Here is a 72,089-nt window from a genome sequence, read left to right as displayed (position 1 = left end):
ACATGCAATGACAGTTTCTTTTATCTATATCTACTTTTAATCTTTTCTTCTATTTTTACAAGCTAAGAATATCATATTTGATTTCGGAACTTTCATCAATGTTTATGCAATAAACTAAATTCAGATTTTATTTTAAACTTATGCTTTGCTGCTGGTTATTTTAAATTGGAACACTCAAAAAACTGAAAAAAAAAGCTAAATGAGCTAAATGGACACCCCTGGTGTGATTATAACAGGTTTTCAGTTTTTCTGAAAGCTACAATTAAAATGTAACAGATTGGGCAGAGGGTCTGCTGGGGATACTTCTTACAATTGAAAATAGCATGAAGAAGATAACAATACTACGACTGAATCCAGACATTTGGGAAGCCTAGGGCGAACTTATATGAATATAGAGCTATAACGTCCTCAATTACACGGCCATAATCACTTTGCCCATTATAAATTACGCTATTATAGTAGCTTGGGGACCCCATTAAAGTGCAGAGATCAGGTGCTACTAAGCACGGAATTACCAAAAACTGTCACACTATGTGCATGTCACCATATTCTGTAATGAAGTGGATAATTTTTCATCTCTAAATTTATTGCTATTTTATGTCATCATCTGTCTGACATGTCACAAATAGTTCCTCATTACGTTCTCTTTCTTTTCCTAGAGACTGAAGTTTCTGCGTTTAGCTTACCAGCTCTTCTCACCTGTTAATGTAAAGAAAATATTCAAGCTTGCAAATATAGAAAGCGGAAACCCAGATTTTTAACTCAAGTTGGCCGTAGGACCACAGACATGAATTTCTTATCAAGTTTCATGTACAAACCCAGACAATCACAGCTGATGGGATATTCAGCCTTGGCAGCAAAACAGCAGTGTTCAATTATTCCACTAACTGTTGTTCATAAATATACATTTGCGGGAAGAATTAGGGCTAATTTCCCCTTCCCTAGATACTGATGGAAATTGAGTCCCATTGTAGGCATGACCAAAAACAGAATAGTACAACCAGAACAGTGTTCAGAACTCTTCACCCATCAGAGCAGTTTTACTTCCCCCCACCCCCCTACCCCCCGTCAAAGTGGTCAAAAATATATGGGGTCCAGTTAAAATGAAACATTTCCTTTCCCACTGCTCTGTGATTTTACTGCTGTGGTGGCAGACAAGGAGCCCCATTAACATACAAACCAAATAGCATTTTAAACACACTTTCCAGAATTAATGTGCTGCTAGAAGCCATTCACTGAGACTGGCAATGATGCCTCCCTTGGTGTCCAGTTTTTGTCCTTCTCCCTGGAAGCTCGTTGCCATTGTTTGTCATGAATTGGCAAGCAGCTCATCAGGGGCATTCAAATAAAACCCAGCAGCTCTTTGTTATTTATCGATGGGATGTGGCTATGCCAGCATTTATTGACAATCCCTAATTGCCCAGAGGGGCAGTTAAGAGTCAAACATATTGCTCTGGAGTCATATGTAGGCCAGAACAAGTAAGGACAGCAATTTCCTTCCTAGAGGATATTCGAGAACCAGATGGTTTTTTACAGCAATCAACAGTGTTTACATGGTAGACAAAAAGGGGGCTAGAAGAATACAGCAAGCCCAGGCAGCATCTGGAGGAAAGGAGCAGTCAATGTTTCAGGTATAACCCTTCTTCGGTTCTTCAGTTCAGGACTGAAGAAGGGTTATATCTGAAACTTTGATTGCTCCTTTCGTCCACATGCTGCCTGGGCTTGCTGTTTTCTTTCAGCCTCCAATTTGTATACCTTGGATTCCAGCATCTGCATTTTTTTTTCTCGAACAGTGTTGAGATGGTTGTCATTGGGCTAGCTTTTTATTCCAGATTGTTTATTGAATTCTGTCATGCTGGGATTGGAACCTATAGAACATTAACCTAGGATTCTCGATTTCCGGTCCAGTGACAGTACCACTACATCATTGCCTCCCCCATTTAGTAAGCGTTAGATTGACACCTGCTCCTGCCAGGATATAAAGACGGAATTTGCCGTGGGCTCTGGGTCCTCGAAGTTGGCACGACATGGGAGACCTGTGACCATTGTTGCGTACACAGTCGCCAGTGGAACAATCTCCATAAATACAGCTACTGTGAAGAGGTCGATGCCGTTGGGATATGTTGAAAATTGTGAGGTATTTCAACACACAGGCCTCCTCTCTGCCCTGCACACTAACTGGCAAATAACCAAGATTCTAACATCACCCTGCCTTGCCACAGGACACTGTCTCCATTTGACTAGACCCCTCAAAATATGGTGGGAGACTGGAAAGTCACCCTTAATAAAGGCCTCAATAATTTTAGTTGACCACGTTATCTCAGGAACTTCCACTCACAGCCCCTGAGCTGCCTCAGCAGAACCCACCTGTCTCAATGGTTGAGAATCCATTTCCCATCCCAACCCTAAATACCAACAACATAAGAGACATGTGAATAATGTAAGAAAAAAGCATTGAAGTAGATGATCAACAATTATGATATTGATTAATGGAGCATGCTCAATAGTTTGAATGGCTTACTCCTAAGGTTCCCGGTGGCAGGAAGACATCAGGGAGCTGTTTGGGTGCAGCTGCCCACTGTTTTTCCAGCTCTTTGATGTTGTAACCCATCACCCTGAACCTGGGAGAACTCATTCCTTTATGTCCGAGTTGTTGATGTATGCAGCAAACCATCACAACTTCCACAGTTGAGTGATCCTTTAAAATTTCTCACCAACCAAACATAAAGGAAATTGACAGAAGATTCAGTATGCATCAAAAGACTTTAAATTCTAACCAAATAAATCTGCATCAGTTTGAGAAACTGACAATATTAATATAGTTGAATATCTGCAACAATGAAAACACTGCCATCTACTGGTGACCAGTGAACATAAACAGCTCAGAACCAGTGGTCAGTTTAGTTTGAAACCAGTTGTTTCTCATTTGTAGATTGGTTGTGGTTTGCACCCTCATTTTAGTTCGTTAAGAATCTAGTTGCTGTTCCTTTTGGTGAAATTCAACCCCCAGCTCCTGATGTTTTGGGCAACTAGTGTGAGATGGCAGGGGAGCTTGCTTCTGGGCCTGGCCAAAGTATCCATCAACAGATCTGGGTAGTGGGATGTAGAGGGGCCATAGCTCCTGACTGCCTGCCTTTCTTTCATGGTCACGTTCATGTCCAGGAGTCCTTGGAGACAGAGAACAGTCTGTTCACCAGTACCTCTGAAAGCTTTAAAATAACAGCCAAAGAAACTGTGGATGCTGTCAGTCAGAAACAAAAACAGAAATTGCTGGAAAAGCTCAGCAGGGGTGGAGAGAAATCAGAGTTAATGATTCAAGTCCAGTGACCCCTCCTGAGATTTTCTGTTCGGATTTCCAGCAATTTCAGTATTTGTTGCTTTCAAAACCTTTAGCTGGAAGTGAGCACCACACAGACTCTAGTGCATTATCTCTCCCCGCTACACTGTTTTGATTTTGTTATCTAACCTTCCTTCATTTTTGTTTCTGTTTAACTGTCTCTTGGGGGCTGTGCCTGTAATTACTGTTAGTTGTGAAATGGGTAATTTGGTGCTGAATTATGAAAATAGCAAAGGCAGTTTCTTAGGGGGAAGAAGTGTTATCATGCTATCATCCGTGGACTAGTACTCTAGAGACCTAGACTCTGGAAGCAACTGCTCAAATCCCTTCACATTGACTATTACAAGGTTACATAAAAAGGGCTGAGTTCTTTCTGCAGCCACGTCTGTGCACAGATGTCTCGACCAGTGGCCATGACTTTTTAAAGAGAGATGAGCACCACAGGTGCCAGAGTGCATTTTAACACACACTAAATGCACTTTGAATTAGTTCCTCATTTGATTCCTCCCCTTTTTGGTTTCTGTTATTGTTAACACATTGTTACTGCTAGCCCAACCCGATTGCAGCTTTTGCATTGAGTGATTGGTAGATGGATTTATTGTTGTCACATGTGCCGAGATACAGTGAAAAGTATTGTTTGCGTGCTATACAGGCAGATCGTACCATACGAAGTGCATCATGGTAACAGAACAGTGCGCAGAATACAGTGTTACAGCCTCAGAGAAGGTGCAGAGAGAGAGAGAGATCAGAATTTAAATTTGAGAGCAAAAACAGAAGTTGCTGAAAAACCTGAGGAATTCTAAGGAAGGGTCACTGGATCCAAAACTTTAACTCTGATTTTCTCTTCACAGATGCTGCCAGACCTGTCGAGGTTTTCCAGCAACTTCTGTTTTTGTTCCTGATGTACAGCATCTGCAGATCTTTTGGTTTTTAATTAACATTTGAGAGGTCCATTCAAAAGTCTGATAACAGCAGGGAAGAAGCTGTTCTTGAACCTAATCATACATGCATTCAAACTCTTATATCTTCTGCCCAACAGAAGTGGATGAAAGAGAGTATGATCAGGGTGGGAATTGAATTGGATTGAATTGAATTAGCTTCATTGTCATGTGTACTCAAATGAATACAGTGAAAAGTTTATAGGTTACCACTTCCAGCGACATCTGAGCTACAACGGTACCTCGGTACAGCTTCTTCAGTTATAAGATTAGTTACAGTATAACAATGTCACCAAAAAATGGCACCATCATAGGTACAGAGTGGCACCATCATAGGTGCAGAGTACCTCAGTACAATCTTTAGTTACAGAATAAAGAAATGAAGAAGGAGGGACAGGCCAGAGAGGAGAGACAGGAAGGTACCACAGCAGCTCAACAACAGACTCAACCTCCAGCTGAGAAGGCACAGACCATGGGGAAGGAGGTGATGAAGGAGTTGGGGGGAGTGGAAAATGGTGTCAAAAAACTGAAGAAGAAAACCATGCCAGGCCCCCACAACAAAACAGGAAGAGGCCCTGCATGATGGCCACACCAGCTGCTCCTCTGGCGAAGAGACTTACAGAGAGAGACCATCAGCATAAAAGGAGAATCAAAACCACTGGGGGGAAGGGGAGGAGCACCACTCAATCTGAAAATAGCAAATGCCTTGAGGGGCCTTGCAAAACCCAACCATTAACTGTCAGGAACCAAGGGTTTTCCCCATACTACAGTTCCAGGCATCCTGGAGCAGCAAGGCTTCAAATAAGGAGTGGGGGATGAAAACCCGTCATTAGGACACCGAACCAGACATTCCCAGCTTTGTCCTTGCTGTGATGACACCAGACTGGAGCAACGCACCCAGGGAGGAACAGAACAGCTACCTTAGCCCTGTGAGGGGCCAATAGTTTGCCCGCAGGGATTGCCCCCATGACAAGATCATGGGTAAATGGACTTTGGATTCTAAAAACTGTATAAATCTAAAATGCGTTTAAAGACCGCGAGTGTTAATATGTGTAACGTTAAATCTTCTACGTGATGTGTCCCCACGTTGGCTTACCTGGCCAACATCAAAGCAGACCTCCTGTTTCTGCAGGAGTGCAGGATACTGCACCTCAGCAGCTACCGAAAATGGTGGAGCCTGTGGGCCTATCAGCCTTTGATTTGATCGGGGGCAACAATTGCTGCTTCTCTGACCTGGGTATTCTACTGCGAGGAAGCAACTTCACCATCCTCAAAGGTAAGGAGGTGGTTAGTGGGCACCTCCTCATAGCAGGAACACTCCCCGAGACTAGTTAATGTGTATGCCCTAGCAGTAAAGACTGATCGGTTAGCCATCCTGCAGCAGCTTCTAGTGCTGCTGGCTACATCCAGACCAGTCATTCAGGCCAGCGACTTCAACTGCATCATTGTTGTGGTTGCACTTAATTGTGGCTGACAGCAAACCTGCCACCATGTACAGATTTCTGATGGAAACAGTTAAAGATAGCAAGCTGCCCAACATCTTCAGCACCCCTGCTGACAGAGCACAGCGTAGATACCCTGGTTTCAGCCAGCCAGGTCTATCTGTTCAAGGATAGATTTCTTGTTTGTGTCCCGAATGTTCTCAGTCAGATTCACCAATGTCAAGCTAGTGTTCTTCTCTGACCACTGCCTCCTGCTGGCCGACTGTCATCTACATGGTGACCAGCAGGCTGCCAAGGGAACATGGAAGTTGAATGTGAAACTGATGACCCCAAAGCATATAGAGGAGCTCAAAAGGAATTACAAAGGTTGGAGCACCATGAAACCCCACTTTGAGTCTTTGGCAGACTGGTAGAAACAGTCAAAGGGAACATCAAGAGGTTCTTCATCCTCAAAGGTGTTCAGAAGGCAAGGGAGAAGTGGAGAAAACTACCAAAACTCCAGAAAATTATGTAGAATCTGCTCCCGCTGCAGGCAATGGGTTTTGATGTCACAAGGGATTTTTAGGACATGAAGAGCCAGCAAGCCTCGCTCTTTGCCTTGAAGACCTTCAACATAATCCTTCAGTTCAGCGTCCTCTCCATGGAGCAGGATGAGACATGCTTCCACCTCTACTTCCAGAAGGTGCATGGAAAGGGCTCTGTGCTTCGCAGCATCAAGGAGGAAGATGATTTAGTAATGTAATCTCAGCCTGACATCCTGAGGAACAGCAAACCCTTTTATGCCAGGCTATATGACATGAAGCCCATTGACAGCATTGACGTCCCAGTCATTCCTGTTCTCTATCATGGAGGTCTTAGACAACAGCATACAGGAGAGGCTGGACCACTGCTGTCTCTGGACAAGCTGACCTAGGCCCTTGACTCCTATGAAAAGAATAGAACTCCTGGAAGTAATGACTTACCAGGTGAGTTGTATTCTGTTCTGTGGGACTTAAGCCAGGACTTGCTGGAGTAGTCCGTCAGTAAACAAACAGAAGGTAGAGAGTGAAGAAATTAGAAATTGGCGACCAATCTCACTATTGAATGTGGATTACAAAATCCTGTTCAAGGTCATTACCAGCTGGGTCAGGTCTACTCTGGGATCAGTGCTTCACTGCAACCAAACCTGCGCTGTACTGGACAGGAAGATCTCTGAGAGCCTCACCCTCCTCCGGGATATGATTGTCTATGTGCAGGACAGGGGGTGTGGACTCCCGCCTCATCAGCCTTCGACAGGATATTGCACACAGCCATGTGAGATGTACTGTCCAAAATGGGCTTTGGGGAAGGTGTCTGCAAGTGGATCTGGCTGCTGTACACGAGAATCAGTAGTGCAGTCTCAATCAATGGGTGGGAGTCCAAAAGCCTCTTGATCAGATCTGGAGTCAGGCAGGGCTGTCCAATCTCTCCCACCTTGTTTGTATGTTGCATTGAGCCTTTTGCTGAGTCCATCAGGAAGGATGTGAACCTGAGAGGGGTGACTATTCCATGCTGTGGAGGCCTGCAGGTCAAAGCCTCCTTATACATGAATGATTCACCATTTCCTGTTTGGATTCACGGTCAGTGCACAGACTCGTGTGCATCTGCAACCAGTTCAAACTGGCCTCGGGTGGCAAGATAAATCAAGGCAAGAGCGAGGCCATGTTCTTTGGGAATTGGGCTGACGGATCCTTTATTCCGTTCACTGTCAGGACAGAATACCTGAAAGTGTTAGGTATTCTTTTTGGTGGGGCTGGGATGTATGCCAAAAGTTGGGAGGAGCATGTCACCAAAGTGAGGCAGAAACTAGGCAGACTCCCTTTCCATTTCAGGTAAAATGAAGCACTGTCAGTGTTATTGTATGTTGCACAGGTCGGGCCTATTCCCCAATCCTGCACCACTGCAGCCACCCAAGCCATCTTTTACTTCATTTGAGGGTCAAAGATAGATTGAGTCCAAAGGGACATTATGTATAAAGCACTGAACACAGCTGGGAAAAACATCCCCGAAGTTACCCTCACCCTAATGGCCACCTTTGTATATGGCTGCATCAAGCTGTGTGTAGACCCTCAGTATGCAAACACCAAGTATTACTACTTACTGAGGTTCCACCTGTCCCTTGTGTTCCGAAGGACAGGCTCCGCCTCATTGCCATGGATCATTCCAAGTGGTTGGACCGCTCCAAAACACTTGTCCCTCATGGAGAAATTTGTCAAGAAAAACACCATTGACCACAACGCCATCAGGCAGTGGTCAGGACGTAGTATCGTCGAGATCCTTTCGGAAAAGGGAAGGGCTGATCTTATTGGGTGGTTCCCAGAGTAGATTGTGTAAGTCATTTGGCAGAACGCTTCTTCACCAGAACTTTCCAACAAGCACCAGGACATCGTTTGACTGGCGGTGAGAAGGACTCTGCCTGTGAGATCATTTATGCATGCCCGTACTCACTGCACCACTGCATCCTGCCTTTGAAGCTGCTGCAGAGAGGATGAGATTGTCACATGCCTTCTTCCATAAAGTGCCTATGCATGACATGAGTGGAGAGAAATGCAGTGATTTTTGTTGAGCTTTGTCCTGAGCAGCTCCATGACGCAGGACTCCGTGCTCTATGTTCTGTTCCCAGGGACGCACACTGAAACAAACATCAGCTGCGCCTGGAGGACCATCAACTCAGATTTTGTAGAGGAGCTCAAAATGATGAATGATGGTCATATCAGATCATAATGCAAGTGATTCCACTTTAGAGGGTGCGAAGGTGAAAAATCTGAGATTTTAATGGCCTTCGATGTGAACTGATTTAATATTGAAACAGTTTTAAGTAGAAAGTGCCATAACTACATAACATCTTGCATAATAATTTATCTTTTCTTTTGTTTCAGTTGTACAATTGCAATTTCTGGTCGCCCTATTATAGGAAAGATGTGGATGCTTTGGAGAGGGTTCAGAGGAGGTTTACCAGGATGCTGCCTGGACTGGAGGGCTTATTTTATGAAGAGAGGTTAACTGAGCTCGGACTCTTTTCATTGGAGAAAAGGAGGAGGAGAGGGGACCTAATTGAGGTATACAAGACAATGAGAGGCATAGATAGAGTTGATAGCCAGAGACTATTTCCCAGGGCAGAAAAGGCTAACATGAGGGGTCATAGTTTTAAGCTGGTTGGAGGAAAGTATAGAGGGGATGTCAGAGGCAGGTTCTTTACACAGAGAGTCGTGAGAGCATGGAATGCGTTGCCAGCAGCAGTTGTGGAAGCAAGGTCATTGAGGACATTTAAGAGACTGCTGGACATGCATATGGTCACAGAAATTTGAGGGTGCATACATGAGGATCAATGATCGGCACAACATTGTGGGCTGAAGGGCCTGTTCTGTACTGTACTGTTCTATGTTCTATGTTCTAACTCGGTGAAAGATGCTCTTTGGTTGTCCCAAAACCTGCTGGTGTTCCAGTTGAAAGAGTTGACCATGGCTGAGTGTTGCAGGCTGGCACATTCCAAGGCCCAGGGGCCACATGCTGAAGGATGCACTAAAGCTTGTGGCATCTTCTGCTAAGGCACAGCAGGGAAGGACCACCATGTAAGGCTTTTCTGCCAAAGAGTAACAGTGGGTTCTATTCAGTCATCAGATGCCTCAGCTAAATGCCTATAATTTAATTGTAAATGTCGAGAGAATCGAACCCCAGTGTTAGTTTTCTTCTCTGTAAGTAAAGACAGTCGAGATCTGAACAGCTTCATTAATTGTAAATGTACATAAAGATCTTCTGCTATGAACAAAGTATATTTTTGCCATTAAAAAATTAGTTACAGTGTAGCAACGGTGCCATTTTAGTAAAGAGTGCCTAGATACAAGCCTTAATTATTTAAGAGGGAAATGAAGGAAAAAGAAGTTACATTACAGCTATACACAGTGTAACCATAAGTCGAAAACAAGAAGCAAAGTTAGAAAGACAAACATCACAGTGCCTGTCCAAGGGATTTCCAAGGGACCAGCACAGGGGGCCTCCATATGTTCTGACCACTGGCTGCTGCCAGACTCCCACACTGAGCCGCTGGACACTGGCATTCCCACTTCAGGCATGCTGGATGCTGGCATTCCCACTCCGAGCCATCACAAAAAAAGGGAAAAACATTAAATGGGTCTTTGATTGTGTTACTTGCTTTCCTAAAGCATTGGGAAGCTTAGATGGAGTCAATGCATGGAAGGCTGGTTTCACTCGTTTGATTTTTAGTTTAATTTGTTGTGGATTTATTATTTTTTTAAATCTGTTTTCTTCCCCAGTATGGTAATAGCTTCTGCATAGGGAAAGTGTTCAGTAGGTAAGGATTGAAACTGATTTATAACAAAAACTTCAGTAAACCTCTAGATGTTTTTTGCTGAGTAATTCAACAAATGGGTTGTGTGAGACAGATGTAGTGCACTTCAATTGCCAGAGACATCTGTTAAAGTACAATATCAAATTTTATTGTAAGAATTAAACTTCATGGTGTAGGGTGTAGCATTTTAGCATTGAATGAGGATTGGCTGACTAACAAGAAGCAAAGGGTCAAAATAAATGGGCCTTTTTCTTGTTGCAAAGACGTAACAAGTTGAGAACCACAATGCTCAAATGTTTACAATTTACATAGATGAATTGGATGAAGGAACTGAAGGTATGGCAGCCACATTTGTTGACAGCATAAAAGTAAATAGGATGGTAAGTTTTAAAGGTGGCATCTGGAGGTTACAGAAAGATACATACAAGGCGAATGAATGACCAAAGATCTGGTAAATGATGTACAATGTGGGAAAAAAGTGTCTACCTGGCAAGAGGAACAAAAAAACGAAGCAGATTATCGGAATAGTGGGAGATTGCAGTGCTCTGAGATTGAAAGGAAACTTGGTGTTCTAATGCAGGACAAATAAAAGACTACTGTGCAGGTACAGCAGTTAATTAGGAAAATTAGCATAATGTTATTATGAGGTTGTTGACTTGCTCGCCCAGCTGGCTTGTTTTTGTTCAGACGCTTCGCCACCATGCTTGGTGACTTCATCAGTAGAGCCTCCAATGAAGCGATGTTATTCTACACCGCTTGGAATTTATACTGTCCGGTCCGTTATGGTGAGTACTGTATATATGGTGTCCAATTCTATATGTTTGTTGATTAAAATATGGCTGGAGAACCACGCTTCTAGGAATTCCTGTGTGAGTCTATGTTTGTCTTGGGCTACTTTGGTTACTTTGTCCCAGTTAAATTGATGGCCTTCATTGTTTGAATGTACAGATATTAAGGAGAGTTCAATGTGCCATTTTGCTGCTAACTGATGTTCATATATTCTGATGGCTAGTTTCCTTTCTGTCCGTCTGACGTAATGTTTGTGGCAGTCGTTGCATGATATTTTGTAAACCGCTTTTGTTCTGCATTTTGTGGGAATGAAGTCTTTAGTGTTTATCATGGAGTGGCTGTGGGCTTGTGGGCCACCATGATTCCTCATGGTCTTAGGAGTCTTGTTCTCAGTTCCGATATGTCCTTGACATAGGGCAGGTGGTAAGTGTGTTAGGTCGTACTGTGTCCTCCAGTTGTTGTCTGTTTTGTAGGCATTTGTGGATGAAATTGCAGGGCTGTCCAATTGAAGTGAGGATCTTATATAATTGGCATAGTTCTGGGGTGTCGCAGTGTGTCCTGGCCCATTTAAATAGTGTCCCGATGCAGCTTTGTTTGTGGACGTTGGGGTGGTTGTGCGGAAGTTGACGATTTTTATACAGAAAAGCAACCTATACAAATCAAATGCTCAACTTCCACAGCTCCTCTGATGATGTCACCTAGCATGGCGATGAAAGGTCTGAAGAAAAACAAGCCAGCTCCGCATGGAAGTCAACAACATCATCCACAACCCAAGCTACAGATATTTGCCAATAGTTTTAAATAATGTGAGCATTTTTTTCAAGGGGAATTTGAACACGAGATTAAGGTCATGCAGCTGTTACATAGGATACTGGTGAGACAGCATATGAAGAACTGTGTCAAATATTGGTTACCTTATGAAGGAATTAAGCACAAGCATTGGAAGCACATGAGAGAAGTTTTACCAGACTATACCTGGAGTGGGCAGGTTGTCTTCTGCGGAAATGTTGGACAGGTTAGGTTTGTATCTACTGAAGTTTGGAACAGTAAGAAGTGATCAGATTGACGTTTACAGTATACATACGCCTGAGGGGTCTTGACGGAATAGATGTGAACAGGATGTTTCCTCTTATGAGTCAGTCAAGTACTTCAAATCACTCATTGATTAAAAATAAGGACTTTTCCATTTAAAAACAGAGATGAAATTAGTTTTTTTTCTCTCAAGGGTTTGTCGTTTTTGAAACCTCCATCCAAAAAGATGCCGGAGGTAGAGTTTTTTAATATTTCTATGGCAATGTGCAGAGCTACTTGAAAAGCATGGGGATGAGAGGTTATCAAAGGTAGGCAGGAATGTGGATTTAAGGTTAAAATCACATCAGCCATGATCTTATTGAAAGGTAGAGCAGACTTGTGGGACCAAATGTCCTATTTCTACTCTTTGGAAGTACCACAGATTTTCCCCAGGTTTACACCTACAGAGTGCATTCTGATTATCCTGCCAGAGCACTAATACAACAATGGGACAGGAATTACAAGTGAAAAATCCAAATCAACTGGCCCAGAGTGTGTGTACTATAAGAGGGAGGGACCATAATGTCCCACTGACCAACCACTGCCTACTTAAGTTGGGCAATCATCAACTAGTAAGGTTCTGACCTGACATAGTCTGCCTATTTTAAAGGGTGCTTGGAGCTAAGAATTTCTGCTGAACAAGTAGAGAAAATCCCATCACATCAGGCATATAAATTATGCAAACAAAAAAAATTCAGTTTCTTTGGATAGCAAGCTGGAAGGTCAAGAATCTATGCACAACGTAGAGGGTAGACTTACACACGGTTGAAAACATGCACAAAACACTGATGAAAACCTGATAGGTTGAAAATAAACGTAGGTTCTCTAAAAGAGATCAAGCTCATTTAGAGTGGAAGAATGAAAGAAGAAACATTACATGCAACAAAATCAGAGGAAATGCATGACCAAGGTGTGAGCTTTGCTCCAGAGATTCACGAGATAAATTCATGGATAATGGTAAGTTTTGAATGAATGGTTATTAAATACTATTGTGAACTATCTTTAACTGCAGTCAGTGTGTTAAGTAGATCCTTGTTTTGCACAACATGTCTTCACTGTAATTCTGGTGTTGTAAATGTAGTAATAGAGAACAGGAACAAAAATATTGGCAGAAAAGTTCCAGTAAAGGTGGCAGTTGTTACAATGATGGATCAGAACCTCAAAACACCATGGATGTTTTTAGCCCTTAATTTCAAAATGTGCTTCTCTAAGAAGACTGCTACAGAGACAAAATAACTGCAGGTCTAAACTCAGTGAGTGACTGTTATAAATTCTAAGTGAAAGCAATGGGTTGTAACACCTAAATGTGTTAAGTAAACTTTAAACTGGGAGAGAGTACCTTAATATATTACAGGTTTCTCAATTCTCCACTTAATAGCAAGTTACCTTCTATGGATTACATCCCAAACTGCAGATGCATTTTGTACCTTTCCTTTAGAAGAATACACAAGGAAATGGGATTAAAATGTCAGCTCTAACTCAGTTGGAGTGTGCTAATCAGATGGGCCTTCCTTGTGTGTTCTAGCCTGCATTTGAGGGTTAGCATGCAGTGAAGATCACAGCCAAAGAACTATCCCCTAGTCACCCTTATGTTGCAAGTGAAAATTTGATTTTCGCTCCAATCCAGAAGTCAGTTTGGTAGCAGCTGCACAAATGAAAACTGGACAACAAGAGCACTCTCTCTTACGCTGAAAACAGGAACTCAACTGGAGTCAATACAAATTAGAACCACAAAATCTCAAGCAATCTGCAAAACTCTTGACCATGAACTATTAATGTCAATGCTACTGATGCCCTCCACTGCAATGACTGCAACATTAACTATCTGCTCTTTGGGAATAATTCAGAGATTGATTTGTATAAAATAGAATAAGCTGAAGAAACTTAGACAACAAAGTGTGAAGCTGGATGAACACAGCAGGCCAAGCAGCATCTCAGGAGCACAAAAGCTGACGTTTCGGGCCTATCCCCTTCATCGGAGAGGGGGATGGGGAGAGTGTTCTGAAATAAATAGGGAGAGAGGGGGAGGCGGACCGAAGATGGAGAGAAAAGAAGATAGGTGGAGAGGAGAGTATAGGTGGGGGGGTAGGGAGGGGATAGATCAGTCCAGGGAAGACGGCTCAAGCCTCAAGCCGCACCTCCATTTCCTACCTACTAATCTCATCCCGCCTCCTTGACCTGTCCGTCTTCCCTGGACTGATCTATCCCCTCCCTTCCTCCCCACCTATACTCTCCTCTCCACCTATCTTCTTTTCTCTCCATCTTCGGTCCACCTCCCCTTTCTCTCCCTATTTATTCCAGAACCCTCTCCCCATCCCCCTCTCCGATGAAGGGGATAGGCCCGAAACGTCAGCTTTTGTGCTCCTGAGATGCTGCTTGGCCTGCTGTGTTCATCCAGCTTCACACTTTATTATCTTGGATTCTCCAGCATCTGCAGTTCCCATTATTTCTAAGCTGAAGAAACTTAACAGGTCTGGCAGATCTCGGAGACAAAGACACTGTTAGAATCGGATAGAATAGGATCACCTTTATTGTCATACACACTCAATGAGTATAGTGAAAAGTTTATACATCACCAATTACAGTGCCTAGATACAAAAATATCTAGGCATAACTTCTTTTGTTACAAGACTTTAAACCATACAAAAATAAAATGCCTGGCATTACAGGAAAGAGTTCAGTACAGCAGGCCATGCGGCAGTTAATGTTTCATGTCAATATGGCTCTTCTGCAGAGTAAAAGAATTTGGAAAATTGTGTTTTTTATACTGTTGACAGAGGAGGAGGAGGACCAGGTGGAGCAGATAGTGAGGATGCTCAGAGCTAAAGACAAGGGAGCACTAATAGTGGTGAAGGAGAGACAAACATCTCAAGTAAGTATAAATTATAGGTGTGAAAATGCGAAAATGTGCCTGTTCAGCTAAGACCAGAGCCGATATCGCACAATCAAGATGTGGTAATGTGTGTGGAGGTGGCAGCGTTTGGGGTTGAAATTAAAGTGGAGGATGGAGGAGATGCCCTGAAGTTGTTGAACCCAATATTGAGTTTGAGAGGGTTGTAAAGTGCCTACACTGATGTGGCCCTATTCCTCCAGTATTAATTGAGCTGCCTTGGGTCACTATAGCAGGCATTGATCTTCATGTCTGTTTGTTTAAACTATTCTCTTTTTGGACCCACGCTCTTATTCAAATCTGTGTGTGTGTGTGTGTGTGTGTGTGTGTGTGTGTGTGTGTGTGTGTGTGTGTGTGTGTGTGTGTGTGTGTGTGTGTGTGTGTGTATGTGTGTGGTATTTGTACTTTTCCTTGCATGTAGTAATTAATAAATTCTCAGTCTTTATTGTTAATTCAAGAAAGCTTGGTTAAATTGGCTCCTTTAAACCATACATACACTTGGATCTGGGAGAAAGTTGAAACGATCTATTTTTAGATTAACCCTGTTGCAATCCCCAACAACGTGAATAAAGAGGTTTCCTTCTTCCCTGTTCCTCTGCTTTTGCCTGACCTGCTGTGTTCCTCCAGCTTCACATTGTGTTATCCCTGACTCTAGCGTCGGCTGTTCTTACTATCTCTGAACCAGAGAGTTTAATCATTTGGAATATCTCGTTTTGAATTGTAACAAATTTAGGAATGCAGCCCAGGAAGTGGGTGTAACACAGTGAAGGTCATCACTCACTGCAAAAAATCTTAGAAGGATGGGTGAAACAAACACCTTGAGTTGTATTCTCCGGAGAACGCTATTAAAAGAGAAATTCAGACAGATCGAAAGACTGCCTGTCCTGGCAGAGCTGGACGTCAAACTCACAAGGAAGGAACTCAACAAGTCTGTTGTTTTGCCTATGGGAAAATTTCCTAGTGCTGATGCTATACAACTGAACTCATCAAACATGGGATGCAAATGTTCCTGCAACATTTGCAAAAGACCATAAGATACAGGCCATTGGCCATTGAGTCTGCCCAACCATTTGATCATGACTGATATATTTCTCAACTCCATTCTCCCTGAAACCCTTGGTCTCCTTACTAATCAAGAGCCTATCAGCCTTTTTCTTAAATACACTCGTAACTTGGCCCCCATAGCCAACTGTGTTAACATTGCTCCAGAGATTAACCATCCTCTGGCTGAAGAAAGTTCTCCTCATCTCAATTCTAAAGGATCATGCCTTCACTTTGGGGTTGTGCCCTCAAGTCCTAGGTTCTCCTACTTGCGGAAACATCTCTCTGTCCACTCCATTCAGGCTTCTCAATATTCTGTACGTTTCAATACGATCCCACCCCTCACCTCCAACATTATAAACTCCATCTAGTACAGACCCAGAGTGCCCATCCACTCATCTTATGACAAGTATACTCATTCAATCCTGGGGTCATCTTTGTGAACCTCATCTGGGCCAGTCTATTGCCAGCACATCCTTCCTTCAATATGGGGCCTGAAACTCCTCACAATATTCTAAACGCAGTCTGACCAGAGCATTAAACAGCCTCAGCAGTACATTTCTACCTTTGTATTCTTGCCCTCTTGACATGAGTGCTAACATTCTATTTGAGATAGCAAGAACTGCAGATGCTGAAGTAAGAGATAAGAAAGTGTGGATCTGCAGGTACACAGCATGCCAGGCAGCATCAGAGGAACAAGAAAGCTGATGTTTCCAGTCAAAGAAGGGTCCCAACCCGAAACATCAGCTTCCCTGCTCCTCTGATGCTGCCTGGCCTGCTGTGTTCCTTGAGCTCCACACTAACATTTTATTTGCCTTCTTAACTGCCAACTGAACCTTCAAATTAACCTTAAGCGAATCCTGAGCTAGAATTCCCAAGTCCCTTTTTGCTTCAAATTTCTGAAGCCTTTCTTCATTTCAAAAATAGTCTATGCCTCTTTTTTTTGCAATCAAATTGCATAACTTCTTATTTTCCCACATTATATTCCATCTGTCACTACTGTTTCTACTCTCCTAGCCTGTCCAAGTCCTTCTGCAGCCTCCCCATTCCCTCAACATGGTCTGTCCCTTGTGTTTGTGTTTTCTGTAAACTTAGTAACAATGCCCTCAGTTCCTTCATCTGGATTGTTAACGTATCACATGAATAGTTGTGGTCCCAACACTGATCCCTGTGGAACTCCACTAGTCACCCACTGTCGTCACGAAAAAGAATACCCTTTATCCTCACTTTCTGACTTCCGTCAGTTAATCAATCATTAATTCATGCAACACCTTGCCCCTGGTCTCTTATCTTATTTAGAAACCTCTTGTGTGGTACCTTGTGAAAGGGTTTTTTTTGAGGTTTAAAGCGTAGAAATAGATCCTTTGACCCAACTTGTCCATGCCTCCCAGTTTTTACAATTAATCTAGTCCCATTAACCTGGATTGGCCCATGTCCCTCCATACTTATCCCATCCATATACCTGTTGAAATACTTCTTCAACAACAAAATTGTTCCACCACTACTTCTGGCAGTCTGTTCAAGACAGCCGCCACCCTCTATGTGAAAAAATAGCCCCTCTGGACCCTTTTGTACCTCTCCCCTCTCACGTTAAACCTATGGCCCCCACTTTTTGACTCCCCTACCATGGGGAGAATCTGTTGTTTATCTACCATGTAGATGCCTGTCATGATGTTATAGACTTCTATAATGTCACCCCTCAGATCCTATAGATCCTGTCTCTCAGAATCCCTTCTAACAACTTTTCCAGCACAGACTTTAGGTTCACTGGTCTGCATTTCCCTGGCATTTTTCTGCGGCTTTTCTTAAATAATGGCACAACATTAACCAACCTCCATTCTTTGGGTACGTCATTCTTGGCTGAAAATGTTGCAAATATCTCCTTTAGGGGCCCCGTCATTTCCTACCAAGCCTCCAACAAAGTCCTGGAATATACTTCATCAGGTCCTGGGGATTTATCTATGTTAATAGGCTTTTAAAACTTCCAGCACCTCCTCTTTGGTAATATGGAAATCTAAATAGATATTATCCACTGGCTTTGCTTTGTCTAAATTGGTCATTATCTTCTCAAAGAATTCTAACAAATTTGCCAGAAATTACCTTCCCTTGATGAAGCCATGCAGATTCAGCCCTATTTTACCTTGCACTTCCAAGTACTCCACAATCTCTTCGTTAATAATGGACTCTAAAATCTTACTAGCCGAGGTCAGGATAATTGGCCTAAAATTTTCAGTCTTCTCCCTCCCTCTCTTCTCAAACAAGGGTGTTACATCGGCCATCTTCTAGCTCTCTGAGACCTTCCCTGACTTCAATGATTCCTGAGAGATTACCACCAATGCATCTACAGCTAACTCCTTCAGTCCATCCAATCTGGGCGATTTATCCACCTTTAGACCTTTCACCATTCCCAGTATCTTCTCCTCAATGATGGCTGCATCACTCATTTCTGCCTCCTGACTGTCTTGAATTTCTGGTATGCTACTTCTGGTATTGTACTTCCAACATGAAGACTGATGCAAAGTATCTGTTCAGTTCTTCTACCATTTCTTTGTTCCCCATTTCCCACTACTTATTAGCCTTATTTTCAAGCAGTTCAGTGTCCACCCTTGCCTCTCTCTTATTGTTTATATAACTTTAAAAAACTCTTGCAAACTTATTTAATGTTACTAGCTAGCTGACCCTCATATTTCATCTTCTCCCTCCTTATTGTGTTTATAGTTATCCTCTGCAGATTTTTAAAGGCTTCACAATCCTCTGGCTTCCCACTAATCTTCACCACATTGTAGGCTTTTATTTTGATTTTATGCTGTCACTGAATTCCCTTGTTATCCATCCGTCTCTTAACATGTTTCTTCTTCCTTGGGATGAATTTCTGCTGTGCCTGAATTAACCCCAGAAACTCCTGCCACTGCTGCTGCATCATCTTCCCTCTGAGGCTGCCCTTCCAATTAACTCTGGTCAGCTCTTCCCTTACGTATTTGTGGTTAACTTTTACTCAATTGTAACATGGTTACATCTAATTTCAGCTTCTCCCTCTCAAACTGCAGGGTGAATTCTATTATATTTTGGTCACTGATCCAAGGGGTTCCTTCATCTTAAGCTCCATAATCAATGCATCATCATTATCGTGCTTGAGAGTCTCAGTCTGTACTGATAGGATGTTGCAAAATTTCAGGATATGACTGATGCAAATATTGTGGTACTGCATTATATCAAATATCACAATAGTGATTGCAATAACTTTTGAGGCATTTCGCTATTATGGGAAAAATATTTGCCCATGTTTTCCATGCCAGACTGTAGATCTTATCTGACACACCCAAATTCAAGCACAGTTTCTGACCTGCAAACTTTACAGTTGATATATCTTTGTAGTTTGGCAGCTGTAAGAGAAATGTTGTGGACAAACAAGACCCCTGGATGTTGCTTTCATTTATTTTACTAAGACATTTGACCATGTGAGCAGAGGATGAGAAGAATAGTTGCCCACCAAAACTTTTCAATGTGATCTCATCCTTCCATGACAATTTACGGGGAAGGTGAGTATGGCAGTGAAACATCAGAACACTTTGAGATCTTCGGTGAGCTCAAGTTGGATTGTGTTCAGTCACTCTCACTTTTGGTGTATTGTTCTCTCTGTGGCTGTCATTTGACTTCAGATCATATAAGAGAATGTAATCTTACATGAAAATTAGTGGAAATCTGTTCAGCCTTGCTTAGCTGAGATTCAAGACAAAGTTACGCCAAGTTCTCATTGGAGAGTTGCTCTCCACTGATGATGGTGCACTAATATTCCACACTGAGGTTGACCTGCAGGTACAAATGGACAGTCTTTCTCATGCCTATAAAGAGCTTGGTTTGCAATCAGCATCAGGATGACAAGTGCCATGGTCTAAATATTGTCATACTGCCATCTATCAGCATCTTCAATGTGATGTTGGCAGTTTTACGTAGAGACACGTCACAATTAATCACCATTGATCAGTCGCTCAATGCCAAAAGCAACAAATATATCACAATAGCTGCAGATGCTATGTTCAAAGTGAGTAACTGGGTGTGAAGAAACAGCAACCAGTCTGAGAACACCAATCTGGGTGTCTATTAAGTCTGCTCCCACAGTACATGCCCCTATAGTAGAATGACGTAGAATGGTCAGGAGAAAATGTTGAACAGTTTCCATAGCCTCTGTCTCAGGTATAAACCTGGCACATCTTTGCAAGACAAGGTCAGCAGCTCTGAGATCCTGGAGCATATTTATTCAATCAGTATGCACTCATTGCTATGCCAATAATGTCCGTGCTGGTTGTGCCGTATTCAGTGGATGTGTCAGCTGTTTATCTGAAGACCTTCTGAAGGTTGAATTAAGTCAGAAATCACATGACACCAAGTTATAGCCCAAAAGATTTATTTGAAAACACACGTTTTTGGAGCCTCACTCCTTCTGCAGGTGTTATGAGAGAGGTAGTATCATACACAGAATTTATAAGTAAAAAATACAAGTAAAAGGACTGCTCATTGGGTCATGGATTCCTGAGCATCTGTAACTTCAACACCAGGATATTTGCAAGTGAGGTACAAATCTGGCAACATTAACCTTGATAATAGGGAGACAGTCCCTCATGGCTGTGATATCCAGAGGTTGGAGTGGCATTGCAATACTTGGGCAGAAAAGAAAAGCTCAGTTAATCACAAGGTGGGCCCCGCAAAATAGACACCAGCAAATTGTGCACCTTCTCAGACCACAATCTCCCTCCGTAGCAAACGCCGTAGTGTTCGTCATGCAAAGTAGAGCTTCTGAGCCAAATCATGCAAAGCTCAATGCAGAGTTGACCACCACAGCACAAACTATCATTTTGTGAAACAGTAAGCTGCCAACCAGATTTTGTAAATGTTTGTTTCCTCTCCAAACCTTTAGAATATTATTCTTTATTTACAGAGCGATAAAAAGAATTTGCCAATCTAATCCTTGAAGTCCAGTTTCGAGGTTAGTCTGAGGAAATATGAGGGAAACAGTGGTGAATAATGTCATAAAACAGAAGGGAAAGGTTGATGATTTAGGAAAGTTTCACAATATTGGTGATATGATACTTTCTGGTAAATAGTGTAACACTTCAGTTCCTGTTTAAACTGTGTCTGCCAAATTTAATCTTCACTGCACCAGCAGTAAACAGAGAATAAAGTTGGCCAAATTCAACAATTGCTAGGTAGTTGCTCATCCAAGTTATTATGCAGGCAGAAAAGTTGAAAATTACTCCTTCATTATCCAATTTATGATGAGCAAAACCGCAAGAGGCCCATGTATATTTGCACAGTTGCAGAGAGCCCCCAAGCAGCTCGCATTTTAACCATAAAGCAAAATACTACAAATGCTGAAAATCTGAAATAAAAACAGAAAATTCTGGGAATACTCAGCAAGTCAAGAAGCATAGATAACAAGGTGTAGACCTGGATGAACATAGCAAGCCAAGCAGCATCAGAGTAGCAGGAAAGCTGACGTTCCACGCCTCGAGACTTCTTCAGAAATGGGGGAGGGGAAGGGGATTCTGAAATAAATAGGGATAGAGGGGGAGGCGAGGAGAAGATAGGTGGAGAGGAGACAGACAGGTCAAAGAGGCAGGGATGGAGCCAGTAAAGGTGAGTGTAGGTGGGGAGCTCAGGGAGGAGATAGGTCAGATTCAGGGAGGACGGACAGGTCAAGGGGGCAGAAAGGGATTAGTAGTTAGGAGATGGGGGTGGGCCTTGAGGTGGGAGGAGGGGATAGGAGGGAGGAAGGGCAGGTTACGGAGGCGAGGATGAGCCGGGCTGGTTTTGGGATGCAGTGGCGGGGGGGGGGTGCAGATTTTGAAGCTTGTGAAGTCCACATTGATACCATTGGGCTGCAGGGTTCCCAAGCGGAATATAAGGGGCTGTTCCTGCAACCTTTGGGTGGCATTGTTGTGGCACTGCAGGAGGCCCAGGATGGACATGTTGTCTGAGGAGTGGGAGGGGGAGTTGAAATGGTTCGCAACTGGGAGGTGCAGTTGTTCAGTGTGAACCAAGCGTAGGTGTTCTGCAAAGTGGTCCCCAAGCCTCCGTTTGGTTTTCCTGATGTAGAGGAGGCCACAACTGGAACAGCAGATGCAGTGTACCACATTACCAGATCTACAAGTGAACCTCTGCTTGATTCACAAAGTCAAGAAGCATCCGTGGAGAGAGAAACAGAATTAATGTTTCAAGTTGTGAATCTTTATCAGGACTTCTAACAGAGAAAAAAAAAACACTTGTTGAGAGGTTACCTATTTTCTTTCTCCAAGATGTTGCCAGGTCTGCAGAGCATTTCCAGCATCTTTTATTTTTATTATGTAGCAGTTAAAGGGTGATTTTTTATCTCATACGAGGGCCTGCTTTTCCATCCAGGGTTGGACAATGTACTTAGCAGCATTTCTTGGTCCTGATGGCCCACACTGGAGGAAGCAGGGAGGGTCTCCATTATATGTTTGGAGATTATATGATAATATAAAAACCAACATTGTCAATGTCATCTGTCTGTGTTTTGCCCTTCTGTCTTTTAAAATGTGATCTGTTACTAAACCTACAGAATAAAGAAATCTGTTCACTGTCCTGTGGACTTCTGTAATCTTCTGTAGACAATTCTACATCATATTATTTTTCTGATCCATGTTGTCTGGTTTAATTCCCTTTCTGATGTATTTGTGATTTTAAATCTACTCGAAAGTATAATATCTTTGTATATTTTCATTTTATTTCACTGCTTTTCTTACTGAAATGATTTTTTTTACTTCAATCTTCTTTTCCCTTCGGATAGTTTCATTAATTTCTGTTTATTAAAAGCAAAATCTTCTAAATGTTTCAAAATAATTTTGTATTGTACCTACTGAAAGAAAATTCCCCAAGCACTGGAGATCATTGAAATACTTTAACGATGATGAAATACTGGCTTTTTATTCTCTCCCAAGATGGAAAAAGGACTTTGGCAGAATCTTCTAGGGGCCTGAGAGATGTGTGCTATGGTGAAACTCACAGCATGATTAGACAAAGTTGTGGCAGGGCCCATCTCGACGTTGGGAACATCTTGGTCCATCTTCTGTTTTGACATGTGGTGAGGTGAGTTTCTTTGCTGGCAATGGCAAGTTGACAAGTAGGGGAGGATTTTTCATGTTATAAACCTTGTTTGTAGCCCAACTTAGCCTAGTAATATTCAATTTTCCACCTTACCAAACACATCAAACAGCTTAGGCATCCAGAAACCGGAGCATGGAAGTCAGGGTGGGTTACAAAAATAAACAAACAAACGTAGATCCTAGAGATCTGAAGCAAGTACAGAAAGTGCTGGAGAAACTCAGCAGGTCTGGCAGCATCTGTTGGGAAGAAGTCAGTGTGGGTATCTGGCAGATTTAACTCACAACTTGCTCCAAATGACTTCCATGTTGTGTATGACCAACTTTCAGCTCAGGGCATGATTTATGGACACTAGAAATACGCAGTTCTTGTTCATGGACATTGGTTTCCAATTTACCAACCCCTCATGTTCATCAGGTTACCTCGCTGATCCTCTTGCAGGCTGCTCTGAAGGCACAGACTCTCATTGCATTGCACACAAGCAAGTAGGATTGACAGGCTGCTGCATGGAAATTTTTTACAGATAAGCAGGCACCCAGCTCATGGGTTGGAGCAGGCCATATTTCAAGGCTACCCACTTACTCTCTAGGTACTTGCTTGCAGGATCTCTGCATAGCCTCATGTTATCTTGCCATTTCATGTCTTTTAATGCAATGATGTTTCAGCCAGGCCCTAAATCTACCACTACTGCCACCTTGAGGTGCTCTTTAGCACAGACATACATACAGACAGCTTCTCAGTAGGTATCTGTCCAGGCTGCAAGATATCTTACTGTACAACACTGAGATATCAGTCTAACACCTACACCATGTACACCAGCTGCCAGCCTAGAAAACACACTTCATATTTTTTCAACAAAATGGCCATGTTGGAAACTGGTGAGGGCTAGTCCTCAGTTCCTTTAAGGGAATGCCGCTGTCAGTTGTGGGCACAGTTCACACACAGTCCAGGGGCCTGATGGCTGTCAGTTGTTCTGTCAGGACACTCACAGTAAAGCCCAGAGTGTGTACAGCAATATTGGCAGTGACCAACAGTGTGTCCTCTGTAGCAGGAGTGCCAAGAAAATGTGATGGGCAGCATTAAGGCATAATGCCAGGGTTCAGGGGACATGTAAGACAATTGGAGGTGAAGTTCAATGTGGTGGGATTTCTACACCAGGGGAAAGGGATAAGTAGAAATGGGCTTCCAAGATAATACTAACTATTAGTACATGGAGGATCTAGAGGAGGGGCATATATCTGGTGACCAGTCGGGGCCTGGTACTGACAATATCCTCCATGAGCTGTGCTCGCTACTATCAGTTTCTGTTTGCTAAATGCAAAGTACTGCTAGAAAATGGTTGGGGCAGGTTTGATGAACAAAAGCACAGGATCAACAAGAACAATTGTCTGAAGGGAATGGAGCTGCCTTTGTCCATGGCAGATGTCAACTGCATCGGAGGCGTCAAGCCAGATGGAAGTTCACTGAAACAAGAGAAATAGCTGAAGAAACTCAGCAGGCCTGGCAGCTTCCATGATGAGAAAGCAGAGTTAACATTTCTGGTCTGGTGATCCTTCTTCAGAACACTCAGTAAAACTCGTTGATACCCACTTCCAACAACTGAAGGCTGAGTACAGCAGACCATCATGAACTGTCTGTGCTCATGATACTAAAATCTGGTTTGCATTGTCAGGGTGGTTTTCAACCTTCACAGGCTTTGTCTAAGCTTGTTTTTGATGCCTATAAATGAAAGCTCAATGAAAATTGCTTTCCTGTATGTTATGCTCCCATACTGAACAAGGACAAACTGTGGGCCTACAAATATCATTGGGAACAATGCAACACTGACCTAGAGGGTGTTCCCTCACCATGTGGACGTCAGCATCATGCTTTTAAAATTCATTTACAGGATATGGGTGTCACTGGCTTACTTAGTATTTCTGAGGCAAGGTGAGACAGCAATTGGGCAGATGGGACAACCGCTCCCTCTCCACTGTGGGTAAAAACCCAGTCATCTAGTGTGATGTACTCTCTGTTGTACGTGGCACAGGTCTGGCCGATTCCCCGAGCCTGCACCACTGCAGTCACACAACCCATCTTTCACTTCATCTGGAGGTCAAAGATGGACCATGTCCATGGGGACATGACGTACAAAGCTCTGGATAATGTGAGGAGAGGAATGTCCCCAGTGCCATCCTCATCCTGATGTCACCATTGAGTGTGGCTGCATCAAGTTGTGAACAGACTTTCAGCACACAAATACCAAGTGTCACTATACTGAGGCTCTGTAGAACACTCCAAATAGTTGACTATTCCACCTGTCCCTTGGGGAAAAATTTGTGAAAGAAAACACCTTTGATCACAAGTCCATCTGGCAGTGGTCAGCACATAGCATCACCAAGATCCTGTGGGAAAAGGAGGGTTGATCCTATCATGTGGCTCTCCGAGCAGACTGTCAAAGTCATTTGGCAGAATACCTCAATGCCAGAAATTTCCAACAAGCACCAAGATCTTAGCTGGTGGTGAGAAGAGAGTGAGATCCTTCATGTATGCCCAGTCTCTCTCTACTGCCACAAAATGTCCATGAAGCAGCTGCGCTGCTGAGGACACAGACACACATCTCCTTCTGGAATAATAAAACGTGAGGCTGGATGAACACAGCAGGCCTCCTTCTGGAATGTTCCTTTGCAAAAAAAGTCTCCACCCACTGCATCCCAAAACCAGTCCAGCCTGTCTCTGCCTCCCTAACCTGTTCTTCCTCTCACCTATCCCTTCCTCCCACCCCAAGCCGCACCTCCATCTCCTACCTACTAACCTCATCCCACCTCCTTGACCTGTCCGTCTTCCCTGGACTGACCTATCCCCTCCCTACCTCCCCACCTATACTCTCCTCTCCACTTATCTTCTTTTCTCTCCATCTTCGGTCCGCCTCCCTCTCTCCCTATTTATTCCAGAACCCTCTCCCCATCCCCCTCTCTGATGAAGGGTCTAGGCCCGAAACATCAGCTTTTGTGCTCCTGAGATGCTGCTGGGCCTGCTGTGTTCATCCAGCCTCACATTTTGTTATCTTGAAGAGAGATGTAGTCGTTTTTGTCGAGATTTGTAACAGGCAGTTGGGTGCCTTTGTGCTCTAATTGGTTATTCCCTGTGATGCACACTAAGACAATAATTGACTTTGCCTGGAAGACAATCAACTGGGTGAAAGATGCTCTTTGGTCTGCTCAAAACCTTTCAGTGTAAAGTGTAGATCTCACCTGGCGGTTGTGGACTGGCATATTCCAATGTCCAAGACTACATGCTGAGGGACCCACAAACCCCAATAGAGGAAACAAAAAGAAGCAAAATAAGACATGGTAGTGAAGTGGAGAGAGATAGAGGAAAATGAGTAGCAGACAACCTGTTTGTACTGATTTATTGTAAGCAACGCAAGGGAAATTCACTATCAATTTAAGCAAACCATAATGGCATATGCATATATAAGTCTGCGATTTTGCATTCATTTTATGGTACAGTATAAGTAGCACTAAGCATTTTTTTTAGCATACAGCGTGATTCAGATCCGTTTATATATTACCAAATTTTGGGGGTAAAAATCCGTAAAGACAGATATTCATGCCATTTTATACTTAGGGCACAGGCGATTGTCGAAATTACACGCTTCGCTTTTCAGTATAAAATATAGGACTCTTTCTTCTGTGAGTTTACACCATCAAACGTATTGTGACAAATCATTTAAAAAAAAATAAACGCGACGGTGTTCAATCTGATTATGTTGCAATGTTGATAGCGTATGCGTTTTTTTTAGGTTTGGTTTTCTGCGTTATGTGGGTGTGGATGAATAGCACACTCCGTTCACCACATGCACTGGGGAGGATGACCCAGAGGCGCTGAGTGACAGCTCGGCTGGAAGCGCGCAGTATTGTGGGCCAGTCTACCACTGCCCACTCGAAGCTGAGCTGCTGTTTCTGCAAAGGAGACATATTGTTACTGTGTCATTGTAAGTGATTGACATTGTTTCTACACTTCATTTCCTTGTAATCATAGGGCCAGCATGTCATCTTGATGTTGCGTCACTCCGCACTTTGAGTCTTAGATTGCAAATAAGTTGAAACAGGAGAAAGAAAGTGCGATTTGTGCAGACACCTAGAATGTAAGGCCTTACGTTGTGTGTTGCAACCTGGACTGTGATCTTTTAGGTTGCGGATCGAAACCTATTATCAGTGGTTGTTTATTTTTTTCAATAAATGCAACCTGCCGGTTGTGGATAGCTGCAAAGCCCGTTCGCCGTGTACCCCTTATGCAAGAAAACGCAGCTTTAGTTTACCGAATGTTTAAGACACGGATGTTTTTTTTAACAACCCTCCCCCCCCCAAACGCCGTGCGAACCCGGAAATTGCCCAGCCATTTGATGTTTTAATGTTGCAGCCCGCGGTGCGTGCATTGTGCAGTTTCTGACACTCGACAGTAAAACGGTAAAAGAGCAGAGACCCTCGGAGTAACCCACTGCGCCATAATAAACTCATTCTAAACATTGTAATGGAATCCGGCTGTAAATATTTCATTTTAACTGCAGGCACAGGCCGATTGCCGCATTTCCTGTAATGGACAGGAATGTTTTTTTAATTGGAAAGGTAGATGCGCGACTACGTATCTTGTCATTTCGATACGATCACCGGCGTTTAACCCGCACAGTTCCGCTGTTACTGATAGGAATTGACATGTTAGGGCTGTTATGAATGTCATCGTTTTGTTTTCTGAATTGTTTTAATTGTTACAATCTATATCGGTTTTTAATCACAGAATTGTTCCCGGGGTGGCTGTGAAATCACATTCCAGAAGCTGTTGTGTGATCGTTACTTAGCAACAGGCATCAAGCTTGTTCCCTTCTCTCAAAAAAGGCATTGGGTTTTAAAAAAAGAGGAAAATTATATAAACGTGGTCTCTGAGATCTTTCCACTTACGGTGCCGTTCCAATTTGTGACATCCAGGGAACGGTTTTAACAGATAAATCCAGGCCCTGCCTGTTCACATTGCCAAACCTTGAGATGTGTTTTTTTTTCAAATTTGATGGGTGGGGAGGTGAGAGTTTGGAATCATTAACCTGTCAATGTTCCTGCCTGGGCGTTGTCTCCCGAGCGCAACTATCAACATTAACCGGTGTTGAAATCGTGGGCAGACTTGAGGAATATTGCACCTGCAAATGATAAGTGAATTGACAGTAAACATGTACTTCGGAGTGATACCCTGGTTTATTGACTTATTCCCCAATTGTCCCTTGTCTGTCGGATACTTCGCAATAATCCCCCTCCCCCGCTTGTTACGGTTGATTAATTTCCTGGACTTTTATTTTGAGAAGTTTCATGTTGTTTCATTTTGACAGGCGCATGAGAAGATGAAACCGCATCCTTTGAGGGTGAGGGATATGGTTGACGTGTTTTCTTTTAAATAAAAATCACATTTTCTTCATGGAGAGCCTGTATGTTTTAGAAGATCTCAGATATGTGTAAACTACTTGCAGAGAAAGTAAATTTAAACTCAGCTTTTTTAACGCTATATTTGGTAAGGGTGATTCCAACTCATTTAACTTTTATTTTGCCACTAACATGGTTGAAACTGTTGGCCTGAAACGTTAGACAAGAAAGCAGAATACCATAAGAGCCAGAAGAACGCACGTTGTTTTAATTGTTTTCCATACAGTTTTAACGGTCGTGGTGAACAAACAGGAAGCTGTGGGAGTACGTGACTGAATCTTGAATTTTAGCCATTGTATATATAGCAGCAACTGTAACATTTGTGCAAAAATAGACTCAAAAGAACACGGCAGGGTTTTCTGCTGCCATCCCTTTGATGTCACTAGCACTGATGTTTGGTGACATTATAACACTGCTAAATGTGTACCCCAGATGTTTTTGAAAGAATTACAATCTTCCTTTTGTTTAGATGAGATTAGATTAATAAACCCACTTATTGTGTTGTAAATGTTTCAACATTTACTGTTGCACCGATGGGACTTCTCAAACGTTGAAGATTGGGATATTTGTGGAATGCCTTCTCCAATAAGTTACTTAATTGTCCACCACTAATTAATTGTTGCTGTGCTGTTTGACACACAATTAGTGCTATGTCATAGCTTTATCAAGTTAACACGTCATTTTTAAGTGCTGCTTCAGGCATGTTTCCTGCACTTTTCATTGAACTGGGTGTTAGTTCCCCTGGTTTGATGTCAGTTCTAGATTAAAGGCTATGCAGGAGTCTGTGACTGCAGATTGTGTGAGAGTGCAGTTCCCCTGCTGCTTATGGCCGCTGTGATTCATGGATACTTGGTCTTAAGCTGTTAGATCTGTTCACTGTAATATCATTTGGTACAGTGATTATGCCACACAGCACAGTGAAGGGTAATGTCATTTGTGAAATTGGAACTTAATTTTCACAGGGACTGTGTGCTGGTTACTCTTAACAATACTTTTGTGGACAGATGTATACGTAACAGACAGATTTGTGAGGATGAGACCAAGAGTGATTCTTTCCTTTGGTTGATTCCTTCACTTGCTTCAGACCCAGTCCAGCATGTCCCCTTGGACTTGACTAACTCGGTCAGTAGTGCTGATGCCAAGCCACTCTAAATGATGTATATTGAAGTCTCCTGCACAGTTGCCACCCTCAGTGCTTCCTCCAAGTTGTATTCGGTGTGGAGGAGTGCTGATTCATCAGTTGGGTGTGGAATGGTGGGGTTTGATGGTGATGATAGTGTGTGGCACCTGAGGGTTACCTTATGCCATTAGTCTTAATGGATCTCAGAGTAAATGTTGCAGACTCTTGGGCAACTCCCTCCCACTTCTGCCACTGTTGGCCTGTACTTTCAGTGGAATAGGATATATCCAGGGATGATGATGGCATTGCCTGGGATGATTCTTAAGGAATGATTCTGTGAGCATGACAATGTCAGGCTGTTGCTTGACTAGCCTGTAAGATAGCTTTGCTATTTTGGCACTAGCATCCAGATGTTGCCAAGAAAGACTTTGCAGCTTCTACAGGGCTTCGTTTGCCATTGTCATTTCCAGTGCTTAGGCCACTGTTTTAATTGCTTCTTTGAGATTTATTAGCAAGTTGTTACAATTGAGTGCTAGAACATGTCAGGACGATTAAGAATCCAGAGCATTTCTGTGGGATTAAATTTGTATGTAGGGTATACCAGGTGAAGATGGCAGTTTACCTCCTCTGAATGACACTAGTAAACCAGATTTCTCTTTCCCATCCATTGGTGATAGTTTTTTGTGGCCATCAGTGGACTTTTAATTGCAGATTTTTCTTTAATTGAAAATAATGGGATAGAACTGTATGTTCCCAGAACATTATCTGATGCATTTATCTGGATTATTAATCCAATGACAATATCATGACGCCTTTGAACCAATTTGGTCATTTATGATGTTTAAACTGTTGACCTGGCGAAGTTTGCTGAGTTTGGCAGAGACCAGGTGATCTGATCTCAAAACATCTGTTTCACGAAGGAGGTAAAAAGTGATCAATTGGTTTCATTTTATTTTATGAGGTGCTTAACGTTATGCTGTTCATTTGAGTCTAACGGCTTGTTGCAGTTCTAATGTTTTAACAGATTATTATTTTAAAGTGAGTATGGTCATGGTTTCCCTTCAAGATGAACTGGAAGCAGTTTAAAAATGCACAATCTGTTTTATTCTTGTGCTAGAAAGGCAACAGCTGAGATTCACTCCTGTGCCCCATGAAAAGTGGATCTTTGGTGAATTATGATAAATAAGTACAGGATATTTTCCTAATTCTTGCTTTAAATACTTGGGTCAATAGATATTGTTGTTCTTCCTTCTGTGATTTTGGAAAACAGTGCCGTGTTGTAAACAAGTAGGATGTTATGAGAACTGAAGTTAAGGCACGGTTGGATGGTAAACGGAGCCTATTTCAGCTATATTGTATGTATATAGCATTCTGTTCATGAATTTGCACAGTACTCCAGGGAGACAGTTGTGAATATGACCAACCGCAATTTTTGAAAAAAAAATTTCTTCAACAAATCATGTCTTGGACAAAATTGGAGTACCAAAGTAGGAGAATCAACTCAGCTTTGAAGAGTGGTTACTGATTTGCAAAGAAACTGAAAGCCATTCAATTCAAAAGGAACATGTACTTATGTAGCACCTTATCATAACAGTTAGCGAATTCTACTTTTAGTTACATAGCATGGCAAAGCAGTTCACGCATTTAATTACATGTACAGTTAATACTGCCACTTACATGAAATCAACAACAATTTTGTGCACTGAAATGTTCTACAAATGACAAATTATTGGTCAAATAATAACAGGTCAAATTATTGGTGATGTTGCATGTGTGAAAATTATTGAACACGGGTTGCTGGGAGACAGGCCGATAGTTTGTACAGCGCTCTGGCATTTAATATCACCAATCAGATGAGACATTTTGAAAATCTGAGGTTAAATTACCAGGCTTCGTTCAGAATGAAAAATTGAATATTTTTAAATTTTTAGCTGATAAAAGTGAGGGCTGTTAAGCTGGGGCAACAGATGCATTTTTTCACTTTAGACAGCTTGTGCCAAAATTCCCAGGTCTAGGGACAGAAGATTAGTGCAGAATTAAACCACCCCCAAAGCCTATTTACTCTAGACTGAAAGGATTGTGCACCTGTGACATTTTGTACTCCAAGTTAGCTATCTTTCTCTAAATGACACCTGCAGTTACTTGATTTATCGTTTTTCATACTTTTGAATTTGCAACCCTCTAGACCTTTGTAACCACTTCCATATGATTATAGCTTCACCGCCCTTGCTTCACTTAGCAGCCTAGGTTACGTGCCATTTGGACCATTTTTCTTGTCTGAAATTCTTCTGACAGCTCTTAGTTTTTATTTGACCTCCGTGGTCTTTCTTTTCATTTATCAGATCTGATGGGCTTTACTGTAAGAAGGAGTGAGCTGTTAGAATATCAGTAGATTCTACAGACCCAGTTTGCATGAAGTCATAGGCTGCGTTCGTATGGCTGTTGTATATCTGTATCTTCAACTTTTCTATATCCTTTTCATTACCAAAATTGCCTTCACCTAAACATTGACATCTGTTTGTGCTTTGCAGCTGATCTGGTGCTGGAACTCTTTTTTTTATTTCTTTTATTGTTGTTTTATATTTCCACAGTCTAACTGCCACAGTGTCTTGCTGGTTGACCTCCCCCCCCCTCTATACTCCATTTCCTTCAGCTCATACAAAACTCTGCTGCATGCATCCTAACTCTCGTAAGTTCCTGTTATCCCAGTGTTCCGAAGCTCACTGAATAGGATTGGTTTCCCGCCTAGCTGCACACTAAATTTAAATTCTTGCACTTCAAATCCTTCAATGGCATTGCTGTTCCCAATACAATTCCACGTGTCTTCAGTTCTGGCTTCTCTTACAGTCATCATTTGCCTTCACTATAGCTTCAACATCCAAGTAATAAACTGTCTCGATTCTAAGCTTTGGAGTCCCTTCCGTTAACTCTTCTGCTTTTATGCCACCTTTAAGAAGCCCATTAGAAACTATCTTTTTAACCAACCTTTGGTCACTATTGTAATATCCCCATGTGGCTTTGTTTGCTTTTAATAACACTTGTGAAGAAACTTGGGACATTTTGCCATGTCAAATTGGCTGTGCATATTGTTACATCTTTTGTGCAGCAGTTCACAATGTGTTGGTTTTATGCACCTTGCGACAACCCTATAGAGTTATCCCAAGGCAGGTGGCAAGAAAGCTGCTTCTGGATGTTCCCAGCAGTTTTCGTGAATCTAGCAAATGCATATTCTGATTGTCGCCATCTCTGTAAGATTTGTGCAGAAGCAGTAGGTACAGTCTTGGCATTTATTTTAACAAATGTAGTTTTATTGTAAGATAGTATTATTTCAGTTAAAAACTAAAAGGACTGCACATGCTGTAAATCAGGAACAAAAACAAAGATCCTGGATAAGCCCAGCAGGTCTGGCAGTGTCAGTGAAATTTTAAAACAGAGTGAACATTTCGGGTCTGGTGACCCTTCCTCAGGACTCATAGTGGCTGGGAAAATGTCAGTTTATATGCAGAAAACAGGGAGGTGGGTGGGGTAGGGAGTAAACAATAGGATAGACCTCTAAGAGAGAGAAAGACAGTTGGACAGACAAAGGAGATGCTAATAGTCAGGCTGGGAGGGTGAATAGTTGTTAATGGGGGGGCCTGTTTGTGACTTAGAACAGCGGGTGTGTAATGGCAGACTATGTGGTTACAAGGCCAGGTGTGTTGGGTAGGGGCTTGGGACATGGGAGAGTTTAGGCCCTAAAATTATTAACTCAATATTGAGTCCAGAGGGCAGTAGGGCCCCCAAGTGTAAAATGTGAGGTATTGTTCCTTCAGCTTGCATGGGGCTTTGCTGGAGCACTGCAGCAAGCCAGAGACAGAGCTAACCAGGTGTAGAGCTAGGTGAACACAGCAGGCCAAGCAGCATCAGAGGAGCGGGAAAGCTGACATTTCGAGTCTGGACCCTTCTTCAGAAAAGTTGTCAATTTCTGAAGGGTCCAGACCCAAAACATCAGCTTTCCTGCTCCTCTGCTGCTTGGCCTGCTGTGTTCATCCAGCTCTACACCTTGCTATCCCAGAGATGTTGGCCAGGGAGCAGGGTGGTACGTTAAAGTGGCAGGCAACAGATAGTTCAGGATTTTTATTTGAGAGCAGAATGCAGATGTTCTGTGAAGTGGCTGCCAAGTCAAGTATTATTTCAGTTCTATTCACAAACTAGAAATCATAATGTATTGCAAGACATAGAATTTCCTTGTGAGTGACACTATTCAATTAATTTCTGGCTTCACAAGTGAACCAGAGCTCGGCTAAGTTCATTTTTTTTCCTATTAATCAACATAATTTAAATAAACAAGGTAGCATAAGTACATAACCCACTTCTAATAAACAGCTTCAACCACAGTTAATTAATACACTGACATTCTGCTCCTGAACCAATTATTCAAAGCTTGATCTGTTTCCAAGATAACAAAGTGTGAAGCTGGATGAACACAGCAGGCCCAGCAGCATCTCAGGAGCACAAAAGCTGACGTTTCGGGCCTAGACCCTTCTTCAGATGAAGGATCTAGGTCCAAAACGTCAGCTTTTGTGCTCCTGAGATGCTGCTTGGCCTGCTTGTGTTCATCCAGCCCCACACTTTGTTATCTTGGATTCTCCAGCATCTGCAGTTCCCGTTATCTTTGATCCGTTTCCAGTCTGAGTATGTTGTTGATTTCCTTGCTAGATTTCTGTTTTTCACCCTTCATCAGCCTTAACTTATGCCAAATCCTAAATTATACCAAATTCAGAGCTCTCAAACTTTTCATTAACCTTTGTTTGTTGGTTCCTGAAGTTCAAAGTTCTTACTCTTGTTTTTTCTGTCTATTTAACTCTCTATATTTCTCTAACTTGTCCAGCTTATGGTACTTTGCCCAAGCTTGCTCCAACATTATAGCCTTGCCTCTAGCTCTTATGTCTCATTCCTTCCCTATTCTCCCATTTAAAGTTCTTCTTGAACCCAACTCTTTGACCACTCTTTTCGTCGCCTTTGATTTTGGCATTTAAATTTACCTTGCCACTGTGAAGTGTCTTGCAGTAATAATAAAGGTGCTATACATGCAGGAATAGCAGTAGAGCAAGAGGATTGCGTTGTTCGAAAACAAGTTTGTTTAACAAATCTTGACAAAAGCATACTTGCATAATAAGGAAATTCCCTTGCTCCATACACACCTGATGAATTATAAAAGTGCTGCAGCTTAGAAGGAAACCCTTCAACCTCTTGTTTCTGCATAAGTAAATCAGCTAATACTATTTTCCCATCATTGCCCCATAGTCTTGAACCTGGAAGGACAAGAGCAGCAGGGCAATACCATCACTGCAAGACTCTCTCTGAGTTTTGGGCCATTCTCACTGAACTACGTTACTGTTCCCTCACTCACCATCTTTGTGTCGAAATCCTGGGACTGCCTGCCTAACATAATTCAGGTATACCAACACGATATGGATGACAGTGGTTCCAGGAAGCAGTTCGCCAACATTTGCTTGAGGGCAGTTAGAGGTAGACAACAAATACTCGGTTTGCAAGTAACCCCTATACCAGTTTTTAAAAGCAAAAACTTCCTTTTTATCTCTCAATCTTGTTGTTTAAGAAGAAACGCAGTTTGTCTTTCACCAAGATTCCAGATGCCCTGACCTGGTGTAGAGAGAGAAGTCACTCATCATTGTCAGACTTATCTTGCTTGATCTACTCAGATGTAATGTTAAACTGAAGGATGTGGCATGTGGAAATATTGTGGTACAGTACAATTGTACTGCTGCTGATGTCCCTAGAGACTTATGGTAGCCCATTTTTAAGATAATAGATCAGTTCTGAATGATTTTGCATTTAGTTTAATCACCAACCAGTGTGAAAATGCACAACTTTCATGATAATCATGGGATTTTAAAGGCAAGATGCTGTTTTCACAAAGTTAACAGCAGAGTGGCAAAAATCAACATGCAATTTGTTACATTATTCACAGGTGATTTTTTTGTGTGACAAGTTGCATGTTGATTTACATATCACTAACTCTGTGAATTTTATGGTATGTTCTTTTCACCAAACTGAACCATTATTTTGTGGAGTAACAAGCCAGCAACTTGGGCAGAAAAACACATCTGTTGATATATTGGGGAAAGAATGACGGTGATGTGACTGACTGACTTTGAGCTTACAACCATTTGGAATTAATAATTCTGCAGTTGTTTTAAATCCAGCAAAAATAGAGGGCCTGCTTAGAGGTTTTCCATTTCCAATTACTTCTGGTCAAATTGCTTAAAATGATGGGCTTTAGGAAAAGTTAACCAGCTGCAGGCTTTCTGTATTTTTATATTGTACGTCAGTGTCTATGTGAAAACAAGTTCTGGAGTATCCATTTAAGACAGGAAAGGCCTGTGATTTCTTTTTTAAAATGTTCATTTTTGGTGACTTCTTTTAAGCAGGAAAGAGTATTTGAAAATCAGAGTTTGTTTGGTGAAAGGGTTTAGTTTTAAGTTGTTTTGGATATTTTAATTAAAGTTTTAGTTTTGCTTCATACATTTAGCATCTGACAGTCAAGATTGTGTAAATTTGAGTGTAGGTAGTTCATGTTTTATTCCTTTACACATGAAACAAATTTTGTCAGTACTGTTTTTTTTTTGTTTTGATCAGAGTGTAGGCTTTTTTGATCGTCATGTCCAGCAGAGGTGGAAAGAAGAAAACAACCAAGATTTCTCGGTCTGCAAAAGCTGGGGTTATTTTCCCTGTTGGAAGAATGTTACGTTACATAAAGAAAGGACATCCTAAATACAGAATTGGTGTCGGTGCTCCTGTGTACATGGCTGCAGTTCTGGAATATCTGACCGGTGAGTCATGGAGTTTTAACAGCACAGAAAGAGGTGCTTCAGCCCATTGTGTTCATGCCAGTCATCAAATGTTCGTCTATTCTAATTTCATTTTCCGGCAAATAATAAATCCTCAACTCCCTTTTAAACCTTCTGCTGCTCACCCTACAATTTTGATTTCTGGTTATTGAGCCCTGTATTAAGGGGAAAAGTTTTGTCCCTATCTACTTGTCTGCTCCCCCCCCCCCCCCGCAGAACTTTGTACACCTTGATCAGATTTCCTCTCAGCCTTCTCTGTTGTAAAGTGAAGACTTTCAGCCTACCTGGTGTCTCTTCAGACCTGAATAGCTCCAGCCTATGCAATATCCTCGTCATTCCTTTCTGCACCTTCTTGAGTGTAAACCCATTCTTCTTGTGGTGTGTTGATTAGAACTGTACATGTTACTTCAGCTGTCACCTAACTAATGTTGTTTACACTTTATCATAACCACCTTGCACTTGTATTCTGCACCTTCACTAATAAAGGCAAGTATCCCAAATGTTGTCTTAACCATCTTATTTGCATGTCCTGCAAGGATTAATGGACATGTGTATCACCGTCTCTCTGATGCCCTGTACTCCCTAGGGCCCTACCATGTAATGTGTACTCCCTCACCTTGTTAGTCCTCCCAAAATACATGACCTCACACTTTTCGGCAATAAATTCCATTTGCCAATGTTCAGCCCATCTGACCAGACTGTCTATATCATCTAATCTGAGACTTTCCTCTTTGTTAGTTGCTACATCAGTTTTTGTGGGTTATCTGCAAACTTTGCTGACTATAACTCCTACATTCAAGTCTAGATCACTAAGGTCCACACAAACAGCAAGGAGGCCAGCACTGAATCCGTGATTCACCACTGGACACAGTCTTTCAGTCACAAAACACCCTTCGAATGTCACCATCTGCTTCTCAGCTCTAAGCCAGTTTTGGATCCAATTTGCCAAATTGTCCTAGATTCCAAGGGTTCTTAGCTTAATCAGTATGCCATATGAGCCCTTGTCAAACACCTTGCTGAAGTTCATGTAGGCCATTTCTGTTGAATTACCCTCAGCGGGATGCCTCCATGAGAAAAGTCAAATTTGTTCGATGTGATTTCCCCTGTACAAAGCTGTTTTGACTATCTTTGATTAATCCTAGTCTCTCCAAATGAAGATTAATTCTGTACTTCAGATTTATTAATAGTTTCCCTACCGCAGATGGTAGACTTACAACCTTTATAGTTTCCTGGTTTATGCCTACCATCATTCTTGATTCAATAAGCCTTTTAGGTTTACAAAAGAACAACAGTGAAATCAGAGTTTGAGCCAAGCATTCCGCAGAGATCAAACAGAATGTAAAATAACATTAGATGTTTTGGTAAGTTTTGACATTGGGATTGTGATTTGGATGTAGAATCTACGTGGAATGATCACCGTTGCCATGAGATGAGATGCAGCGCTAAAATATTTTTAGCATGTTTTCTTTTTGTGGTTTGATGATTAGATTTTGTTGTACCATGCTCAATGTCTTGATGTACCTTTTACTGAGCCCTTGGTTGCTGGAAACAAAGGTAGGGAGTGAAGTAAGATGGCAGTATTTGGGAAGGGTGGCGAGACCGGGAATATAATGGGGTGCCATGCAGGAATAGTTCTCTGACCTTGGGGTAAGCCAGAATTCAGATCAACTGCAAGTTTAATCGATGTCCCAATCAATTGCACTTGGCTGGTAGTGAAACAGCGCTGCCGCTGCATGAGGAGGTTTTCAGCTCTGTGATAGCTCCACTCAAACAGGCAAGGCCAAACCTTCCAGTTAACATCAGGACCACTGGTGGTTATGTAATAAAAGGTCTGACAATCATATGGCATCCTGAAGAACTACCTCAGAGCAAATTCTACTGAGTCCTGCAAAGAGGATCAGTGAGGCAGACCAATCTGTTTTTACAGTTCAGCTTCTGTACATTAAGTTTCAATGCCCAGTCTTTGAATAGCAGTGAACAGATAAGTGGGTTGCCAAGCCAGTTTCGGAGGGTAGTTTGGTGTATAGTCAGGTTAGAATGGAGGGAGGAGTTGATTTTTGGGGTGGTACTGGGTGGGACTTGTGCAGTTAGAGCTCTGTCTCAAAAGCTAGTTGGTGGCCAGGTGTTAATGTTAAGTGGTCGGGTTACAGGGGAGTTGGTTGGACAATCGTTTGTTCAGTTAGCCAGGTGCTAGACCTATCTAATATTTCCTCAGTAATTATTCAGTTGAATACCACAGAAGTATCCAATGTTTTCATCTCAGGGTTGGAAATATTAGCGCAAGGTCTTGGGAATCTGGGTATTGCTGAATAAACTCATGTCACTGCATTCCTCTATTTAATACTTTGATCCACCATCAAGATACAAAGGATCCGTTTTTTAGATTGCTTTTAATTGCACTATAATTCTACTACTGGCTCACTTTCCACTCACAGCTAAAGAAAGCTATTTATGTAAGTGAAGGCATTTGAGCCAAAAAATAAGAATTCTTCACCCGTTGCTAAAATGTGGGAGACCTTTACAATTCATTCTCATTTAGAGTTTATAAAGCTAGTTTATTCTGCGTGTGCTTTTAAATTTTAAGTGAAACACTGGTAGATTTAAACGAAGTACGTGAGATTAAACGTTTCTGCTGAAAATTATTGTTTTATCTTGACAGCAGTATGACCGGAAGTTTCTTTGCATTATTAAGTCAGATTGAAATGTAAATTTTTACATGTAAAATAGTTTTCTGGCTTAATTTTGTGTTATTGTACAAGGTGCAAACTTAATGAGGTACTGAGTGGATACTGAGTACTACAGATCTTTAGTTGGAAGTATCTGTGTGTTGACAAAGGATTCATTTTATATGTGATTCATGATAAGCAGAAGTTTGGATTCTTTTATTCCCATTTTATTTCCTTTAATCAAAGTTTTGACTTATGTTTCCATATTTATGCAACAAATCTTTTGTAGATACAAACTTTTTTCAACATTAACATGAGAATTAAATCTTCTGCTGAGCAAATCAGTTAATTACTTTTCACTGAGTGAGATGTATGTACTGCATGTTGAGTCTTCTATTTGCTGACACACACGCCCACACATGCCAACTTTCTTTTTTTGTTTTAATTCTACATTCACAGCAAGGTGATTTCGTCTGCCATGATGATTTTAACAAACTGATTATTTTTCAGCTGAAATTTTGGAATTGGCTGGTAATGCTGCTAGAGACAACAAGAAGGGAAGAGTTACCCCAAGGCACATCCTGCTGGCTATTGCAAATGATGAAGAACTGAACCAGGTATGTTGTGCCCTGTAGACTTTTTGAGGTTTTCTATGATTTCTTCAAGTGGGAAAAGATATGTTTAGGATAGAGTAAAGGAGGAAAGTAAATATGCAAACTGAATAGTGGTCTGCAGAAGAAGCAAAAAAATCTGAAGCCATTGACGTTGAATGTACCACAAAAACTTGAAATAGTCATTCAAATTGTTGGATAGGACACTTCAAGTATTGTTTCTTTTTCCTACTTGTCATGGAAAGCACAACTGCAGCTGATTGTCATACATTCATAGAGTTTTTGCGGCATTGAAATAGGCTGTTTGGCTCATTGTATCCATGCTGGTCATCAAACATCCGTCTATTCTAATCCCATTTTCCAGGACGTGGCCAATGGTCTTAGATGCTGTGGCACTTCAAATATTCATCTGAATAGTTCTTAAATGCCCAGAGGGTTCCCACTTCTATTGACCTTTTCAGCAGTGAATTCTCCAATCCAGTGGGGATTTCTTTCTTTCCAGATCCCCTCTCAACATCCTGTTCCTTGCCTTGATACTGTGCCCGCAGTCACTGACCCTTCTACCGAGGAGCGCTCACTCTCGTGCTCGCTCTCTACCCTGTCTGTGCCCCTCAGAACTTTGTATACCTCAATCAGATACCCCCTCAGCTCTTAAGAAAACAACTTCAACCTATCTAATCTCTGCACTCTTGAAAGCTCCTTTGAAGTGTTGCTTGCATGATCATATTTCTGTTACGAATCCAAGTTTTGTATAAAACGCTGAAAAACCACTTGGTATGAGACTTATCGTCAATAGTTTGCGTTATGTTTTATGTTTTGTCGCATGCAAGACTCCGTTCCAGTATCTAGCTCTAAATTCCAACATGCCCATGTAGGTCGGTAAAATGAGAATAAAAGCTATCTGTCATGTTGGTGACCTTGACAATCCTTTGTATGCTGTGACAGTATGACAGGTTCATTCACCAACTGCTCTGATTTCATCATTTATTTATTAATGTTTAGAGTTCAGCATATCTTCCTTGTTTCCAGATAATGCCAAACATGCTGACCTTTTGCCAGCATTTATGTTTTAACTTTGCATCCCAACAGTCTCAATAATTTGCTTTGCTTGAAGCTTTTTTTTTGTAATCCTGACAGTCCATTCTGTTTGGACACCATGCACCACCCCTTGCGTATCTTGTCCATCCATTGGTCACATAAGCTGCCCTCATCCACACATCCTTTAAGTTTTGGCCCAACTCCATGAAAATTGAAGAGGACTGGGACATGCTTATCCTCATTACACCAGCTCAGGAGATAGAGTAAAGGAGGAAGGTGAATATGCAACATGTCAGCCAGATCAGGAAATCAGGCTTGTGATGTAAACCAATCCACATCTTTAAATATCACACTGCAAAACACAACTTTGGAAATGGGGTCAGAGATAATGGGAACCGCAAATGCTGGAGATTCCAAGATGACGAAGTGTGGGGCTGGATGAACACAGCAGGCCAAGCAGCATCTCAGGAGCACAAAAGCTGACGTTTCGGGCCTAGACCCTCTGATGAAGGGTCTAGGCCCGAAACGTCAGCTTTTGTGCTCCTGAGATGCTGCTTGGCCTGCTGTGTTCATCCAGCCCCACACTTTGTTACCTTGGAAATGGGGTCCTTGCCGCCATTTTCACCCGTCAACAAAGTCTCCCTGAATTTATGAAAATCCATACCATGGACCTACATTTAACTTCATTATTTTAACATATTATTATGCATCTGTTTATTGTTTATTGTAAAAGTAAAATCCTAGCTCTGATGCTTATTTGGTCCCAATAGCTGCTGAAAGGCGTCACTATTGCAAGTGGTGGTGTCTTACCTAACATTCATCCGGAACTGTTGTCTAAGAAACGAGGATCTAAAGGGAAGCTTGAAGCCATCATCACACCACCACCAGCAAAAAAAGCAAAGTCCTCACAATCTCCCAAGAAAACTGGAGGAAAGAAAGGCAAAAAGGGAGCTGGAAAAGGAGGGGCTAAGGTACAACTTGCGCTGCTGTGATAATAAGATACATATGATTGTAGTTTGTCAGTACTCAGTACTTCAGAAATTTTTGTCTCTGAGTAACGTCTACAGTTTTTGTAAGTGAGGGATTTTGATACCAAAGATCCAGTTTTGGCTTTTGAGCTTTTACTGGTATTGTAGAATGTGGTTTACACTGTTTGTTTCTTCAAACATTTGAATATTATAAATATGAATAACGTAAAAGGTGAAGAAGGACGTGAATGAACAGGGGTTAGGGAGAAAATGCAGGAGGTTGCGCCAAGGCAGCTGAAGCCATGGTTGCCATTGCTGGGATTTAAAAAAAAGGGTAAATACACAGAATCTAAGAAAAATTCAGATGGGTTTGAATAGCTGGAGGAAGCTATGGAAATATGAAGAGACAAAAACTTGAAGGTCTTTAAACACGAAGATAAGAATTACAATTTGAGATAGTGGGGTACAGGTAGTTCTGCCATAATGGGTGTTCTCTTAACCAGAATTAGCTGTAACATGATTGATGAATAATGGATACAGAGATAGTAGGAACTGCCGATGCTGGACGATCTGAGATAACACGGTGTGAAGCTGGATGAACACAGCAGGCCAAGCAGCATCAGAGGAGCAGGAAAGTTTGATGTTTCGGGTCGAGACCCTTTGTTTTTCCCTGAAGAAGAGTTTTATCGTTTCAGGTCAAGATCCTTCTTCAGGGGGAGAAAAAGGGTCTCGACCCGAAACGTCAAGCTTTCCTGCTCCTCTGATGCTGCTCAGTCTGCTGTGTTCATCCAGCTCGACACCTTGTTATCTCTAATGAATAATGGACACTCTTTGGAATACACAAACTTTCTGCTGTACAGGTTTAGTGAACTTCTGTAGTGATTTCCCTATAACCCAGTTTTTTTTTTAAAGGTGATTTTCCATTGTGCGAGATCACACAAGAACAAAAGAATTGTGTAATCGGAGAACTGCCTGTACTAGGAATCCATGTTGATAAGCACAAAACAAGGGTGAAAATAATTTTATGTAAATACATACAACAAAGATTTAGGTATGCTAAAATTCAGAGTCAATGATAGTGGAACTGAAACAATATCTGGATAATTTTGAGTCTGAATGTGCTGACAAAATGAGTGAGTTTTGCTGGATAAGCAGAAGGTGGGGTGGAAGCACTCGATCTTAGAAGTGGAAGTAAGTCTTCTTTGTGATTAAGGGAATATGAGCTTGAAAACTCATTGCAGGTCATTTTGAAATATTTACTATGGAGAGAAATGGAAAGAATTGAAATGTGAGACAGGAATTCTTGACAATAGTTTAGTCTTCATTTTAGTTGCACTGGAGGAAATCGTGACTCATCTAGAATTGGCTGTTTAACAATCAGGTCGGCATCATTGAAGGATCACGAGCAGTGACAGAAAGATTGAACTGGATATCAACATACATGTGGAATCTGCCCCTTAGTCCTCAGATAATATAAGTCAGAACAACATGCAGTTGTCAAAGAGGAGAGTGTCAAGAAGACACCTTGTGCACCTTCTGTGGCAACAGAAAGAAAATGCTGGAAATTGTTGACCAATTGTTGAACAGGCAAAAGTAGAATCAAGCAGAGGCAGTTCCTCTTAACTGACCTAGAGTGGAGAATCTTGGGAGAAGGATGGTGTGGTCAGCCTTATTAAAGGCTGCAAAGGACACACAAGTGTTGTACTCATCGAACATATCATTCGGGCTTTAGGGTAATTAGATATTCTTGTTGGGATCACCATTTAACTGTAAAGTTCAGGCAGCAGGTCATGGCAGACCTAATGGAAATGAAGCTACAAAAATACATCCTAAAGGCCTTCAGAGATGACAGAATGGTTAGAGAGGGTAATGTTTTGCAAGAACTGTGAACTTGAGGGTGAATAGTTTTGCACAGTGAGATGATTTTTGTTATTTACAGTTCTTATAATAACTCTGAGATAGGCTTTGTCTTAGAAACACGTAGCAGCATCTTTTATATGATACAGTTGAAGTGTTTAGGAACAATTTAAACTGTAGTGTTATTCTTGTATGTTTTTTTCCTGACATTAACAGTAATTGGTGTGTTCCCTCTTTCCAATCAGCCTACTCAAGTATTCTTAATCTGTGTCATCTGAATGAGAGATTTTAGGATTTACTTTGTTTCACTTCTCTACATAGTAGACACTTGGATATATGTTAGGGCGAAATTGTGGACCTCTTGCGTAGTTGGTAAGGTAGGGACGGTGTACTAAAGAGGATTACCTTTGCATGTTGGAAAATATCATTCCTGTGCGTGTATGATCAGAGTTTTTGAATCTCCTCCCCACCCCTATATATTGGAATGAAATAACAAAACTGGTATGAATAGGAGATGATGGGAACTGCAGATGCTAGAGAATCTTAGATAACAAAGTGTGGAGCTGAATGAACACAGCAGGCCAAGCAGCATCTTAGGAACACAGAGTTTAGGGCCTAGACTTCCTGCATTTAGTTCAAGGGATTAGCAAATCCTGTCTGTGGATCCTGGATGTAATAAGCAAATGCTTGTATACACAGAAAGTATTGAAATAAAACAGAACTTGTGCATTCTGTATATTAGTGATGGAAAATAGAGCTAAATGAAAGTGTATATTAGTGGAGAATATTTGATCTCTGGAAATTTCACTTCTCACAGATTGTTAGTGATATATTTGTGTAGGCATTCTTGCAAGAATGACAAAATGAGCAGAAAACCTGACTGCGTCTCACAATCATTACTCTGAATTTTAGTGACTGAGAATCTGAGGATAAAGTAATTCTCTGGGCACATATAAAACACACAACTCTGTTTCAGTGTGTAAAAAAACAATATTTTCTTACTGCAGAAGAAGCAAACAGAGGTCAGCAAAGCAGCATCTGCAGATAGCACTACTGAGGGAAATCCTGGAGACACGTTTACCGTTCTTTCCACCAAAAGCCTCTTTCTTGGACAAAAGGTATTGATACTCTGCGACATGAAATGGCAGGTTTCTTAGTGAACTTTGGCATTCCTGTCGTCTTATTTACATATTTAACAGATGTCTGCATGAAAATGTTGTGTTACCGCCTAGAATAAATGCATGAATACTGCTTTCCATAACTTGATGCAATCATGAATGTCACACCAATGTATTGTGATGTCTCCAGTACATACAGCTCACTTAAAAGAGAACTTGAGACCATTAAGTCTACTGTTTTTGGTTTAGTATCCCCTTTTTGACACACTTGCAAAGTCATGCAAATGTACACTAAAAATATTCATTATCAAAGCCTAGAGCCTCAACGATCTGGCAAAAATGAAGTATTCTTGTTAAGAATCGCTTAAAGCCCAAAAGCCTTCTGGCTGAAGGGAAGTGGCTGATGTACTGGTTAGCTAATTTTCAGTCCTTTTCCTAGTTGTACATTTTGTGTATGGCACTTTAAATTATACTTCTTATGTAAGAGAAAGTTTTCTCACCAATTCAGTCTTGCGGGAAGAATACTTCCCCCATCCTTAAAATTTTTAAAATTGCAGCCTTAATCTTTAATTATCTCGAGTAAGGGTGCTGCAGTACTCAAGACTGAGTATTACTTAATCTAAAGCAGGTGCAGAGAGTCTTAGATTGATACAGCACAGAATTGGACTGTTTGGCTCTCTGCCAGTATCAGATCTGTTAAAGCTATCCAATTCAACCCATTCTTGTGTCCTTTGCCCAAAACCCTCTAAATTGTTTTCCTTAAAATATTTAACAACTCACCTTTGAAAGTTGTTGTTGCATTTGTTTCTGCCACCCTTCCCTGTTACTAATTTGGCAGATTATTGGTGTCAGTCAATGTTAATCCTGATGATATCACAAAAATATTATTTCAGTGGTTCCCTTCCTATGATCAGAATTGCACATTTTGGACCAGAATTAAGCTATTTGTCACTCTTTTTGCACTCCCTGAACGTTTATTGCTTTTCTTTCACTGTGGTAGGATTGATATCTAAACATATAGATAGAATTCATTCTGTCACCCCAAAATAAGAGGAAAACCTTGTACATATCCAGGTGGGCAGAGATAATAAGACTTCAGTCAGACTGAAGTGTTCAATCGTGAACAAATGACAGCAATTTGGATTTTGGTTGATTGCATTGATTTTAAAAAAAAGTCAATTGATTTCTGGAAGAATGTGTTTGTTTTATTACATTTGGAGAAGTGAATTGCACTGGATGCTCTATTTAGCAGCATTCTAAGTACATTCTTCATTACTGTCAATTACGCATATAGCATCCATGCTGACATTCCTAATACAGTAATGAGAGAATACTGTTTTTCCAATGAGATGTTAAGTCATTTATTTACATTGCCTGGTCTGCTTGCTCAGCTAGACAACTAAGATCCCATGGCAATATTCAAACAAGAGTAGTGTACTGACCGATATTTATCCTTCAGTAACACAGCAAAAACATAAATTTGTAAATTTCACTTGCTGTTTGTAGGAGCTTGCTGTGTGTAAATTTGCTACATTACATCAATAACTAAACTTCAGAAGCTCTTGATTGGCTGTAAAGTTCTTTGGGATATCTTAAAAGTCCTAAAAGTTACTGCATAAAATAATGCCTTCCTTATATCTGTATGTATCCAAATATATCATTCCACATAGCAACCAGAGCAATTCTTCTCAAAACCTAAAACATTGTTCCCATTGATGATGGTTAAGCTATTCTGAGACTCCTTTATTGCTCCCTCTTCCACCTTTCCTCACTTGTACATGCTCTGTGTAGAATCTTGCAGAATCACTTGGTTCAGAAAAAGTAATCAAACTTGCTATGTCTTTGCTGTCGCTTTGCCAGACTGGTCCTAAACTGGTTCCACCGGTCTGCACTGTTTCTGTGGCAATGTATCTTCTTCAATTTGGTTTTTTTTCCTACTTGCAAAATATTCTGTACTCCAGTAACCTGTTGCATAATTGTATGAACGAATTGCTTGATATGCTAGCCCTTTTATCTGTGATTGAGATGGTTCCTGCGTTCAAGCCCCACTCTACCTAAGCTCTTCGGAATGTGCTGCACAGTCTGAGTAATCAAACAGAGGGTCTGTCTGTGAATAGCTGTAAAGGACTGCATTGCACCTTTATTGTTTAAAGTGTAACTCGGGGTACCAAGCAATTTCCTGTTTCTGTTTAAAATCTAGTACTGTTCGTCAACCAACATTTAGACAGACAACCTGGTCATGTATCTCACAACAGTTTGTATGACCTTGTAGTCTGTAATTTAGCTTTCAGTTTCCTTACATAACAGCACTCCGAGTCTGTTTAGCTCAGTTGGCTAAATGGCTGGAGTGTGGTATGGCAAAAAGACAACAGCATAGGTACAAATCCCTGAAGTGGCAGCTGTATTGTTAGACACCCTGCCTCCCCACGTTTCCCAGTGATTGTGGAGTGATTATCCTGAAGCTATATATAACCAATGGACTTTAAAACCCACTCCAGTTGCACTTCTCCCCAAATTATCCAAACATCCCTGCCTATTGCCTTGTGCTTACTTTATACAGGGAGCCGTGGGACCATTGACCTGGGACATGTTGCATTTGGCAGCGCCTAAGGTGCATCAATGCATCATATTATGGTGGTGGATCAGACTTGTTCTGAATCTGTTGGCTGGTCACCATCTAGGATGGGCAAACCATTCGTGTCCACATAATTTCAGTAATGTCAGATCTTCCCTTAAGCAAGATAGTTTTCTGTCACTGTCGATATCCTGGTGAGTTGCTCATGCAAGAATCTATTTAAAAAGTATTCATTAATTGGAAGTATTACCGGCACTTCTCATTTAAGCTAAGAATAAAGTTGCAGTCAATTGAATTTGAGCTTTTAATATTTATAAGTTAAGCACATTGCATTGAGTAATTGTTATGATTCCATGAGGGAACCATAATCCAAAATAGCCGAACTTACTAAATGACCCCCAATTAAAGAAATTAGCAACAAGATTTTACCTTGTAATAACTTTAACACGAATCAGAATCAAATATGAATTAACAAGCCAATTATGGTAGGTATGAGCTATAAATTATGGCTGGAATAGCAGATACAGCAAAAACTATTTCATGAGATTACAGGCATTCAGATCAATACTATCTTAATGTTACGTGATGTGCAGTCTCAGTCTTACCAACTCTGGTAGATGAGATGTCTTATTTTCCTTACTCAGTTGATATTGTGATTGAGTCACCTTGAAGTCAGAGAGGAAACATTAGGTGGTCAGGCAATAATTTTCAATTCCTCCCTGGCCGCAGGAGCGGTGCCAGAGGACAGCCAATGTGGCACTATTATTCAGAAGGGAACAAGGGACAAATCCGGAAACTATAGGCCAGTTAGTCTAACCTCGGTGGTGGGGAACCTATTGGAAGCAATTCTGAGAGACTGAATTAATCTGAGCTTGGAGAGGCAGGGATCAATCAAGAACATGCAATATGGTTTTGTTGTGGGGAAATTGTATCTGGCCAACTTGAATTTTTTTTTGAAGTACCAAGCTGTGTAAATGAGAACAATGCATTCAACAGAGTCTGCTTGGACTTCAAGGATTTGATAAGATCCTGAGTGGGAATCTCAGAGCAAAGCTAAGACCCCATGGGATTCGAGGAAATTTGGCAAATTGGACGTAGAATTGGCTGAGTGGCAAGGAGCAGAGGGTGATGGTCAAGGGGTATTTTTGTGACTGGAAGCCTGTGTCGATTGGGATTCTGCAGCTGCCATGTTAGGGCCCTTGTTGTTTGTGGTATATATAAACAATTTAAACTTGAATGTAGGAGGGTTGATCAGTAAGTTTAATAATGATGCAAAAATTTGCGGGGTAGTAAATAGTGAGGAAGATAGCCTTAGATTACAGGAGGATATATGTGGAACTCAGTCTGGATAAATGTCGGATGATGTACTTAGGGAGAAGAAACAGTACATGATGAATGGTAGGTCCGTGAGAAGCACCAAGGTTCAGAGGAACCTTGCTATTAATGTTCACCAGCCTCTTAAGGTAGCAGGACAGGTAGATAGAGGGATTAAGAAGGCATATGGAATACTTGCTTTTATTTGCCAAGGGTAGGTGAGGCTTGAACCCAGGACTTTAATAAATTATTGAGATTTGATGCTTGTCTAGCTGCTGCACACTAGCCTTGTTGGGTTTTCTGTAGATTTTTGATTACATAGCTGATCGTATCCCATTCAGTTTGATAAGTCAATTGGGTTACAAGTGGAAAACACTAGATTTTCCAATGTGTATGCAATTTGGAAGCAGCATTCTTAAATTTCTTTTAAATTCTTCCTAAATCTCTCTTTGAAAAAACCTTCCTTTCTCTCGGACCTTGCATTTCAAATATTTGAAACCCATTCCTGGTCCTCACAAAGCGTTGCTCTGCACTAAAGCTGAGAAGCACCATTTTTCTTTCATATCATCCTTCTGTCTTCAGAAGTTAAATTAACTTTGGGTGCTGAGCGGGAAATGTTAGAGTGTCCTCCATAAATATGTTAGTACCAGAACTGCTCCAATGCTCTGTTCTGTAGATTCCATTTCTCACTGGCTTTTATGTTGAGCTCTACCTTTATATACGTAAACATGACTGCACTAATTATATAAATATTCCAAGACAATTGTTTCAGAGAGTTCACAATTTAGGCCATGTTCACACACAATTTATATTTATTGCCTAATCCTGCCTCCAGTTAAATCCCCGTGCCTAGTCCTTAGCTCCTTGTTGCTATTGTTTGTCTACTGTTTTCCTCTATTGCTTTCCTCCCTGTTTTGCAGTTTCCTTCTCTTACACTTGGCTCCCCACAAATGATTTTACATCCATTCACTCTCCTTGCCTCTTAAGTAACCTGTGTATTACTGTTTTGACTGCTTGCAACATGCCTGTCACCCTGTCCTGTCTCCTTAAACTTTTGACTTGTTTTCAATAGTTTTTATAGGGCAATGGAATCCAGTATTTTCCCTCTCATTGGCTTTTCCTTACCCTCCTAATGAGAGCAGGACCAGTGGTTAATCATTGAAACAAATCTTACAAGAGCGATCAAAGCACTGTAAGCTACGATGGATTGAGGTGGAGAATTGTGGAAGAGATGACAATTAATGGTCAGAATAGGATACAATTTTTTCCATCAAACATCAATAATCCGGCATTAATTAACAATGTATCCTTGGGTGTTTTAGCACAACTTTGCTGCAGAGATCAGGAATCCAGGGCAGGAGTTTTGAAGTTACCTTCTGCCCCTCCGTAAGAGCCAAGAATTGAGCGTGTTGCATATTGTGCCATCTTGTCATACTTTCAGAAAAAAGCTCCTTTTCCCCAAGGGCTGCTCTATTGAAACCAGATTTGCTACTTTAAAAAAGGGACTTAAATTTTTATATTTGTAACAGTATAATAGAATTTAACTAAAATTACTCATGTTTTAGTAAGAAACATATCAAAGGTTGCATATGACAAAAGTACAGAATGAAATCTCTGAATTAGGATATAAATTTCCCTGGTGCCTTTTGAGTAGAGATCTCAGGTTCAAAACCAACTAAGGACAGCCAGTACCATGTGTAAAATTGTACCACAGTGCAGGAATGAATGCCCTTAGGGATGGAAGATAGGGGAGAAAATTGAAGAAAGATTAAAATAAAAAGACCTTTTGTTTCAGAGCAAATGTGTCCACAGAGCTTGCTGTCCTTTATCCTCTGCTGCTGTGATTTATTTTTCCCTTTTGTTTTTCCCTTCTACCCTGTTACTTTTGTACCAATGCTTTTCCTTGCAGTTACACCTCATTCACAGTGAACTCAGTAACATAGCCAGCTTCGAAGTGGAGGCCATTATCAATCCTACCAGTGCTGACATTGAGCTTAAAGATGACCTAGGTAAATAAAATGTGACTTTGCAGGTAACGTTGACTGAGAGCATTATGGAATTTGAAATGCATTGCTGATTCTGGGCTAAATGTGACAATAATGACTGTTTATTCCTCACTGGGGATTTCTGGATGTCGACAGTGAGTACTTTTCCATAATTCGCCCCAGTTCACCGTTACCTGTTGTGTGAGTGGACTCCGCCATGCTTTAAAAGATCCTTCTAATTGTGCAAGCAAAGTGTTTAAAAGCATCATGACTAAGTTATTTTTTAAAACAATGAATCAGTAAAAATGTTTCTTGTAAAGATGGCTGCCATAAAATATCAAAATATTTTGCTGAAATTTGTTTGACTGATTGTTTTGCTTTGGCAACCCAGAATAGCCCTAGCCGCCTCTACCATCATGCTGTTCATCATTGTTATTGCTCTAACAACAATGAGTTCCAATATGAATTTGAGCGGTCTCAATTCTTTTTTCTCGTAGATAAAGAAATGTAAAGATTTTGCAGAACACTTGTTTTCAGGAAGACCTGTTCACTTAAAATAAGTTTCAAAATGCATACAGCTCAGATCAAAAAACAAGACAACAAGCCACGCCATTTTCATTGATGATTTTGCAAACCAACTTTTACATTTGATCATTTTCCTAAATATCAAGTGCTATATGTTTGCCTCCCTTATTTGATTGGAATAAGAGATTAAGACAAAGGTATTTATAATTTTGCTTGACCTGGGGTGTAAGGATCTTTTGAAAAATGGTTTTTAAAATTTAAGATAAAGCTGATCATGTGTCGATGATTTGGAGTAAGGAAAGCAGATTCAGATCTTGAGACTGTGTTGGATCCGACTCAGTTTCAAGGTCAATTCAATTAATCGTCAAGTTAATCTTTCAGTTTTGAAAGGCCTCTGAATTGCCTGCTCCATACAGATTTAAATTGTAGTTCTTTGCAGGGGTCCCCTCTTAAAGATATGCCAATGTTCCGGTCTGATCGTTTTCTTTCCATCATGGTTGATGTTCTGTATGTTTGTTTGCCTGTTATAGTTACAAGTTGTACAGGCTGACATTGCAACAATTGACAGTGATGTTATCGTTCACCCTACGAACTCCGACCTCTACACTGGTGGGGAAGTAGGTAATGAAAAATGCATGTCAATCAGTGGCAAATTCTGCTCGGCTACTTAGATTAGTACTTCATTCTTCCAGCAACATGTTGCGTTTAGCTAATTGAAACATCTGATGAACTTGCAAACTTTTCTTTTTAAAGAGTAAATTCTTTCTTCTTTCACTGGTGATCAGGGTGTTAATAGATGGTGGGCATCTTCTATACCTCAGAGGTTTCAGTACAGCTTAAGACAATGGAATGAAAATCTGCCCTTTCTGCTGGCTCGAAAAGCCAACATGAAATATGTTTGTGCACCTCCAATGCTATTGAGTCTTAGCCTGAATGCACTATCTAGAATTTCAGGCTAATTAATTTCTTTGCACTTGTAAGTATATAATTAGTTTGCTTTATTTTGGTATTGGAATGTCTTATTTAAATCCGACTAACCTTATTAGGAGCAGACCTTGATTGTCTTGGTCTACATTGTCGCTGGAAGGATGAAGTGAGATGCCAACTGAATCACAAACTAACTTTAACTCTTAAATAATGCACTGATAAAGACACTATTTGATATTGTTTCCTCTGAGGATTTAGGCCTCAGAAGGAGCCCAAATAGCATCTTTACCGTCATTGCACTGAGTGGATGTGGTTTGTCACAGGCAGTGAAGCCTATGGTGGTGCATAGTGACCATAGAAACAAATTCTAACCTCGTTTGAAATTTGCTCCCTCTGGATAGACATGTTTAAGTTTTATGTTTGTCAGTTCTGGAAAGGCACGGTTCCACTTTTTGCACACATGCCAGTATCAATGCTGCGAGGTCAGATGTAACACGGGTTTAATAGACATTCTTCTCAAACACTGTACTTCCACCACAAATTCAGAGGAACATGCTTTCTACAACAGTGTGACTTTTCCATCTTGTATAACAGATAACCTTCTTGGGTGAAAGTGCAAAACTGTCAGCTTTGGAATAAAAGTGTTGTGCTGTATGGACTCATCAGAACTTTAAAAAGAGATGTGGCTGATTCCAGCAAGACGAGCATCATGAAATGGTGGTACTGGGCCTCTTGAATCATCGTGATTTTTTAGTAGCATTGCTACAAAGACCTTTGGACAAGATCTTCAGGATTTTGACTTGGTGTTGATTGGTAAAAACAGAATCCTCTCTTGAAGCAAGGTTTAAGTAGCATTACACCAACGCATCAGTATTGTTCTTGATAGTTCTTACGGCAACACTGAAACTTTAAACTGATAGGCACCACCAGGTACAGCAGTAACATTGCACTGATGGTAAACACTTCAACCTCAACTGGCTGAAGTGAAAAACCGAGATGACAACTGTTTCTCTAACAGAACTACATTAAACTGAGCACATTGGTCAGTGCTTATTCTAAAGAACTAAAGCAGCAAGGGGCTATTTATGAACATGGAGATACCAGTTCACGTTCAAATAAATCTAAATCAGTGCCTTCAACTGTAATGTAAATGTTGCAAAATATTCCTCGGTTCCTAAATTTTTGAAACAATCTGTCCCAGAAAGCTGATATTGCTGAAGAGGTATTCCACTGAATAGCTCAGTGCAGGGTGAATTATACTCAAGTTTTCAAGAATCATGTTAATATACCCAAGATAAACTCAAACTCAAGGTCTATCAGGCAGTGGTTCTCCCTATATTTTACTGTAGTACTGAAGCTTGAGAAAAGTTTAGACATCACATCAAAATCCGTGAACAACGACATCAGTGCCTTCTTAAAAGGATCTTGTTAATCAAGTGGAAGAACAAAGCAACAAACATTTCTGTTCTCAAAGTCCCACATGCTAAGCATTGACCATGAGAACCTCATGCTAGTTGAGTAGGGTCACAGTTACACAAATTAAGTCAGTGATAATGGGAACTGCAGATGCTGGAGAATCCAAGATAATAAAATGTGAGGCTGGATGAACACAGCAGGCCCAGCGGCCTCTCAGGAGCACAAAAGCTGACGTTCGGGCCTAGACCCTTCATCAGAGAGGGGGATGGGGAGAGGGTTCTGGAATAAATAGGGAGAGAGGGGGAGGCGGACCGAAGATGGAGAAAAGAAGATAGGTGGAGAGGAGAGTTTAGGTGGGGAGGTAGGGAGGGGATAGGTCAGTCCAGGGAAGACCGACAGGTCAAGAAGGTGGGATGAGGTTAGTAGGTAGGAGATGGAGGTGCGGCTTGGGGTGGGAGGAAGGGATGGGTGAGAGGAAGAACAGGTTAGGGAAGCAGAGACTGGTTGGACTGGTTTTGGGATGCAGTGGGTGGAGGGGAAGAGCTGGGCTGGTTGTGTGGTGCAGTGGGGGGAGGGGACGAACTGGGCTGGTTTTGGGATGCGGTGAGGGAAGGGGAGATTTTGAAGCTGGTGAAGTCCACATTGATACTATTGGGCTGCAGGGTTCCCAAGCGGAATATGAGTTGCTGTTCCTGCAACCTTCGGGTGGCATCACTGTGGCACTGCAGGAGGCCCATGATGGACATGTCATCTAAAGAATGGCAGGGGGAGTGGAAGTGGTTTGCGACTGGGAGGTGCAGTTGTTTATTGCGAACCGAGCGGAGGTGTTCTGTAAAGCGGTCCCCAAGCCTCCGCTTGGTTTCCCCAATATAGAGGAAGCCACACTGGGTACAGTGGATGCAGTATACCACATTGGCAGATGTGCAGGTGAACCTCTGCTTAATATGGAAAGTCATCTACGGGCCTGGGATAGGGGTGAGGGAGGGGGTGTGGGGGCAAGTGTAGCATTTCCTGCGGTTGCAGGGGAAGGTGCTGGGTGTGGTGGGGTTGGAGGGCAGTGTGGAGCGAACAAGGGAGTCACGGAGAGAGTGGTCTCTCCAGAAAGCAGACAAGGGTGGGGATGGCAAAATGCCTTGGGTGGTGGGGTCGGATTGTAGATGGCGGAAGTGTCGGAGGATGATGCGTTGTATCCGGAGGTTGGTGGGGTGGTGTGTGAGAACGAGGGGGATCCTCTTTGGGCGGTTGAGGCGGGGGCGGGGTGTGAGGGATGTGTTGCGGGAAATGCAGGAGACGCGGTCAAGGGTGTTCTCGACCACTGTGGGGGGAAAGTTGCAGTCCTTGAAGAACTTGGACATCTGGGATGTGCGTGAGTGGAATGCCTCATCGTGGGGGCGGAGGCGGAGGATTTGGGAATAGGGGATGCTGCTTTACACAGAATGAGTGCCAGCTCATAGAGAGAGCAAAGGAAATCTTTCAAAGGCGATCTTAAAGCCTCCTAATAGTTCACTTTACGAATGTCAACACACAGGAAATAGATGTCTAGTCACAACCAAGATTACCACCCATTGACGCAAACGGTGTCCAGACTTTCCAGTTATCATTCTCTGTCAGTAGTCGGTCTTGTTAAGTGTGAGGGAAAGACAGGCAGCTCTTTGAGCAAACAGTCCGCCACCACATCTAACAGCTGACACCCAATGTCTTCACTGTCAAAGAAACTGCAAGACTGAAATAGAGTTCATGAGCTATCTCTGAATCCATAGCAAACACTGATTTTTTTTTTCCGCTTCTGAATTAACATCGTCGCATGGGATTGCTGATAGTCTATGAGAAGACCGATGAAGAAGGAGACTGCGGAGATTAAGATAGAGATGGTCTATGCAACCATCAAAGGAGCAGAAATTATTGGTCTCTTGGAATTTTTCCATAAATAGATAATATATCTTCTCCTTTAAAGCCGATATAACTTTAGTGTATTTCTTCTACTTATCAGTACATCATGATGAAAACTGTTGAATGCTGCCTTTTCAGGTACTGTTCTTCCACCTTAGAGAGATGTTCTGCTTTGAAAATCGTGTTTGAAATTTATAGAGAGAGAGCAAATACTCAGGTGACTTACCTCCAATCGTTGCCCTGAAGTTGGTGCAAGGGAATTCTGTAATGTATTATTTACCTCCCTTCAGTGGGTAAGCCTCTATCTGTTGTCCAGTTGGAATTTCACCATATCTACAAAGAAAAAGATTGAACATTACCTTATAAAGCAGTGTGGGCATGATTGAGAATACTGCCCTCCTTACAAGAGCAAGTTGGGACTTGAGTATCTTAGCCACGTTTTTAAAGGTCTGCATGGTGAAGGTTGCACTGGAAGTATTCCTAACCTCATGGCAAAATCATCAATTCATTTCTTTAATCTGCAAAGAACTGGGGTTTCATTTGTTACTTTTGGAAGACAGTTTTGAAGAACAAAGCTTTGAAAGAATTTGCAGGAAAACACTGTCAGGGATTGATTCTAATACTCTTGTTAACATTGCAAAAGCACATTTTTTAAAAAAACAAGTCTTGTTCAAAGAACGGGAATGTCTCTTTGTGCTAAAACTTATTAAAGGGGGTGTTCCTATTTCATCTGACAAATATACTCATTAAATATGGTCACGCTGCAAACTGTGTTTGTAATTTGCTTTGTCTGCTTCTTACAGGCAAGCAAGTAACACAGAACCTCTGAGTACCTCAAACCTGTTCCTAAAATCTGATGGGGGCTCATGATAATGCATCTCTGGAAACTATTTGATTCTTTCCCCAGGAAGATATGTTCAGTTTCATTTTTGGTATTGAAACTTGAAGCTTTTTCAATGTTTTAACTACTCTGAATTTAATGTACTTCTTAATGGAAGACAACACTTCTTTCCTTCTTGACTCAACAATTAGAGGTGCTCAGAGGTGGCTATCAGCTTGTGGTACACATGTAACTTACAATAGCAAGTGGGTTCCTTGTTAAAAGTCACTGAAGAGTCCTGAAACTGCTATTGATGTTGCATCATCCTAAAGGTAGCAACCACTTCACTGGCCATATTGCAAACGAATGTGTATGACACAAATAAGAATCAGTCTGTGTAATAATTGCTAAGATTTTCCATTTAGTAGAGAGGGATCGTAAGTGCAAAAAGAAAAAAAAATCAAATTTGGTGAATTTTCTTTCTTTCTATCTAAGTTTTAAGTTTTGTACCAGTAGGTTTGAAAGCACCAGCTTTAAATTTGGTTTTGGCTGCTACTTATGAAATATACATCTACAATTGAGATTTTTAAAAATAATTCAATAGTAGTTATATGCTTACATTACACAGCCTCAATTGCCTTGGCGTGTTAAAGCTGATTATTATGATTCTGACGTTTTCTCAGCCCCTTATGTTCCTCGCAGTTTTCTTAGCTTGATATCTCAGGGAGAGGATTCCTCTTGTTTAGCAATGAGATAAACAAAAGGACATTTGAATTACCATGGCTGGACTGTACACTGGGCCCATTAACAACGTTCCAGGAGTTTGATCAGAAACTTCATCGACGAGCCATATAAATACTCCTGGCTTTAAGATAAGAAGCTATGATTTCTGGGAGAAGAAATTCACCTCCAGACTTCCAAAAGCATCAACAAAATACAAGTGATAGAACACTCTCAACCAGCATGAATGATCAGCACCCTATCCACTGCCTTGAACATTCATTTGCTTCACCATTGACACCGAGTTTACAATGCACAAGCTAGACTGTGATGACTCAACAAGGCCTCTTTAACAACACCTTCCAAACCAGTGGTCTCCACCTATAAGGACAATGGAAACCGATGCATGGGAACACCTGCACTTGGAAGTTGCCCTCCATGCCATACACCATCCTGAGTTGGAGCTATCACTGTTTCTTGACAGTCATCAGATCAAAATTTTGGACATCCCTTTCTGTCAACACCTGGTGCTCCAGAAGGATTGCAACTGTCAAGAGATAGCTCACCACCACTTTTTTAAAACAAAATTAAGGACAAGTGCTATTTTTTTTCCCAGAGATACTCACTCACATTATATTAAAGAATTTTTAAAAACTCTCATCTACTCTCTGTTACCTTATCAAGGACCTCAAAAAAGTTTGTTAAATGTGATTTTCTCCAAACAGATCCCTGCTGCTGTGTCTCAACTAACCCACATTTATCCATTTCAATCTTAATATTGTCCTGAGCTAGCATTTCTAAAAGCAAAACTTTCCTACTTTTATTTTGCATTCCTGTTGAAATAAAGGCAAATGTTCCATTTGCGTTTCCTAATTAGCTGCTGAACTTGGATAGTAGCTTTCTGTGATTCATGCAGAGGACTCAATTCTGCCTGTTCTACAGTCTTTCTTAGTTTATTTCATTTTTGGCTTCTGTGTTCTTCCCACCAAAGTGCCTAACTTTTCATTTTTCATATCATATTCCATCTGCCAAATTTTTGCCCAATCACTTAATCTATGCCCATCTGAAGACACTTTGTGTCACTTGCTTTCCCACCAATTTTTGTGTCATTTACAAACTTGGCAATAGTATGTTCACTTTCAGAATCCACTTCATTAATATGTTTTGTAAATAACTGTGGCCTCAGCACTGATCCTTGTGGCAGACTGTTGGTTACTGGTTTCCATTCTGAAAATGCCCTCCTTAACTCTATCTTGTATGAGTTAGCTAATCCTCTATCCATGTTATTAACTACCTGTAATAGACAGTAGGTGCAGGAGTAGGCCATTCGGCACAGCACCACCATTCATTATCACCATCCACAATCAGTATCCTGTTCCTGCCTTATCCCTATAACCCTTGATTCCACTATATTTAAGAGCTCCATCTATCTCTTTCTTGAAAGTATCCAGAGATTTGGCCTCAACTGCCTTCTGGGGCAGGGCATTCCATATATCCACCACTCTCTGGCTGAAGAAGTTTTTCCTCAACTCTGTTCTAAATGGCCTACCCCATATTTTTAAACTGTGTCCTCTGGTTCTGGACTCATCCATTAGCGGAATCATGCTTCCTGCCTCCAGAGTGCCAATCCCTTAATAATCTTATACGTCTCAATCAAGTCCCCTCTCATCCTTCTAAACTCAAGTGTATACAAGCCCAGTCACTCCAATCTTTCAACATATGATAGTCCCGCCATTCTGGGAATTGACCACGTGACCCTAAGTTGCACTTCCTGAATAGCAAGAATGTCCTTCCTCAAATTGGGAGACCAAAACTGCACACAGTACTCCAGGTGCGGTCCCATCAGTGCCCTGTACAGCTGCAGAAGGACCTCTTTGCTCCTTTATTCAATTCCTCTTGTTATGAAGGCCAGCATGCCATTAGCTTTCTTCACTACCTGCTGTACCTGCATGCTTGTTTTCATTGACTGATGTACAAGAACACCTAGATCTCATTGTACTTGCCCTTTACCTAACTGGACTCCATTTAGATATTAATCTGCCTTCCTGTTCTTGCCACCAAAGTGGATAACCTCACATTTATCCACATTAAACTGCATCTGCCATGCATCTGTCCACTCACCTAGCCTGTCCAAGTCACCCTGTATTCTCATAACATCGTCCTCACGTTTCACACTGCCACCCAGCTTTGTGTCATCGGCAAATTTGCTAATATTAATTTTAATGCCTTCATCTATATCATTAACGTATATTATGAACAGCTGTGGTCCCAGTGCCGAACCTTGTGGTACCCCACTGGTCACCGCCTGCCATTCTGCTATTGTCTCTTATTGAGTAGCCTAATAGGAGGTATCTTATCAAAAAAAACCTTTCGAAAATCCAGATATGTTACATCCATTAGTCAAAGAGTCATATAGCACAAAAACAGACCCTTCGGTCCAAACAGTCTATGCTAAACATAATCCCAAGTTAAACTTGTCCTGCCTGCCTGCTCCTGGCCCATCTCCCTCCAAACCTTCCATATTCATGTACTTATCCAAATAACTTTTAAATGTTGTAACTGTATCCACATCCTCCACTTCCTCAGGAAGTTCATTCCACACACGAACCCCTGTGTCTTTTCTTTTAAAATCTCCTGTCACCTTAAAAATTTTCCCCCCATCTTGAAATCCTCCATCCTCAGAAAAAAGACAACTACCATTAACTCTGTCTATACTCCTCATTATTTTATAAACTTCTTTAAGGCCACCTCTCAACCTCCTACGCTCTCCACTGAAAAAGTCCCCAGCAATCCAGCCTTTGTTTGTAACTCACACCTTCCATACCTGGCAACATGGTGGTAAATTTCTTCTGGACCCTCTCCAGTTTAGTATTATCCTCCCTATAACAGGGAGATGAGAACTAAAAAAAAACGCAGTATTCTGGAAGAGACCACACTAATGTCATGTACAAACTCAACATGCCTTCCGAGCATGACTTCTCCCTTTATCGAGTTTAATTGTTACCTTCCCAAGGAAGGATTATCTAAGAGTTCCTGGAAGGTTACTGCACGTGCATCCACCATCTCTCTAGCTACTCCCTTTAATATCCTAGGGTGCACCTTGTTGGGACCAGAGGACCTCTCTGTCAATAGCTCTATTATTTTCTCTGACACTTATTCTTTAACGGTGGTTGTTGGACTTATTTCAAATACACCTTTTATCACTTGATTATTTAGTAATTTTGAAATGCTACTTCTTCAGAAATGGATGTAAAGTATTAATGCAAGTCGTCCACCATTTCCTGGTTCCCTGCTATTTTCTAGCCTGATTTCTAAGCAGCTTGTGGTTACTTTGGCTTCTTTCTTCTTTTTATATTTGCAATGCATATATTTACACTGCAGTACAGTAGGATTCTTAATATGGACTTGCCTTCTTTGCACTAAGTTCTGGAGTTTTATTTGGTAAAAGATGGTAAAGTTGGTGCTGCACGATGTATGGGAGGTAATTACCAACCTGAGCTGCAGAGAGGAAAAAGAATACTTTGAAGGATGATGTCTGTTACAGAAGTAACTCTGTTTTCTTCTTAATAAAAACGAAAACAGTTCAATTTCTATAATGGACGCCTGATCCAGAATGACTGCTTTATCCACCAATAAGTTTAAAAATTATTTGTTACATTTGGGTTTGCTTGGGTTATTCCTGAAGAGTGCTAACAATACAGCCCGTTATGACAATGTCATTTGGATTTGTGGGCTAAACAACTGAAGATCATCAAGGACTGAGACTTTACATCCAATCTTTGTCACACTGTCCATCATATCAATATAACCCGTAACTCACGGTTGGCATGCAAAAAGCTATTTCTACATGACAAGGTACTCTTCTAATTTGAACTGGAAAACCATGACTGAATAGTGTCAATGAACGTCCAACCTTTCAAGGTATCACAGCAAAGAATTTGTCTGTTTCAAGAGGAAAGCTATCTTCTGCACAGGAAATGCAAGAGATTACAGGCTCTTCAGTTTAACCAACCTCAGGCAATCAGGAATGGAATCAAAGACTTTCACCCAGAAAACTACTAGACTTCCAAGTTCAAAGTAAATACTTCCTAGGAGAATAGTGAAATCTCCAGATCGCCTGAATCTGTAAATGCAGAGGCTAGGGCAGGGAGACAATGGAAATGTGGTAATTCCATATTCAATTATATAACATTAACAGCTTCGAGTAGTAGTGTATAACTTTATATAATAGTTTTTTTTAAAGGGTTAAAACTGAAGAGTGCCAAAAATACTGTCTGCTGTGATGGTGTCATGCGGGTTTATTGGTAGGACAGCTAAGCATCCCGAAGGAGTAAAACTTAACATCTGGTCCTCTTCAAAGTCTTTGTAACAATATCTATGAAATGAATATAATCTGTGACAAGCCATTAACACATGATGAGCTATTTATTGTTGAGTACAAGAGACTCTTCTAGATTTGAGTGGAAGTGGTTTTCCTCTAAAACATAAGAACACTTAAGCCCTATAATTTCCTAGACGTATGGAGGATGATGGCTGTAACCTTCTTCATGAGAACCAGCTTACACAGTATAATGAGCTGATATACACGGAAAATGTTGTGGATAGCAGTATGGATTTGACCTGCCTGCTCATGCAGCATTACTCAACGTGAACCTTTTGAAGATTGACCCTTTTGAAGGAGTAGCGCAACCTTAATGTAGCATAGACTATGTCCTGCAATTCTGCATAGTTAAAGAGCTTTTACCTGAAAACAAAAATACGTAAAATGTGCAGATTGCAATGAACTATCCTTTTTGCTGCATGAATTAGGGAGTTTTTACTTAGAGTATTTCAATATCTTCCTGAAATTTCAAGTTATTTTCAATTCAGCTCTAACTACAACAAAACTACCTGCCTTGGGATAGTTATCTATACAACTGGGGAGTGACTGATGAATTGCAACTTGACATGAATATAAATCATTTGTAAAGGAACACAAATGTACAAGATCCTATTGTGGGCTAATCTTGAGAATGCTAAGAAGTGAGGATTCCAAATGAATGATTTCATGCTGTTTAGATAGTAAATCACCAAAGAGTGAGTTTTTTTCCCTCTCTTCAGATTTTCTAAATGGTACACTGGCATATTTTTTCTGACAGATGTGCAAAGATGTGATGTGATACATTAACTTGAATATTTATTTTGTATTATCCACTACCCACTCTACTTAGGAACTTGATGTCCCTCAACGTCTGATAGAATATGTTCATGGATAAATCTGTCTAAAGTAAATCCTTGTGACATACCCTTAACTGAACTGACAAATTCTAGTGCATGCTTTTGTTTTCAAAACAATAAAACACTTACAGTGCACAACCATACAGTCTATTTTGCCCTGTTTCTACTCTAATACCACAATTGTAAATTCTAATTTCCACTTTTAGGCAGTGCTTTGGAGAAGAAGGGTGGCAAGGAGTTTACAGAGGCTGTAAATGAGCTGCGCAAGAAGAATGGTCCCTTGGATACAGCAGGAGGTATATTCTCTTGATACTCTCTATGGAGCAAGTGAACTTCTTTATATTTTAAAAGAATGCATTGAATCAAATTTCATAAGCGATAAGAAACACACCATTGTGGTGTAGTTTGTTTGCTGTGCTCAATTGCAGGTCTTTGGCTCATTATCTTAAGCTGACCACTTGACACTGTCTGTGAGTTGTGGTTTGCTATTGTTTTGTTCTGTCAGGGACAGGGCAAGGGGGCAGGTTCCAAGTCTCTCTCAGCTGAAGCAGGAATCAAACCGGTGCTATTGGTGGTGATCAGAATTAGACATGAGCTATTGAGACCACACATTCTGAAAGCAAATGTCACTTTCAGTGGTCTGTGACTGATGGCACTTTTCTGTGGGCTATAATAAGGGAATAAGATTTTACAGACTCAAAAAAAACCAGACTGCATGTTTCTGAGTTTGTATAGAGCCATGCATGTCTGAACTAACTGCAGGAATATGCAGGAGTAGCCCATGATAACATATCCTATTTTCTGCCCTTCCTTGGCATTACCATTGCAAGGAGATGTTGGGATTGTGATCTCAGCACATGTTGGGATCATAGTGATGAATTCATAGTCTGCCTTGCTAGGATATCACTCATTGCTGCTGCAGTTTTTACCATTTGGTTACAAAAACACTAATTTTCTTTTCAATCAGCAACGTTTACCAGGATTTAATGGATTGGCATTAAATTATTTATGTCATTTTGTGCTTTTGTTTCTCCTTTTAGTTTAAAAATTCAATATTCACATACTTAGTTTGCATTTATGAACCTTACCTTGGTGGGAGAGATCGCTCCTATTTCTGCTTTCTTCATGCTACTGATTTCATGCAGGAAAACAACACTGACAGTATTGTGAAGGGGCACTATTTGAGTGACTTTTCATTATATGCCGGCTGAGATGGTGAACTTGTCAAATGTTTTGACTACTGGCTGAGCCAAGTCCTACCCTTACTCACCCTGTTTTCTGGCATGGTTACATGAAAGTGGTAAGGGTTTTCAAGCTTCTCCAAATTGTTATGCCTCCTCCAAAGGCCCTGAAGAAATTGGATGTGTCTAACTGATGCCTGACAGAAACCAGTTACCTCCGAGCATGTAGGAATCGTATTAGAGATATGGTACTTGACGGTCACTGATCTGTGTCTATACACTTCGTTTAGTCTGTACACTTCAGTTAGTCTGTACAACTTTTCTTTCCTTGATCTTAATGCTGTTGTTAATGCTAAGGGTAGGTCAAATTGGGAAAGAGGATGTGCTGATTTGATTCAAAGCACACCATCTCTAATTAAATATATTCAATTTTCTTGTTTGTTAGCTGTGCTAAGTTCAGGCCATGGACTGCCAGCCAAGTTTGTTATCCACTGCAATAGTCCTGGTTGGGGGTCAGACAAGTGTGAGGAACTACTGGAGAAAACAGTGAAGAACTGTCTGGCACTGGCAGATGAGAAGAAGCTGAAATCTATTGCCTTCCCTTCAATTGGTAGTGGCAGGTATGGAATATTACTTCTTACAAAAGTGTACTGTTTAAAAAGAGACGTTATGTTAAGTTGCTAAAATGCTATTGATTTACTGTACATCAAATACTTTGTTAGTATTGGTGTTTATCTTGAGAATTCAGATACTGCTGAAATCTATAGTTATTTGTTAATAATATAATAAGACTGGCGTGGATTTGCATTTTTTACCATTCCTGGCACAACTGTAAACTTATTTATTTGAGTTGAACATCTCTTGACTGAATGGTTTATGCAAATATCTTGTACTGCGAAAACTCTCTCAACAGATGAAGATATTAACAAATTCGAAGTCACAACTCTCTTCCTGCACAGTTTGTGGAAACAGAGTTCAGATCAGATTCCCTACAGTGTGGAAACAGGCCTTTCGGCCCAACAAGTCCACACCACCCCTTGCAGCGTCCCACCCAGGCCCATACCCCTATAACCCACGCCCACCCCTGAACACTACGGGCAATTTAGCATGGCCAATCCATCTAGCCTGCACATCTTTGGACTGTGGGAGGAAACCGGAGCACCCGGAGGAAACCCAGGCAGACACAGGGAGAATGTGCAAACTCTACACAGACAGTTACCCGAGGCTGGAAGCGAACCCGGGTCCCTGGTGCTGTGAGGCTGCAGTGCTAACCACTGAGCCACCGTGCCGCCCCAATTAGATATATGACATTCACATGTTATCATTATATCCTGGGTAAATATTTTATACACTTTTTTTTGGGTGATATGCGTGATGGGCGACTGATTCACTCCCGTCATAATCACCACCACCGCCTGATGAGGGGCTGTGTTAGAAAACCCCTCTTGGTAAAATGCCCCGCTTTGTTTAAATAATTCTTCTAGCTGTCCTTTTGTTCTTCAGTGTTCATCAGAAACATGAGTGAGTTGTCATTATCCCTCTTTCACAGATATTTTTCATGACCCTTTAATAGTCTTCAGAGCATTGGATCTTCCTTACCTATGTCTGCTGTGGAATAAGGGACAGTTTTTCCAAGTACTCCCATTTCCTTGCTCTTAACACCGTTTTGTGTTGTGGTTTGGTCAGAGCCTTACACAATACTTCGAAACTACTCAACCAAGTGCTCTGTACAAATTAGATATCACTTCCTTCCTTTCTATTTGGCAGCACTATGTGTAGAACCTAGGGTCACACTTGCATTTTTTTATGGCCTTTTCTACTACTGTCTCCACCTTTTTAAAATATTTACGTATCAGTACACTTAACACGCTCATTTTCTGCACTCGGCTCCTTTATCTTGGAGGTGAAATTCACCCCTGTCAGCAGCATTAAACAGGCCTGTGACAATTACAGCGGCCTGTCCTTTATTGCTTCAGGTTTTATTTTCCATTGACTTGGAAAATATTGCCAATATTATTAATTTAAAATCTAGTAAAAGTGACGGAAATGGTGAAAAATTGGCTGCCATTTCACTACTTTTATGACCAACGTTGGAGCTGCAGACAGACTCCTCTTTCTGTCTTGCTGCTGAGCTCTGATACTGTGTCTAAGCTACCTGGCCACGTAGCTCTGGGAGGTTCTGCACACACTGATCAGCATGCTAGTGCATTGGTTTCTGTTCACAGAAGCTGCTGGTGTCTTAGGTCCTCAGAATCAGCAAGAAGTTACAGGCAATGTTGCTGTTGAATTGGTAGCAACAGAGATGAATTTAAAAGGGTGGTGATAATGACAGCCCAATAAATAAATAGTTACCTGTGCTTACTGCTTGATGTAAGAAATAAGCCAGGCAGGTTCTTTTAAGCTAACAAGTAAAATGTTGGTTTTGTTGCTAAAAGCACTGAAGCAAAGATGCAGAAAATGTTAACAAAAGTTTTAAAATGTACAAAAATGTCCAACTGTCCTCCGATACAAAAACAACATGCACACAGCCTCCACTTCCACCGCAACCATGCAAAACGAACAACTGTGAAACTGTAGAATATCCAATCTCGCAACTTTGCCAAGCAACAAGTACAGTCAGAAAGAAAATGATTTGCAGATAATTCAGAAGCATGTTTGCAGCTGAAAGTCATCTTCCCACAGTAGTTGCTGGTACTGGAGTTTCTTAATGAAGCAGCCATTATGTAGTAATGTCTAGGAATTCTAATATTCTCTTGGAGACGGTGGTATTGACTCAAGATTATCCTTTTGTGAACTCTCAGTTTGTGCCAGTGAATTCTTCTGGTGGGACTTCAAAGCAAGAAGCAGCTCAACTTTGATGGGAGGAGTATCAAAGAAAGTGAAGATTATCACCCTTGCAGCCTTTCTGACTTTAATGAAAATTTAGTATTTTTAAAACGAAGAACTGAGGCACGTGACCCCTTTTGCACTCCCTGTTCTCTTTATCTGTTCAGCAGTTTATGCCCTTCTACAAAAGAAACATTTAACTGCTCCTGGCTATTGTCCTTTGCTTTGAAAATTGGCCTTTTGAGAAGTGCAGATATATCTCCAGCTCATGATATTATGAACTAATATTTTGAATAGTACATCTTCATAACACTAACAGTCATCTTGTGCTCTTGGTGAAGATCGATTTCAGGTGCCCCACTCTTTTCCTTACTTTTTAGGGTGAATGCTTTCCATATTTGTCTTTTTCCCAAAGTTCACTGTCTCTGTTGAATTGTACCACATCTGCGGTTTACTTCCCCCTCCACTAAACTGTCCGTCACCCCTCTCTATTCAGCTTTGCTGGTCATTTTAACTTCACATTTTCTATCTTCAGAAAACATCAGTATTTTTGAATCCCTACAGTGTGGAAACAGGCCGTTTGGCCCAACAAGCCCACACCGACCCTTGGAGCATCCCACCCACCTAAGCTACACAACCCTGAACGCTATGGGCAATTTAGCCTGGCCAATCCACCTAGCCAGCACATCTTTGGACTGTGGGAGGAAACTGGAGCACCTGGAGGAAACCCATGCAGACACGGGGAGAATGTGCAAACTCCACACAGACAGTTGCCCGAGGGTAGAATCGAACCTGGTTCCTTGGCGCTGTGAGGCAGCAGTGCTAACCACTGTGCCACCCTTTTGTTGTTCTTCTGACTGTATGCCCATATTTGTATCAAATACTCTTTGTCACACAATGATTTACAAATGGCACATGCAGATATAAATGAGGTGAGTAGTATCGAGTGCGATGTTGAATTAAGACCTTTGAAATTTGCCTGAATGCTCAGAAAAATCTCTAGTTTTAAAACAGTTTGATCATAATTGGTTCCTTCCTGTGGGTTTTGTGAATGAGGTAAATTATCTGTGTCTTGTGCAAGGAAGAGGCTCATTGTCTCAAACGTTGATCCATATTCCATGTGTATGCGTTTAGCCAAATGGTACGGCATTAACCAATTTTTCATTTTCTTACAGAAATGGGTTTCCCAAGCAGAGTGCAGCACAGCTGATCCTGAAGGCCATTTCCAGCTACTTTGTTTCGACAATGTCATCCTCAATCAAAACTGTCTACTTTGTTCTTTTTGACAGTGAAAGTATAGGCATTTATGTCCAGGAGATGGCAAAGCTCGATGCTAATTAAAGATGTCAACTCCAGAAGAAGAATTCCTTGACATTGTGATGCACCCCACTTTTTTAGTGAAGTTATTAAAATGGCAAAGGGCGGGCAATTCAAAGGAATCTTTTACTTAGCATTTGTTTCTTGATTTTACAATGGCACTGAGATTTGGCTTGAAAACAGATTATGCACTGTTATCAGAAAGTCACTAGAATTCATTGTAATTTAGTATATATTTTGTAGGTTTTAATTTGCATCAGAAAAAAATACAAAAAGTATTGCTCGGAGTCCAATTTTGCCAGTGTGGACATTTTTAAATCTCAGCTGAGAGAGATGAGAGGTACATTTTGTAACTCTGTTGTGGTACATTGATGTGCACCCAGTAACTCAATGAAAACACATGGTGCTACAAAACTGTATTTTGTTTACATTACAGCCAATCACCACAAAATGGTTGTCAAAAGTTATGATAAAATGGAGTTTGTCATTTGTTTATTAAATTGTTGGACTGTGGTGGCACATCGGTCTTTTACATATTTGTGGTGGTCTTTTGTTTTAAATGAGTTATATTTAAAAAAACAACAGTAACAAATCTGTATGTATTGAAACAGGAGTACCTATCATGCATAGCCATTTTTGTGCTTATTGGAAGTTCCTGCCTCTCTTTGCAAACTTGAAAATCCCTTTGCCGTTAAACTTCCTTGATACGCATTGCACTTAAGTAATTTATTACCTGTATTAGAAAAAAGGACCTTCATACATGTTTCCTGGGACAGAATAAATTACTCAAAAAGGATTTAAATTAAGTGTAGAACCATGTAACACTAACAAGGACCCTCGTCACTACCGGGAGCATTGTCTAATAGCAAAGTAAGTTATTTGCACAAAATACACATAACTGCGTCTCTTGCCTGCAGCAATAGGGCTTGCTTCGTGCCAACTGTTCCTCTGAGCACCAGGCTAGGGCAGCAAGTGGAAGAAATGCAACCAGCTTTTTCTGAAGATATGCAAGAGCTGTCATAGAATCATAAAATCCTTCGCAAAACTGGACACTGTCGTCAGTCATATTACTTGCAGAGAACAAGCACTGATACCCTCACACTTGGGACTGAACTAATATAGAAAAACATGAAAATGCTTTGAAGGCAGGCAGAACTAGCACATAACTGTCTCTCATACTTGCTGGATTTTCCCTTTAAACCTCCACAGTATTTTGTGGGTCAGCACATTGGCTGCATTACTAATGCACACTGACTGAACACGTGCCTCCACACCCTCACTTCTCCTTACCTCTCAGTTCACTTCTTCTGTTGCATTTACACCCACTCCTTAACTGACCAAGTCTCACTCTAGGAATTGCTGGCCAAGAATGCTGCTAAAAGAGTTAAGTATCAATTTGCAAAACTTTCCAATGTATACCAATGGCAGATGGTAGAGATCCCAAGTCAGCAGTGTGATGGAATGAATGTTGGAGCTTCAGCCATCAATATCCATAGGCCCAGATTGCAACGTGCATATAAATGCATGTTGCCACAGCAACTAAGACTGTGTGAATTAACTGTCACACATCACCCTTAACGAGCATCATGTTTGACCTTCCAGAAAAATGTTCAACCATACCATTGCACGCTAAAATAAATTATCGTTTTGACGTACACTATGTGCTCACATCATGATTTTTATTTTAAAACCTTACACTTAATTATGAATTGTTTGAATCAGTCGATTTTGATTTCATTTTGTGGCATGAATTTCTGACAAGGTGCTGTGGGGACAAGGGTACCTGTTTTCGTGTTATCCAGAAAATAAGATTGCGGTGTTGTCACTAGCAGTTGGTTAGTCAATGAAGACAAAACGCAGAAACTATTCATTCATGTGCCTTACATTAGAGACAAGTTCTATAGTCAAGGGACAGAGGGTTGTGACTGTGTTCAATATTCTCTCAGCTGCGTGGTCACCAATCAGTGTGCCAATGCCTTGCTTTCATTTCCAGAAACTGCTGCCAAGCAGTCCTCAGGCCCACATAGCAGAGTAAAGTTTACTGGAAGGGTTTCAGCCTTTTCAATTGTCCATGAAGTTTGTGGTTCCTACCGCCTGTCTGGACAAAAGCAAGCCTACAATTGTAAGTGAGCAATTTGATCATCCCACTGTGGTGTAGGATTAATCGCCATTTAATAGGAAGTGGGAATTAAAAATTTAGTCCTGCTTTGCTTTGCCTTTCTAAAATGCAACACTTCATATTTATCTAAATTAAAGTCCATCTGCCACTCCTCAGCCCATTGGTCCATCTGATCAATATCCCATTGGACTCTGAGGTAACCTTCTTCGCTGTCCATTTCACCTCCAATTTTGGTGTCATCTGCAAACTTACTAACCTTACTTCCAATGTTCACATCCAAATCATATTTATAAATGATAAAAAGCAGCACCAATCCTTGTGGCATACCGCTGGTCACAGGCATCCAGTCTGAAAAGCAACCCTCCACCATCAACTTCTGTCTTCTACCTTTGTGCCAGTTCTGTATCCAAATAGCAACTTCTTCCTGTATTTCATGTGATCAAAATTTGCTAACGGGTCTACCATGCGGCACCTTTGTGAACACTTTATTGAAGTCCATATAGATCACATCCATTGCTCTGCCTTCATCAGTCATCTTCATTAGTTTTTCCAAAAACCCAAGTTAGTGAGACACAATTTCCCATGCACAAAACCATGGTGACTTCCCTAACCAGTCCTTGCCTTTCCAAATACATGTAAGCCCTGCCCCTCAGGATTCCCTCCAACAACTTGTCAACCGTCAACGTCAGGTCTACAGTTCCCAGGCTTTTTCTCACCACCTTTCCTAAATAGTGTTACAACTTCAGCCAACCTCCAGTCTCTTGGCACTTCACCTGTGGCTATTGATGAGACAAGTATCTCTGCAAGGTGCCCAGCAGTGTCCTCCCTCGCTTCCCATGGAGTTCTGGGTTCACCTGATCAGATCCTGGGGATTTATCCACTTTTATGTATTTTAAGACATCCAGTGCCACTTCCTCGGTAATATGGATATTTTTCAAGATGTTGCTATTTATTTTGCCAAGTTTTCTACCTTGCGTATCCTTCTCTACAATAAACATTGATGCAAAATACTCGTTTAGTATTATATCCATCTCCTGCAGCTCCACACATAGGCGGCCTTGCTGAATTTTAAGAGGCTGTATTCTCTCCCTGGTTACCCCTTTTTCCTTAATTTATTTGTAAAATCCCTTTGGATTCTCGTTAACCCGCTTTGCCAAACTTATTTCATGTCCCCATTTTGCCTTCCTGATTTCCCACTTAAGTATACTCTTACTGCCTGTATACTCTTCTAGGGATTCACTTGATCCCTGCTGTCTTCACCTGACATATGCTCCTTTTGTATTCTTGATCAAAACCTCAGTTTCTCTAGTCATACAGCATTCCCTGCACCTCCCAGCCTTGCTGTTCACCCTAAGAGGAACATACTGTCTCTGGACTTCGGTTATCTTATTTTTGAAGGCTTCCCATTTTCCTGCCATCCCTTTACTTGCGAACGTCCACCCCCAATCAACTTATGAAAGTTCTTGTCTAATACAGTCAAAATTGGCCTTCTTCCAGTTTAGAACTTTAACTTTATCCTTTTCCATCACTATTTTAAAACCAATAAGGTTATGGTCACTTGCACCAAAGTGTTCCTCGACTGACACCTCAGCCAATTGCCCTGTCTTATTTCCCAGGAGTAGGTCAAGTAGTGCCACCTTCTCCTCGTAGGTACGCCCACATACAGAATCAGAAATTCTTCTTGTACACACTTAACAAATTCCTGTCCATCCAAGCTGTTAACACTATGGCAGTCCCGGTCTATTTTTGGAAAGTTAAAATGCCCTACCATAACTATCTGATTATTCTCACAGATCTCCTTACAAATTTGTTTCTCAATTTCCTGCTGACTACAATCCCAATAAGCTGATCATCCTTGCTTATTTCTCAGTTCCACCCAAATAACGTCCACGGACATATTCCCAGCAATATCCTCCCTGTTTAGAGCAGTAATGTTATCCCTAATCAAAACACCACTCTTCCTCCTCTCTTGCTCCCCTTTCTATCCTTCCTATAGCACCTGATCTGGAGGAAGGTCTCGATGGTCTGATTAGCAAGTTTGCAGATGTCACTAAGATTGGTGGAGTAGCAGATAGTGAAGGGGACTGTTGGAGAATGCAGCAGAATATAGATAGATTGGAGAGTTGGGGGGAGAAATGACAGATGGAGTTCAATCCAGGCAAGTGCAAGGTGATTCATTTTGGAAGACCCAATTCAAGAGCGAACTAAACAGTAAATGGAAAAGCCCTGGGGAAAATTGATGCACAAAGAGAACTGTGTGTTCAGGTCTACTGTACCCTGAAGGTGGCAACGCAGGTCTATAGAGTGGTCAAGAAGGTATACAGCATGCTTTCATTCATCTCATGACTTTGTAGACCTTAATCAGGTCCCCTCCCACCTCCGTCTTTCTAATGAAAATAATCCTAATCTACTCAACCACTCTTCATAGCTAGCTCCCTCCATACCAGGCAACATCCTGGTGAACCTTCACTGCACCTTCTCCAAAGCATCAACATCCTTCTGGTAATGTGACAACCAGAACTGGACGCAGTATTCCAAATGTGGTCGAACCAAAGTCCTATACAACTGTAACATCACCTGCCAACATGTGCAGCCTTATTTCACAGATGAAGCAGTACACA

At 41.2% G+C, this 72,089-nt stretch overlaps 1 protein-coding gene across 3 annotated transcripts; it reads left to right on the top strand.

The window, feature by feature from the left end:
• Positions 1–26,799: 26,799 nt before the first annotated feature.
• LOC125458204 (core histone macro-H2A.1) lies at positions 26,800–67,881 on the top strand. 3 transcript variants are annotated; one of them, XM_048543231.2, is made up of 9 exons: positions 26,800–26,930; positions 36,167–36,360; positions 39,555–39,661; positions 41,464–41,664; positions 44,526–44,636; positions 51,566–51,656; positions 62,232–62,321; positions 63,652–63,826; positions 67,208–67,881. In XM_048543231.2, exons 2-9 carry the CDS (start codon positions 36,189–36,191, stop codon positions 67,371–67,373), a joined length of 1,113 nt encoding a protein of 370 aa, XP_048399188.1. In that variant the 5' UTR covers positions 26,800–26,930; positions 36,167–36,188; the 3' UTR covers positions 67,374–67,881. The 3 variants fall into 3 exon arrangements, with proteins under 3 accessions (XP_048399188.1, XP_048399186.1, XP_048399187.1); XM_048543229.2 differs by lacking the exon at positions 51,566–51,656 and adding an exon at positions 50,435–50,534; XM_048543230.1 differs by lacking the exons at positions 26,800–26,930; positions 51,566–51,656 and adding exons at positions 27,387–27,405; positions 50,435–50,534.
• The last annotated feature ends 4,208 nt before the right edge of the window (positions 67,882–72,089 follow it).

This window comes from Stegostoma tigrinum, chromosome 13 (assembly GCF_030684315.1).
Source record: "Stegostoma tigrinum isolate sSteTig4 chromosome 13, sSteTig4.hap1, whole genome shotgun sequence".
Taxonomy (NCBI): Eukaryota; Metazoa; Chordata; class Chondrichthyes; order Orectolobiformes; family Stegostomatidae; genus Stegostoma; species Stegostoma tigrinum.
The sequence above is the reverse complement of the archived record's forward strand: the minus strand, read 5'-3'. Positions and strand labels throughout refer to the sequence as shown.

Coding starts and splice junctions, on each gene's coding strand:
- LOC125458204 (XM_048543229.2), top strand. CDS start 36,189: ATGTCCAGCAGAGGTGGAAAGAAGAAAACAACCAAGATTTCTCGGTCT. Junction 44,637..50,434: donor GCCTCTTTCTTGGACAAAAG/GTATTGATACTC, acceptor TTTTCCTTGCAG/TTACACCTCATTCACAGTGA. Junction 62,322..63,651: donor TCCCTTGGATACAGCAGGAG/GTATATTCTCTT, acceptor CTTGTTTGTTAG/CTGTGCTAAGTTCAGGCCAT.